General features: G+C 44.9%; 1 protein-coding gene across 1 annotated transcript; it reads left to right on the forward strand.

Moving 5' to 3' along the window:
* The first annotated feature begins 33812 nt into the window (after window positions 1-33812).
* Window positions 33813-54150, forward strand: SH2B1 (SH2B adaptor protein 1). The gene is given in 10 exon segments (XM_056533605.1): window positions 33813-34424; window positions 41928-42766; window positions 44359-44460; window positions 45575-45666; window positions 46314-46420; window positions 49948-50136; window positions 50226-50437; window positions 50716-50887; window positions 53275-53366; window positions 53368-54150. Coding segments are annotated over 10 exon segments (2043 nt in total). The 5' UTR covers window positions 33813-34411; the 3' UTR covers window positions 53593-54150.
* The last annotated feature ends 7775 nt before the right edge of the window (window positions 54151-61925 follow it).

Genomic DNA, 61925 nt, shown 5'->3' on the forward strand with positions numbered 1-61925 from the left:
GTTAACCTAACTGTTAACCTATACGTTTTTATCCATTTCTTCAAATCTTGGCATTTCTCTCCCATAGGCCATGATCACACGGCATAAAAATGTGCGACATTCTGCACGTTTGAATAATTCTGCGAGCGCTAGGACCGCTCGGAAATGCACCTTCTCATAGACGGCAATGCGTTTTCCAGCGAAATCCGCAAAAATGAATAGACATGTCTATTTTTCCAGGCATCGGAATGGGGATTTCTGTGGCTGAAACATCTGCCGCGGAAACTTCACTGAGTGAAATCAATGAGGACTGTGCTGCTGCGGAATATCTGTACGGAATATAATGGCAGAATTCTGCACGGACATCCCGCCGTGTAAACATGCCCATAGAGGTCTAAAAAAAAAAAACCTCATGTGGGTTTAGCATTGGCATTTTTGCTTTTTCCCCCTATTTATTCCATAGTAATTCTTGTTGTTGATAGAATCACATAACTTGTTACGATAAAAATTCAGGGGGGAAAAACACAACTAAAACCCACTATATTTATAAATAAAAAAACACACAAGACTAAAACCCACTATATAAAAAAACACACAAGACTAAAACCCACTATATAAAAAAAAACACAAGACTAAAACCCACTATATTTATTTAAAAAACGACTAAAACTCACTATATTTATTTAAAAAAAAACACAACTAAAACACACTATATTTATAAAAAAAAAACACGAATAAAACCCACTATATTTAATTTAAAAAAACACAAATAAAACCCACTATATTTATATTTAAAAAAAAACACACACACAAGACTAAAACCCACTATATTTATAAAGAAAAAACACACAAGACTAAAACTAGGGATCGACCGATATCGATTTTTTTAGGGCCGATACCGATAATCTGTGGCCTTTTAGGCAGATAGTCGATAACAGCCGCCCGCTTCTCTCCCCCTGCCTGTCCTGGGGTCCTCCTGAGTCCCCCCCCCCCATCCTCTGGCCAGAGACCGCCGCCGCCCGCTTCTCTCCCCCCTGCCGGTCCTTAGTCCAATCGCCGCCGCTGCCCCATTGCCTCCCCCATCCCCAGTTTTATAATTACCTGTTCCCAGGGTCCGCGCTACTTCTGGCGGCGTCCTGAGCTGTCACTGTGCGCACTGACGGTGACATCGTGTTGAGGACGTCACTCGTCATTGCACAGCGTAACGCAGGACGCCGCAGGAGCCAGAAGTAGTGCGGGCGCCGGGAACAGGTAATTATAAAACCGGGGATGGGGGAGGCAATGGGGCAGCAGCAGTCTCTGGGGGGGGGTCGGCGGGGCATTATCGGATTATCGGCAAGGTAATTGACGATGCCGATAACGTCCAAAATCGTGAATATCGGCCGATAATATCGGCCAAACTGATAATCCGTCGATCCCTATCTAAAACTCGCTATATTTAAAAAAAACACAAGACTAAAACCCACTAAGGTATATTTATAAAAAAAATTAAAAAGAACACAAGACTGAAACCCACTATATTTATAAAATAAAAACACAAAACGAAAACCCACTATATTTATAAAAAAAAAACACAAGACTAAAACCCACTATATTTATAAAAAAAAAAACACAAGACTAAAACCCACTATATTTATAAAAAAAAAAACACAAGACTGAAACCCACTATATTTATAAAAAAAAAACACAAGACTAAAACCCACTATACCGTATTTATAAAAAATAAAACACAAGACGAAAACTCACTATATTTATTTAAAAAAAAAGCACAAGACTAAAACCCACTATATTTATAATAAAAAAAAAAACAACTCAAGAATATATCCAAGTGGAAACCTAGTCTTTATAAAGATTTGTCAATTACTACTATATAAAAATCTTAATCCTTCCAGTACCTATCAGCTGCTGTATGCTCCACAGGAAGTTGTGTCGTTCTTTCTAGTCTGACCACAGTGCTCTCTGCTGACACCTCTGTCCATGTCAGGAACTGTCCAGAATAGGAGCAAATCCCTGTAGAAAATGTCTCCTGCTCTGGACAGTTCCTGACATTGATAGAGGTGTCAGCAGAGAGCACTGTGGTCAGACTAGAAAGAATTACACAACTTCCTCTGGAGCAGCTGATAAGTACTGGAAGGATTAAGATTTTTAAATAGAAGTCATTTACAAATCTGTTTAACTTTCTGGCACCAGTTGATTTGATTGGGGGGGGGGGGATGTTCTCCAGAGTACACCTTTAAGTTAATCACTGTTTACACAGGGAGATGTGTGGCTAACAGCAATCATTTTAATGGTAAAGAACAATTGTTTCCCAACCGGGGTGCCTCCAGCTGTTGCAAAACTACAACTTCGGCTGTCCGGGCATGCTGGGAGTTGTAGTTTTGCAACAGCTGGAGGCACACTGGTTGGGAAACACCGTTAAAGGGGTATTCCAGGCAAAACCTTTTTTATATATATATATATCAACTGGCTCAAGAGAAAGTTAAACAGATTTGTAAATTACTTCTATTAAAAAATCTTAATCCTTCCAGTAGTTATTAGCGTCTGAAGTTTTCTGTGTAACTGCTCAATCATGATGTCACGTCCTGGGAGCTGTGCATGATGGGAAAATGTATCCCCATAGGAACTGCACAGCTCCCGGGACGTGAGTCATCAGAGAGCAGTTAGACAGAAAACAACCACTCAACTTCAGAAGCTAATAACTATTGGAAGGATTACATTTTTTTTATAGAATAATTTACAAATCTGTTTAACTTTCCGGAGCCAGTTGATATATAAGAAAAAAGTTTTGGCCTGGAATACCCCTTTAACCTATACGTTTTTATCCATTTCTTCAAATCTTGGCATTTCTCTCCCATAGGCCATGTTCACCAGGCGTAAAATGTGCGGAACGTCTTCCCCGGAAAACACGTGCGGACATTCCGCACTTTTGAATAATAATGGATTCATACAATGGATTAGATCAGTGGACCTCCAGCTGTTGCAAAACTACAATTCCCAGCATGCCCGGACAGCCATCGGCTGTCCGGGCATGCTGGGAGTTGTAGTTTTGCAACAGCTGGAGGCACCCTGATTGGGAAGCACTGGTTTGCTGGTGTGAATTATGGGGAATGAGCGTTCCTAGAAAAGGGTCTTTACTCCCCAATCTGCCTCTCGTCACTAGAGATGAGCGAACTTACAGTAAATTCGATTCGTCACGGACTTCTCGGCTCGGCAGTTGATGTCTTATCATGCGTAAATTAGTTTAGCTTTCAGGGGCTCCGGTGGGCTGGAAAAGGTGGATACAGTTCTAGGAAAGAGTCACCTAGGACTGTATCCACCTTTTCCAGCCCACGGGAGCACCGGAAAGCTGAACTAATTTATACAGGAAAAGTCATCAACTGCCGAGCCGAGAAGTTCGTGATGAATCGAATTTACTGTAAGTTCGCTCATCTCTACTCGTCACCTATCAGACTCCCCTCCTGTGCAGGAAATAAAGCTCTCTACACATAATGGACTCCTAAAATATAACAATGGGTCTCACCTCTGAGGGTCTCTGGGTATCACAGGTATTTCTTACACATGGTAAATAGCAGCGGGAACAATACGTCTCTACCCCTCGGTTATAAAGGAAATGAAGGACGACAGCAGGGAGCCATACTGCGCCCAACCAGTCTGATAAGTCATTGGCCCCATCATTGTTTCTTAGCGGGGGATGGAGCCCTGTGTGAGGAGCTAAAGGATTTTAAAGGGGTACTCCGGTGAAAAACTTTTTTTTTTTTTAAATCAACTGGTACCAGAAAGTTAAACAGATTTGTAAATTACTTCTATTAAAAAAAATCTTAATCCTTCCAGTACTTATTAGCTGCTGAATACTACAGAGGAAATGATTTTCGTTTTGGAACACAGTGCTCTCTGCTGACACCTGTCCATTTTAAGAACTGTCCAGAGTAGGAGAAAATCCCCATAGAAAACATATGCTGCTCCGGACAGTTCCTAAAATGGACAGAGATGTCAGCAGAGAGCACTGTGTTCCATAAAGAAAAGCATTTCCTCTGTAGTTTACAGCCGCTAATAAATACTGGAAGGATTAAGATTTTTTAATAGAAGTAATTTACAAATCTGTTTAACTTTCTGCCACCAGTGGATTTACAAAAAAAAAAGAAAAAAAGTTTTCCAATGGAGTACCCCTTTAATTCCAGATAGAACCGGGTGTCACCAAGCAAGGCCATAGACCGGTGTTTCCCAACCAGGGTGTCTCCAGTTGTTGCAAAACTACTACTGGGAGTTGTAGTGTTGAAACAGCTGGAGCCACCCTGGTTGGGATACCCTAACATAGGGAAAGAAAAAACCCTATTCTTGTGCATGCTGGTTAGATATGTCCCGATACCATTTTTTTTTTTTCATTTCATTTTAAAGGGGTACTCCGGTGAAAAACTTTTTTTTTTTTTTTTTTTTTTAAATCTACTGGTGCCAGAAAGTTAAACAGATTTGTAAATTACTTCTATTAAAAAATCTTAATCCTTCCTGTACTTATTAGCTGCTGGATACTACAGTGGAAATTCTTTTCCGTTTGAAACCCAGTGCTCTCTGCTGACATCTCTGTCCATTTTAGAAACTGTCCAGTGTAAAAGGAAATCCCCATAGCAAACATTAGCTGTTCTGGACAGTTCCTAAAATGGACAGAGATGTCAGCAGAGAGCACTGTGGTCATAATGTCAGCAGAGAGCTCTGTGTTTCAAACGGAAAATAATTTCCACTGTAGTATTCAGCAGCTAATAAGTACAGGAAGGATTAAAGGACAACTGCAGCGGAATTACACTTATCCCCTTTCCACAGGATAGGGGATAAGTGTTTGATCGCGGGGGGTCCGACCGCTGGGACCCCCCTCGATCTCCCTAACGGGGTGCCGGCATTAGCGCCCATGGTGACATAGCATAGACCTAGAGGTTGATGGTGACGCCCCGTCTCCTCCCCGTCCCCATACAGTTCTATGGGGGATGCGGGGAGGCACGAATGCTGCCTCCCCGCCTCTCCCATAGAGATGTATGGAGTAGGCGTGCCGTCCGCAACGTCATGCTGCGGCTGGCACGCCCCCTGCACGGGAGAGCCGCGGCCCCGTACAGGAGATCGCCGGGGGCCCCAGCGTTCGGACCCCCCAGCGATCAAACACTTATCCCCTATCTTGAGAATAGGGGATAAGTGTTTGTACTGCTGCAGATGTCCTTTAAGATTTTTTAATAGAAGTCATTTACAAATCTTTTTAACTTTCTGCCACCAGATGATTTAAAAAAAAAAATGTTTTTCATCGGAGTACCCCTTTGAGACAGAGTACAAGCACCAATACTTGTACTTGCTGATACCAATTACCGATACTATTTTTCAATGTCAGGTTTTTTTTTTGTTTTTTTTTTAATGGGGAAAAAGGGAATAGTTTTTATTAGAAAAAGGGAAATATATAGATATACATTTTATTTTATTTATACTTTTTGAAAAGGGGGTGATTGAAATTTTATTGAAACATTTTTTTAAAACTATTTTTGAGACTATTACATTCAATTTGTAGATTGCATACACTGATCAATGATATGCCATAGCATAGCATGGATCAGTGTTATCGGCGCTCCTTTACTACTGCCTGTCATACCTGGCTGCACTATAGGAGTGATGATCAGACGGCACTGTAAGGGACCTCCGGCCGTCCTCTCAGCTGGTCTGGACATTGCGATTTCACCGCGGTGATCCCGATCTGCATCCCTGACCTAACCAGCAGTTAACTTCAGAACTTGATCGCCACATCGATCGGTGATCTCCGGTATTAGCCACAGCTCCCGGGCCTGACCCGCTATGATGCGGTGTCACCACGTGACTCCGCGTTATAGTATGGGAGCGGGCGCAGAGAGTACAGGTACGCCCTGCGCACTTAAGAGGTTGAAGGAGAATTGTGGCACTACACTTAACTCACCTTCCTACGTTCCCCCGTTGTGCGGATATTGGCATCCCGTTCCTCCAGTGCTGTTCTGCTTCCTGTTTCTTGGGCTCGAAACGTCACACTGCAGTCAGTATATCGCCAGCTGCAGTGCTGTCCCGCCTCGGCCGGTGATAGGTTGAGCGCACTGTCATGTAAGGGGCCCGGGCAGCAGGGAGAAGACGGGGCCCAGGCTCCTTATATGACAGTGCACTCAACCTATCACAGGCCGAGGCGGGACAACACTGCGGCCGGCATTACGCTGACTGCAGTATGACTACCCAAGCCGATATCAGCGCAACAGTGGAATGTAAGAAGGTGAGTTCAAGTTTTTTTTTCCAGCCCGGGAAGGGAAAAGTGTTCTCCTTTAATTTGCTGACAATGCAGTTCCCTGGACAGAACTGCATGCTGGAAGTTGTAGTTTTGCAGCAACAACAGTTGGAGGCACATTGGTTGGGAAATACTGAATTATACAAACAATAAGGACTTACCCCACCACCACCACTATTTTTTGGAAAAACACAAAAAAAATGCATTTTTGGAAGTGCATTGTTTTTAATGAGATTCTGCTGCACCGTGCAAAAATGCGGAATTTCACAGAAAACATCTGTTGCAGGAATTCAAATTCCGGCCTCCACAGAAAGGGCTGACTTGTTTGTTTTTATTTGGCTGCTGGGGGTGTGCGGGGAGAGGAACGAAGCTTCTGGGGGTGTGCAGGGAGAGGACCGAGGCTGCTGGGGGTGTGCGGGGAGAGGAACGAGGCTGCTGGGGGTGTTCGGGGAGAGGACCGAGGCTGCTGGGGGGTGTACAGGGAGAGGACCGAGGCTGCTGGGGGTGTGCGGGGAGAGGAACGAGGCTGCTGGGGGTGTGCGGGGAGAGGAACGAGGCTGCTGGGGGTGTGCGGGGAGAGGAACGAGGCTGCTGGGGGTGTGCGGGGAGAGGAACGAGGCTGCTGGGGGTGTGCGGGGAGAGGACCGAGGCTGCTGGGGGTGTTCGGGGAGAGGACCGAGGCTGCTGGGGGGTGTGCGGGGAGAGGACTTGGCCTGACATATTCATTATTTCCATGCGGTCCGAACGCCGGCATGTTCTGCTGGTGCCTGCCTGAAATTTTCCAGACTGACATTCCACAAAACATTCTCCATGTACACATGGCCTAAGTCTACGAACAGACAAAGCTTATGTTTGGTGTTTTTTTTGTTGGGGTGGGGGTGAAAATAAAGTTTATTAAAAAAAAAATATTATTAAAAGAAAAAAAAAACTGCAGTGTGTGTTTCCAGCCTTGGTCTTGAAAAATGTATTCTGCTTTCCAAGTGTTCTGATTCCCTGGAGAACTATGGTGTGGGACAATGAGGTCTCTTAAGACAGTGTCATTCCAGACGTTGGGGAATCGGAACATCTGGAATACCTCCCTACAGTGAAGTATGGTGGGGGCATCATCATGTCTGGGGGAAACCAGGCACTGCCCATCACCTGCCCAATACCATCCCTACAGTGATCATGGTGAGTGCAGCATCATGTCTGGAGGAAACCAGGCACTGCCCATCACCTTCCCAATACCATCCCTACAGTGATCATGGTGGGGGCAGCATCATGTCTGGAGGAGACCAGGTACTGCACATCACCTGCCCAATACCATCCCTACAGTGATCATGGCGGGGGCAGCATCATGTCTGGAGGAAACCAGGCACTGCCCATCACCTGCCCAATACCATCCCTACAGTGATCATGGTGGGGGCAGCATCATGTCTGGGGGAAACCAGGTACTGTCCATCACCTGCCCAATACCATCCCTACAGTGATCATGGTGGGGGCAGCATCATGTCTGGGGGAAACCAGGTACTGCCCATCACCTGCCCAATACCATCCCTACAGTGATCATGGTGGGGGCAGCATCATGTCTGGAGGAAACCAGGCACTGCCCATCACCTGCCCAATACCAACCCTACAGTGATCATGGTGGGGGCAGCACCATGTCTGGGGGAAACCAGGCACTGCCCATCACCTGCCCAATACCATCCCTACAGTGATCATGGTGGGGCAGCATCATATCTGGAGGAAACCGGGCACTGCCCATCACCTGCCCAATACCATCCCTACAGTGATCATGGTGGGGGCAGCATCATGTCTGGTGGAAACCAGGCACTGCCCATCACCTGCCCAATACCATCCCTACAGTGATCATGGTGGGGGCAGCATCATGTCTGGTGGAAACCAGGCACTGCCCATCACCTGCCCAATACCATCCCTACAGTGATCATAGTGGGGGCAGCATCATGTCTGGAGGAAACCAGGTACTGCCCATCACCTATGCAATACCATCCCAGTGAAGTATGGTGGGGGCAGCATCATGCTATGGGGATAGGACGACTGGTCAGAGTTGGGGGAAAGTTGAATAGAGCAAAGGACAGAGACATTCTTAATGTAAATCTGATCCAGAGCGCTTTCGACCTTAGATTGGGAGAATGACTATAAGCATATAGCCAAGATAACACAGGAGCTTCTTAAGAACAAGCCCAATGGAACATCTCTGAGGAGACCTGAAAATCACTTCCACTGACGGTTCCCATCAAACCTGACAGAGCCTAAGAGGATCTGCAAAGAAGAATGGAAGAAAATCCCCAAATCCAGGTGTGTAAACCTTGTGGCCTCATCCCCAAGAAGACTGGACGCCAGAATAACTGCCAAAGGGGCTTCAATTAAGTACTGAGTAAAGGGTTTGAATGCTTATGTCACATGTGATCGTAAAGGGTATGAATATTTATGTTACATGTTATTGTAGTGGCCCAGTATTGGAGATGTTACTCCGTGCTCCTGCTGTCCTGTCAGGCAGCCTCCTTCAGTGTCCCCATGGCCCTCTGCACTTGTTTCCCTATTGTAAATATGTTTTACCATGTAAAGCGTTCTAAAATGTAATGTTGCTTTAAAAATTATACCATGTGATATGTCATGTGATTGTTACCCAGGAGGTACCAGTGACCAAGTGATCCCAAGAGTGACCTATGGGCTCCCTGCTTGTCTCCCCCATATAAGCCCTGGGTGGAGCTTCTCTCTCTTAGCTCTTTGAGCTCTGCTCTTCTGCTAAGCTGAGGTCCAGTCCAGTGGTGCCCTGCCCCTAGGGTAACAACATCTGCCCTGCACCACACACCCCACCACCACAACTTTTGGCATCACGGACAGGATACGGGTGTGCGCCTTATGCCACAAGTCCTCCCCCTAGTCTGAACTGTGTCCAAGATTGTCTGCAAAAACTGCATAGCGCTGCGATTTAAGTCTGAGCCAAAAAGTGTATGGAACTTTGCAAGTGAAAAGTGTTTTACTTGTGGCACTTGTGAAACAGAGAGGGAGGTGAAGAAAAATCTGTTATTTGTCATTGTGGATTATAGAAAGTCCGTACCTGAAAGGGTTAATTGGGTCCGGTGTTTCCCACGCGCGCGAGCAGTCACAGCTCTGCCCTGTCAGTCCCCAGCGGTGAGGCCTCCCCAGCACAGTGAGAAGGAACCAAAGAGCCGCCCTGTGTTGCACAGGGGAAGACTTTGCAGACCGGACCAAAACATGAAGTTCTCTGGGCGCAGCCATATTGGAGGTTCCGGCGGCTGTGTCCGGCTCCGTTGTCTTCTATCAAGCACCTGCTGCGGCGCAGACTCTGCAAACACCAACGATCACCAGTATAAAGTTTCCAATGCCGGTAACTATTAGCATTAACCCACTAGTGTCTGCAGGTCTGGTCACAAGATAAATTACTATGGGTACCTGCAAAATAGATTCATTATAGTACTCCCACTAGCCGAGTATAAGCCACTGCAGCACTTCAGCAATTATCTTAAAGGGGAAAGCACCTTATTCTTCTTAAAGCGACAGCGCACTCAAAATTCAACAAGATATCAGAACCCAGCTCTCCAGATCAACCAGGCGACAGTGCCCCATCATCTCCAGCAGCGGGCTCATCACCTGCCCCAGCGACCGGAATGTTACCAGTCCTGCCTGCAGTCCACATCAACAACCCTGGTGTTCCAGTGTCTGCATCGGTATTCATGGGGAACCATGTCCTCCCTATCTACAATGGAGACCCCTTCACCCTGAGGGATTTCAAAGAAAGGATCCAGAGTCTGTTTGTCTTTTACTCTTTCCTTCCTAATCAACAGGTGCAATTGCTCCCAGGACAACTACAGGGACCAGTGATAGACGAAGTCTACACCTGGCCAGCCTCCGAGAAGGCGACTGTAGAGCAGGTCTTTGAAGGACTATATCAGGTATTTGAGTCACATTCTCCAACAGAGGTATGTCTCTGGCTGTATGAAAGGCGACAGAAGGCAGGTGAGGCCTTGAGAGCGTATGCTGTAGCCCTACAGAATGCCCCAGAGACTGTTCAAAAATTAAATGGTATAACTCCCAAGCAGGGCAACAAGGTGTTAATGGACAGATTTATTGATGGGGCTCATAATAAGTGGGACAAAGCCCAGCAGTGAATATTAGCGGTCCAAAACCCCAACATTGTCATTCCCCGCTTTCAAGAGACTGGCTATACAAGTCATTGAGTCCGGGACTGAGTTAGAGGAAGCTTGTCCACCTGTCCAAGAGCCATTAGGGGCAGTAGCCAGATCTATACCATCACCATCCCCCACCACAGTGTCACCTGCTTTGCCAGTCACCGCAGCCTCAGATTTACAGACTGTTAGGCAGGACATTGAACAACTGACTAAGGCTGTGAAGGAGCTTTCCACCCGGTCCGCCCCACCTGACCGTGAACCGCCCCTACCGATAAAATCTGCCCCTGCTCCTGCTCCCCGCAATTTCAACCCCCGAACGACAGTCAGGACTCTCACTTTATGTCGCCTCCTGCCCCTATGTAAAAGTTATTGTAGAAGGTGTACCGTTGGAGGCATAGATAGATACAGGGTCGTAAGTTTCTACTATAACTAAAAATGTTTTCTATCAGCATTGGGATGCTAGTTTATTGTGTAAACCGGAGGATGTTAACTTCAGAGTAGTTGCAGGTAATAAGCAACCTGTCCCCAGACACGGATACTGGGAGCCAACCATTCTGTTTGGAGAGCATGTACTTAGTGAGCAGGGAGTGATTGTAACTAATGTGACAGATAAGGGGTCTACTGAATTTATACTGGGGATGAACATTATGAAAAACTGTTTTGTTGAAATAGTAGATGCCTTGCATGCCTCTCTTCCCCATATGTCCTCTTTAGGCCAGCAGGCTGTGCAGCACCACTTGAAAATACTACAAGCGCAGCGGAAGTTTGACAATAAGCAAGGTGAAATCTTCAGAGTTCAAGTACAAGACATCTGGTCGGTGACCTTACAACCCAACACAGAGACTATCATCTGGTGTCGTGCACGTTCCAGAGTCAACAATAGGGACTATCAAGCCCTGCTAGAAGATCACCCTCTTGTCCGAGCTGCAAGAAGCCTTGTCACTGTTACCAACAGGAGAGTTCCAGTCCGGTTAATCAACCTGTCAGATGCTGTTGCTGTGTTACTCAAATACACCCCAGTAGCCCAGTTGTATCTCATAGAGTCAAAGGACATCTTAACAGAATGTATGGTAACCCGACAGCGTGCAGCCCAAGTGGCTGAAGGATCCAGTACGAGTCCTCCCGAGCCCTGGTGGGCACAACTTCAAGTTGGAGATCACAGTACTCCAAGGGACCAAGTCAAGGGAGTCATCAATCATCAGGTACCGAGAAGCTATTCGCAAACACCCCACAGATTTCGGGCATAAATTCATGATCCAACACCGAATCCTTACAGGCGACAGACCGCCTATCAAGGAAAGATACCGCCCGATCGCACCAGGCATGTATCAGACTGTCAAGAAGATGATGGCCGACATGAGAGAGGCAGACGTCATCCAAGAAAGTCAGAGTCCTTGGGCGGCACCACTTGTCCTGGTCAAGAAAAAAGACAGAACCATCCGCTTCTGTGTCGACTACAGGAAACTGAACAATGTCACACATAAGGATGCTTATCCTCTGCTAAGGATCGAGGAGTCACTTACAGCCCTCAGGTCTGCTGCTTACTTCTCTGCCCTGGACTTAACCAGTGGATATTGGCAAGTGCCCATGGCTGTGGAAGACCGCCTTCGTGACACCCATGTGACTGTTTGAGTTTAAAAGTATGCCATTTGAACTGTGCAATGCCCCTGCTACATTTCAGCGTTTGATGGAAAGGTGCCTGGGCCATCTACATTTTCAAAGTGTTCTATTGTACCTGGACCATGTAAATGTGTATTCCAAGTCCTACCAAGAACACCTCAGTCATCTGTCAGACGTCTTCCAAGTCCTTATCAAGCATGGGCTGAAGATCAAGCCGTCAAAGTGTCCTTTGCTCAAACCTCAGGTACAGTACCTGGTTCATGTTGTCAGCGCCAAGGAAGTCCAGCCCAATCCTGAAAAGGTGGAAGTTGTCAAGTACTGGCCTACCCCGCGCATGGTGAAAGATGTCAGGAGCTTCCTGGGATTTGCCGGCTACTACCATCGCTTCATTCCCCACTTTGCCCAGATTGCAGAACCCCTCACAGCTCTCTTACAGGGTACGGCAAAGGAGAACTAGAATGGGAAACTACCTGTTGAATTGGCCGAAGAGCAAGAGACAGCGTTCCGAGCTCTTAAACATCTGCTGAAAGAACCACCCATCCTTGCTTACCCAGACTACAGTCAGCCGTTCCAGTGAATATACCGATGCCAGTTTCGAAGCTCTGGGAGCTGTCCTGTCCAAAGTCCAGGAAGGGAAAGAGTGAGTAGTTGCCTATGCCAGTTATAACCTGCGAGGAGCAGAGAAGAACGATGCAAACTACAGCTCATTCAAGTTAGAACTTCTTGCCCTGGTATGGGCCATGACCAAAAAGTTCATAGACTATTTGGCTGCCACGCCATTTACTGTCTACACGGATAATAACCCATTGGCCCACCTGAACACTGCCAAGTTGGATGCCATCGAACAACGTTGGGCTTCAAGATTAGCCAATTACAGTTTCACCATCAAGTACAGAAGCGACAAGTCGAATGTCAATGCTGATGTACTGTCTCGGATGACCCCCCGCGAAGAAATATCTGTCGAAAACGTGTGGGAGGATGTGGAGATGCCCCCATTTTATCAACGGTTCGTGAACCAGAATGTTGTGACTGCCCTGATGGATGCTGAACCCAGGTGCAAAAAGGTTAAAGAAGACCTGAACACCTGGAAGACTCTTCAAGATGAAAGTCGAGCCATGGGGGATCTGTTGGACTATCTTCTGACAAAAAGGTAACAACCCGTCTACGCCGGGCCCAGTGTGATTATGAGCTGAAACGTCTGTGGCGACAGAGGAAGCGACTGTTTGTGCACAAAGGGCTGTTGTGCCGAAATTCTTTGGATCCGGTTTCTGGTGATCGACTTCATCAGATTCTGGTTCCCCGAAGAGAAGCGGCGATGGTTCTCAACCCATACCATGATCAGTCGGGACCCTTTGGAGTCCACAAAACCGAAGCTACTGTCAGGCGTAGATTCTATTGGATAAGAATGCGGAGCGTCATTGAGAAATGGTGCAGTGAATGTGCTGTCTGTAATGTCACCAAGAACGTGCGCAAAGACGCAAGAGCACCCCTCCATTCCTCCCTGAGTAAAAGGCCTAACCAGTTGGGAAAATGACCTCCAGCAGGCCACAAATGTGTCCACTCAAACGGTCAGAAACAGACTCGACTCCATGAGGGTGGTATAAGGGCCCGACGTCCACAGATGGGGGTTGTGCTTACAGCCCAACACCATGCAGGACGTGTGGCATTTGCCAGAGAACACCAAGATTGGCAAATTCGCCACTGGCACCCTGTGCTCTTCACAGATGAAAGCAGGTTCACACTGAACACGTGTGACAGAGTCTGGAGACGCCAAGGAGAATGTTTTGCTGCCTGCAACATCCTCCAGCATGACCGGTTTGGCGGTGGGTCAGTTTTGGTGTGGGGTGGCATTTCTTTGGGGGCCACACAGCCCTCCATGTGCTTGTCAGAGGTAGCCTGACTGCCATTAGGTACCGAGATGAGATCCTCAGACCCCTTGTGAGACCATATGCTGGTGTGGTTGGCCCTGGGTTCCTCCTAATGCAAGACAATGCTAGACCTCATGTGGCTGGAGTGTGTCAGCAGTTCCTGTAAGAGGAAGGCATTGATGCTATGGACTGGCCGCCCATTCCCCTGAATCCGATTGAGCACATCTGGGACGTCTCGCTCCATCCACCACAGATTGTCCAGGAGTTGGCGGATGCTTTAGTCCAGGTCTGGGAGGACATCCTCCACCTCATCAGGATCATGCCCAGGCATTGTAGGGAGGTCATACGGGCACGTGGAGGCCACACACACTACTGAGCCTCATTGGGACTTGTATTAAGGACATTACATAAAGTTGGATCAGCCTGTAGTGGGGTTTTCCACTGTGATTTTGAGTGTGACTCCATATCCAGACCTCCAGGGGTTGATAAATTTGATTTCCATTGATCATTTTTGTGTGATTTTGTTGTCAGCGCATTCAACTATGTAAAGACGAAAAGTATTTCATACGATTAGTTCATTCATTCAGATCTAGGATGTGTTATCTTAGTGTTCCCTTTATTTTTTTGAGCAGTGTAATTGAGCTGCAATACCGCACACAACAAGAGGACAGGGGTAGTGCTGTTTTTCTAATCCTGGGTCACCCTTTAACCCTTAGACAACACAGGGCATATATACGCATGCCCAAGGTTCATTCAGGGTCTATAAAGCTTATAATGCTTTATACCCGGTAAGTCCCAGCTGCCGGGACATACCACTAATGTGGGTATCATTCAACTCACCAATGCTGGGCATTCAGATGCCACAATCAAAGTTGAAAGTAGTTACAAATGTGTCACCGATTCTTTGGGGAAGCTGATCAGGACCTTCGCAGCTCGTTGACAGGGTCCCTATCAGCCTACATGACAGCCAGAGTGTCTCCATCTGCCTCCATGCCATCTCAATGGTGCTCTGCTTTGGCAGGCTAGAGAAGCAGAGCGCTGATAACACTGATAAATGCTTTTTATGGCACAGTATTGTTCAGTGTATACAATGTAAAGGTTCATGTAATAGTCTTCTATGGGAACTAAAAAATAAAAAAAAGTGAATTAACCCCTTCCCTAATAAAAGTCTGAATCACTCCCCTTTTCCAATTTTTTTTAAAATGTTAACAAAAATACACATAAATCACAGTGTGCAAAAATGTTCGAACCATTGAAATATAATGTTATTTAACCCCTTAACCCCTTAAGGACTCAGGGTTTTTCCGTTTTCGCACTTTTGTTTTTTCCTCCTTACCTTTTAAAAATCATAACCCTTTCAATTTTCCACCTAAAAATCCATATTATGGCTTATTTTTTGCGTCGCCAATTCTACTTTGCAGTGACATTAGTCATTGTACCCAAAAATTCACGGCGAAACGGAAAAAAAAATTATTGTGTGACAAAATCGACGAAAAAATTCTATTTTGTAACTTTTGGGGGCTTCCGTTTCTACGCAGTGCATATTTCGGTAAAAATTACACCTTATCATTATTCTGTAGGTTCATACGGTTAAAATGATCCCCTACTTATATAGGTTTGATTTTGTCGCACTTCTGGAAAAAATCATAACTACATGCAGGAAAATTTATACGTTTAAAAATGTCATCTTCTGACCCCTATAACTTTTTTATTTTTCTACATACAGGGCGGTATGAGGACTCATTTTTTGCGCCATGATCTGAAGTTTTTATCGGTATGATTTTTGTTTTGATCGGACCTTTTGATCACTTTTTATTCATTTTTTTAATGGTATAAAAAGTGACCAAAATACGCTTTTTTGGACTTTGGAATTTTTTTGCGCGTACGCCATTGACCGTGCGGTTTAATTAATGATATATTTTTATAGTTTGGACATTTACGCACGCGGCGATACCACATATGTTTATTTTTATTTTTTTTTACACTGTTTTATTTTTTTTATGGGAAAAGGGGTGATTCAAACTTTTATTAGGGAAGGGGTTAAATGACCTTTATTAACACTTTTTTTTACATTTTTTTGCAGTGTTATAGTTCCCATAGGGACCTATAATACTGCACACACAGATCTTTTATACTGATCATTGTTATCCCATAGGGACCTATAACACTGCACACACTGATTTATTATACTGATCATTGTTATCCCATAGGGACCTATAACACTGCACACACTGATCTCTTATACTGATCATTGTTACCCCATAGGGACCTATAACACTGCACACACTGATCTCTTATACTGATCATTATTATCCCATAGGGACCTATAACACTGCACACACTGATCTCTTATACTGATCATTGTTATCCCATAGGGACCTATAACACTGCACACACTGATCATTGTTATCCCATAGGGACCTATAACACTGCACACACTGATCTCCTATGCTGATCACTGGCGTGTATTAACACGCCTGTGATCAGCATTATCGGCGCTTGACTGCTCCTACCTGGATCTCAGGCACGGAGCAGTCATTCGTCGATCGGACACCGAGGAGGCAGGTAAGAGCCCTCCCGGTGTCCGATCAGCTGTTCGGGACGCCGCGATTTCACCGCGGCGGTCCCGAACAGCCCGACTGAGCAGCCGGGATACTTTCAGTTTCACTTTAGAAGCGGCGGTCAGCTTTGACCGCCGCTTCTAAAGGGTTAATACCGCACATCGCCGCGATCGGCGATGTGTGGTATTAGCCGCGGGTCCCGGGCGTTGATGAGCGCCGGGACCGACGCGATATGATGCAGGATCGCGGCGCGATCCCGCTTCATATCGCGGGAGCCGGCGCAGGACGTAAATATACGTCCTGCGTCGTTAAGGGGTTAAGGACCGGGCGTTTTTCGGTTTTTGCTCTTTCGTTTTTTCCTCCTTACTTTTAAAAAATCATAACTCTTTAAATTTTGCACCTAAAAATCCATATTATGGCTTATTTTTTGTGCCACCAATTCTACTTTGTAATGATATCAGTCATTTTGTTACGCCGAGCGCTCCGGGTCCCCGTTCCTCCCCGGAGCGCTCGCCTCATCTTCGTTGTTGCAGCGCCCCGGTCAGATCCACTGACCGGGTGCGCTGCGGTCCCGCCTTCAGCCGGGGTGCGATTCGCGATGCGGGTAGCGCCCGCTCGCGATGCGCACCCCGGTCCCCGTACCTGACCCGCTCTCCCTCGGTCCTGTCCCGGCGCGCGCGGCCCCGCTCCCTAGGGCGCGCGCGCGCCGGGTCTCTGCGATTTAAAGGGCCAGTGCACCAATGATGGTGCCTGGCCCAATCTTCCCAATTAGCTTAATTGGCTCCCTCCTGTGCACTTCCCTATATCTAGTCACTTCCCCTGCACTCCCTTGCCGGATCTTGTTGCCTTAGTGCCTAGTGAAAGCGTTCCCTTGTCTGTTCCTAGTCCGTGTTCCTGACCTCCTGCCGTTGCCCCTGACTACGATCCTTGCCGCCTGCCCCCGACCTTCTGCTACGTCCGACCTTGCTTCTGCCTACTCCATTGTACCGCGCCTATCTTCAGCATCTTCAGCAGCCAGAGAGGTAAGCCGTTGCTAGTGGATACGACCTGGTCACTACCGCCGCAGCAAGACCATCCCGCTTTGCGGCGGGCTCTGGTGAAAACCTGTAGTGGCTTAGAACCGGTCCACTAGCGCGGTCCTCGCCATCCCTCTCTGGCACAGGGGATCCACTACCTGCCAGCCGGCATCGTGACAGTAGATCCGGCCATGGATCCCGCTGAAGTTCCTCTGTCAGTTGTCGCTGACCTCACCACGGTGGCCGCCCAGCAAGCCCGACTGATCGCCCTTCTAACCCGTCAGCTGTCGGAAATGTCCACCATTTCGCACCAACTTCAGTCGCAACTTCTCCAGCAATCTTCTCCTCCGCCAGCTCCTGCACCTCCTCCGCAGCGAGTGGCCACTCCTAGCCTCTGCCTGTCCTTGCCGGACAAATTTAATGGGGACTCTAAGTATTGCCGTGGCTTTCTTTCGCAATGTTCCCAGCACTTGGAGATGATGTCGGACCAGTTTCCTACTGAAAGGTCTAAGGTGGCTTTCGTAGTCAGCCTTCTGTCTGGAAAAGCCCTGTCATGGGCCGCACCGCTCTGGGACCGCAATGACCCCGTCACTGCCTCTGTACACTCCTTCTTCTCGGAAATTCGAAGTGTCTTTGAGGAACCTGCCCGAGCTTCTTCAGCCGAGATTGCCCTGCTGAACCTGGCCCAGGGTGTTTCTTCCGTTGGCGAGTACGCCATTCAGTTCCGTACTCTTGCTTACGAGTTGTCTTGGAATAGTGAGGTTCTCTGCGCGACCTTTAAAAAAGGCCTATCCAGCAACATTAAAGATGTTCTGGCCGCACGAGAGACTCCTGCTGACCTACATGAACTCATTCACCTTGCCACTCGCATTGACATGCGTTCTTCCGGATGGCGTCTGGAGCTCCGCCTGGATATGGACTTTGTTCGCACGAAGCGTTTTTTCTCTCCGGCTCCTCTCCCCTCTGGTCCTCTGCAATCTGTTCCTGTGCTTCCCGCCGCGGAGGCTATGCAAGTTGACCGGTCTTGCTTGACACCTCAAGAGAGGACACTACGCCGCATGGAGAATCTTTGCCTGTACTATGCCGGTACCGAACTCTTCCTGAAGGATTGTCCTATCCGTCCTCCCCGCCTGGAAAGACGTACGCTGACTCCGCACAAAGGTGACACAGTTCTCGATGTCAACTCTGCTTCTCCACGCCTTACTGTGCCTGTGCGGATATCTGCCTCTACCTTCTCCTTCTCTACTATGCTCTTCTTGGATTCCGGATCTGCAGGAAAATTTTTTTTGGCCTCTCTCATCAACAGGTTCTACGTTCCTGTGACCAGTCTCGCCAGACCCCTCTACATCTATTGTTTTTACAATAAAAGATTGGACTGTCTCGTACGTTTCCACACAGAACCCCTCCTAATTTGCATCGGACCTCATCACGAAAAAATTGAGTTTTTCTTTCTCAGGTTCTTTGGCCCCAAGAAGAGGGGGAGACCCAAGGGGGGGGGTACTGTTACGCCGAGCGCTCCGGGTCCCCGTTCCTCCCCGGAGCGCTCGCCTCATCTTCGTTGTTGCAGCGCCCCGGTCAGATCCACTGACCGGGTGCGCTGCGGTCCCGCCTTCAGCCGGGGTGCGATTCGCGATGCGGGTAGCGCCCGCTCGCGATGCGCACCCCGGTCCCCGTACCTGACCCGCTCTCCCTCGGTCCTGTCCCGGCGCGCGCGGCCCCGCTCCCTAGGGCGCGCGCGCGCCGGGTCTCTGCGATTTAAAGGGCCAGTGCACCAATGATGGTGCCTGGCCCAATCTTCCCAATTAGCTTAATTGGCTCCCTCCTGTGCACTTCCCTATATCTAGTCACTTCCCCTGCACTCCCTTGCCGGATCTTGTTGCCTTAGTGCCTAGTGAAAGCGTTCCCTTGTCTGTTCCTAGTCCGTGTTCCTGACCTCCTGCCGTTGCCCCTGACTACGATCCTTGCCGCCTGCCCCCGACCTTCTGCTACGTCCGACCTTGCTTCTGCCTACTCCATTGTACCGCGCCTATCTTCAGCATCTTCAGCAGCCAGAGAGGTAAGCCGTTGCTAGTGGATACGACCTGGTCACTACCGCCGCAGCAAGACCATCCCGCTTTGCGGCGGGCTCTGGTGAAAACCTGTAGTGGCTTAGAACCGGTCCACTAGCGCGGTCCTCGCCATCCCTCTCTGGCACAGGGGATCCACTACCTGCCAGCCGGCATCGTGACACATTTTACCCAAAAATCTACGGCGAAACGGAAAAAAAAATCATTGTGCGACAAAATTGAAAAAATAAACGCCATTTTGTAAATTTTGGGGGCTTACGTTTCTACGTAGTACATTTTTCAGTAAAAATGACACCTTATCTTTATTCTCTAGGTCCATACGGTTAAAATGATACCCTACTTGTATAGGTTTGATTTTGTCGTACTTCAGAAAAAAATCATAACTACATGACCCCTATAACTTTTTTATTTTTCCGTGTTCAGGGCGCTATGAGGGTTCATTTTTTGTGACGTGATCTGAAGTTTTTGTCGGTACCATTTTTGCATTGATCTGACTTTTTGATCGCTCTATATTCATCTTTTCATGATATAAAAAGTGACCAAAAATACGCTATTTTGGACTTTGGAATTTTATTGCGCATACGCCATTGACCGTGTGGTTTAATTAGCGGTAATTTTTTTTAATTTGGACATTTCCGCACGCGGCGATACCATATATGTTTATTTTTGTTTTTATTTACACTGTTTTTTTTTATTATTGGAAATGCGGGGCGATTCAAACTTTTAATAGGGGAAGAGATAATTCAAAGGGTTAAAGGAGAACTCCGGTATGGGTGGGAAAAAACAACTTATCCCCTATCCTAAGCATAGGTGGATAAGTGTTAGATCGTGGGGGGTCCGACAACTGGGGCCCCCCCCCCGCGATCTCCAGCACAGGGATCCGGCTCGCTCCTGCTCAATGCAGGAGCCGAACGTTTTCGACCACCGCCGAAGCTGCGGCTGACACGCCCCCTCCATTCATTTCTATGGCAGGGCTGGAGATTGCCGAAGGCAGCACTCTGGCCCTGCCATAGAAGTGTATGGAGGGGGCGTGTCAGCCGCAGCTTCGGCGGTGGTCGAAAACGCTCGGCTCCTGCATTGAGCAGGAACGAGCCGGGTCCCCATACAGGAGATCGCGGGGGGCCCCAGCTGTCGGACCCCCCGTGATCTAACACTTATCCCCTATGCTTAGGATAGGGAATAGGTTGTTTTTTCCCACCCATACCGGAGTTCTCCTTTAATGATTTTTTTTACACTTTTCTTTTGCAATATTGCATTTACTGATCTTTAACAGTGTTCAATGCATCTCCATAGGGATGGATCAATCAGTGTTTTCGGCGATTGATTGCTCAAGCCTGGATCTCAGCGCGCGGCACCGCGATCAGTGTCGCACGCTATTAGCAGCGGGTCCCGGCTTCACTATGACGCCGGGCCCGCCGTGATATGATGCGGGGTCACCGTGGGAACCCGCGTTATATCACGGGAGCGGGACCAAGGACGTACTCATACGTCCTTGGTCCTTAAGGGGATAAACTACGCAGTCAATTGCGTATACATAAATAAAATCCAAAGTCCAGAATTGCTAAATCTTGGTCACTTCATATCCTAGAAAAAATTTACAAAAGGCGATCACAAAGTCCCATCAAAACAACAATGGTCCCGATAAAAACCACAGATCACTGCACAAAAAATGGGGGGGGGGGGGGGGGGGGATTTATCAAAACATGTGCAGAGAAAAGTCGCCCAGTGTCCCATAGCAACCAATCAGCTTTCTTCTTTAATTTTTAACTCAGGACCCATGACATATCGGTACGTCATGAGTCTGCTCCTGTTCTATAACGCGGGGCCGCGGCCATAGCGGGTCGGGTCCGACCCCTAACAGCGTCCGGGACCCGTGGCTAATAGCGCGCGGCACTGATCGCGGTGCCACGCGTTATTAACCCTTTAGACGCGGTGTTCAAAGTTGAAAGCCGCGTCTAAAGGGAAAGTAAATCATTGCCGGTTAGCTCAGGGGGCTGTTCAGGATGTCCGCAGCAAAATCGCGGCATCCCAAACAGCTGTGAGACAGCAGGAGGGGCCCCTACCTGCCTCCTGGTGTCCAATCGACGAATGACTGCTCAGTGCCTGAGATCCAGGCATGAGCAGTCAAGCGGCAGAATCATTGATCACTGGTTTCTTATGAGAAACCATTGATCAATGTAAAATATCAGTGTGTGCAGTGTTATAGCCCCCTATGGGATAACAATGATCAGTGTGTGCAGTGTTATAGGTCCCTATGGGAGCTATAACAGTGAAAAAAAAGTGAATAAAGATCATTTAACCCCTTCCCTAATAAAAGTTTGAAAAAAAAACCAGTGTAAATAAAAATAAACATATGTGGTATCGCCACGTGCAGGAATGTACGAATTATAAAAAAAATATATCATTAATTAAACCGCACGGTCAATGGCGTACGCGCAAAAAAATTCCAAAGTCCTATGAATACAAAAATGGTACCGATAAAAGCTTCAGATCACGGCGCAAAAAATGAGCCCTCATACCGCCCCATACGCGGAAAAATAAAAAAGTTATAGGGGTCAGAAGATGACATTTTTAAACGTATAAATTTTCCTGCATGTAGTTATGATTTTTTCCAGAAGTGCGACAAAATCAAACCTACATAAGTAGGGGATCATTTTAATTGTATGAACCTACAGAATAAAGATAAGGTGTCATTTTTACCAAAAAATGTTCTGCGTAGAAACGGAAGCCCCCAAAAGTTACAAAACTTTTTTTTTTTCAATTTTGTCTCACAATGATTTTTTTTCCTCCGTTTCGCTGTAGATTCTTTACAAATTAGAATTGGTGGTGCAAAAAATAAGCCATCAGAGGAAAAAACGAAAATGCAAAAACGGAAGAACCCCAGGTCCTTAAGGGGTTAAGAGACCTCTGAAAAATGAAAGAAGCGAACCGATTGGTTGCTATGGGCACCTGGGCAATTGTTCCTCTTGCACAGGTTTTGATAAATCTCCCCCAAGGTGTCACTTTGAGTAAAAAGTGCACTGCGCAGAAACCGAAGGCACCAAAATTTGCTAAATTGCAGGGTGTTTTTTTATTTTGCGCCAAAACATTTTTTTTTTTTGTTTTGCCGTAGATTTGGTGGTGAAATGATTGATGTCATTACAAGGTACTATTAGTAGCGCATAAAACAAGCCTCATATGGGCGTGTAGAGAAATTGACAAAAGTTATGGATTTTAAAAGTCAAGGAGGAAAAAAATTAACCCTTTCCCGACCCATGACATACATGTACGTCATGGGTCAGCTCCCATTCTATAACGTGGGGGCAAATGGTGGGGCACCGCGTCATAGCGGGTTGGGTCCGGCACCTAGCAATGGCCGGGACCCGTGGCTAATAGCGTGCGGCACTGATCGCGGTGCCGCGCGCTATTAACCCTTTTGACGCAGCGTTCAAAGTTGAACCCGCGTCTAAAGTGAAAGTATATTGTTGCTGATTAGCTCAGGGAGCTGTTCGGGATCGCCACGATGAACAGCTTACAGGACAGCCGGAGGGCCCCTACCTGCCTCCATGCTGTCCGATCGCCAAATGACTGCTCAGTGCCTGAGATCCAGGCATGAGCAGTCAAGCAGCAGAATCATTGATCAATGGTTTCCTATGAGAAACCATTGAACAATGTAAAAGATCAGTGTGTGCAGTGTTATAGGTCCCTATGGGAATTATAACATTGCATAAAAAAGGGGAAAAAGATCATTTAAAGGGGTACTCCGGCGCTATCCTTTGGATAGGGGATAAGATGCCTGACCGCGGGGGTCCCGCCTCTGGGGACCCCCGTGATGTTCCACGCCGCACCCCGTTATAATCAGTCCCCAGAACGTGCTCGCTCCGGGTCTGATTACTAGCGATCACAGGGACAGAGCATAGTGACGTCACGGCTCCGCCCCCTCAATGCAAGCCAATGAGGGGGCAGAGCCGTGATGTCACACGGCGGCCGAGCCGTGACATCACTATGCTCCGTCCATGTGATCGCTAGTAATCATACCTGGAGCGAGCACGCTCCGGGGACTGATTATAACGGGGGGCGGCGTGGAACATCACGGGGGTCCCCAGAGGCGGGACCCCCGCGGTCAGGCATCTTATCCCCTATCCTTTGGATAGGGGATAAGATGTCTTAGCGCCGGAGTACCCCTTAAACCCCTTCCCTAATAAAAGTTTGAATCACCCCCCTTTTCTCATTAAAAAAAAAAAAACGTGTAAATGAAAATAAAAATAAACATATGTGGTATCGCCGCGTGCGTAAATGTCTGAATTATAAAAATACATAGTTAATTAAACCGCACGGTCAATGGCGTACGCGCAAATAAATAGCAAATTCCAAAATATCGTATTTTTGGTCACTTTTTATATAATGAAAAAATGAATAAAAAGCTATCAAAAAGTCCGATCATTACAATAATTGTACCGATAAAAACTTCAAATCACAACGCAAAAAATGAGCCCTCATACCGCCCCATATGTGGAAAAATAAAAAAGTTATAGGGGTCAGAAGATGACAATTTTAAACGTATAAATTTTCCTGCATGTAGTTATGATTTTTTCCAGAAGTGCGACAAAATCAAACCTATATAAGTAGGGGATCATTTTAATCGTATGGACCTACAGAATAAAGATAAGGTGTCATTTTTACCGAAAAATGTACTACGTAGAAACGGAACCTCCCAAAATTTACAAAAGTGTGTTTTTTCTTTAATTTTATTGCACAATGATTTTTTCTTCTGTTTCGCCGTAGATTTTTGGGTAAAATGACTGATGTCATTACAAAGTAGAATTGGTGGTGCAAAAAATAAGCCATCATATGGATTTTTAGGTGCAAAATTGAAAGAGTTATGATTTTTTAAAGGCAAGGAGCAAAAAACGAAAGTGCAAAAACAGAAAACCCCCGGGTCATGAAGGGGTTAAAACATAAAAATCGATGCATTATTAAGGTATGTTCACACTACAGAATTTCCCCAGAATTGCTCTGTATGAACCTTAACCCCTTAAGGACCGGAGGTTTTTCCGTTTTTGCATTTTCGTTTTTTGCTCCTTGCCTTTAAAAAATCATAACTCTTTCAAATTTACACCTAAAAATCCATATGATGGCTTATTTTTTGCGCCACCAATTCTACTTTGTAATGACGTCAGTCATTTTGCCCAAAAATCTATGGTGAAGCGGGAAAAAAAATCATTGTGCGACAAAATTTAAAAAAAAACGCTGTTTTGTAACTTTTGGGGGCTTCCGTTTCTACGTAGTACATTTTTCGGTAAAAATGACACCTGATATGTATTCTGTAGGTCCATACGATTAAAATGATCCCCTACTTATATAGGTTTGATTTTGTCGGACTTCTGGAAAAAATCATAACTACATGCAGGAAAATTAATACGTTTAAAATTGTCATCTTCTGACCCCTATAACTTTTTTATTTTTCCGTGTATGGGGCGGTGTGAGGGCTCATTTTTTGCGCCGTGATCTGAAGTTTTTAACGGTACCATTTTTGCATTGATAGGACTTATTGATCGCTTTTTATTCATTTTTTCATGATATAAAAAGTGACCAAAAAAGCACTATTTTGGACTTTGGAATTTTTTTGCGCGCACGCCATTGACCGTGCGGTTTAATTAACGATATATTTTTATAATTCGGACATTTCCGCACGCGGCGATACCATTTATGTTTATTTTTATTTTTATTTACACTGTGTTTTTTCTTTTATGGGAAAAGGGGGGTGATTCAAACTTTTAATAGGGAAGGGGTTAAATGATGTTTATTCACTTTTTTTTTGCACTTTTTTTTTGCAGTGTTATAGCTCCCATAGGGACCTATAACACTGCACACACTGATCTTTTACATTGATCACTGGTTTCTCATAAGAAACCAGTGATCGATGATTCTGCCGCATGACTGCTCATGCCTGGATCTCAGGCACTGAGCAGTCATTCGGCGATCGGACAGCGAGGAGGCAGGTAGGGGCCCTCCCGCTGTCCTGTCAGCTGTTCGGGATGCCGCGATTTCACCGCGGCTATCCCGAACAGCCCACTGAGCTAGCCGGCATGGTTTCGGTTTCACTTTAGACGCGGCGTTCAACTTTGAACGCCGCGTCTAAAGGGTTAATAGCGCGCGGCACAGCGATCAATGCCGCGCGCTATTAGCCACGGGTCCCGGCCGTTGTTAGAGGCCGGGCCCGACCCGCTATGACGCGGGGCCACGCCGTGGCCCCGCGTTATAGATCGGGAGTGGACACATGACGTTCCAGTACGTCATGTGTCCTTAAGGGGTTAAAGGGGTACTCCGGTGGAAAACTTTAATTTTTTAAATCAACTGGTGCCAGAAAGTTAAACAGATTTGTAAATTACTTCTATTAAAAAATCTTAATCTTTCCAGTACTTATTAGCTGCAGTTTACTACAGAGAAAGTTATTTTCTTTTTTTAAATTATTTTCTGTCTGTCCACAGTGCTCTCTGCTGACACCTCTGTCCGTGTCAGGAACTATCCAGAACAGCAGAGAGCACTGTGGACAGACAGTAAAAAAAATTCAAAAAGAAAAGAACTTTCTCTTCAGTATACAGCAGCTGATAGGTAGTGGAAGGATTAAGATTTTTAAATAGAAGTAATTTACAAATCTATTTAACTTTCTGGCACCAGATGATTTAAAATAAATTGTTTTCCACCGGAGTACCCCTTTAACATTGGTATAAATGGGTCTTCCGCTGATCCATTCACGCTGCGGATTTTCAGAAGGTAGAAAATTCTGCTGCGAAAATTGATCTGCCAAAAAGAATGTAAAATGTTCATTCTTTTGGCGGAATTACGCTACGACTGCATTGCCATCAATGGTGACGGTGCAGGGCCGCGCAATCCTGGCGCTGAAGGATTTTTTACGGCAGCCGCTCGGACGGAATCTCCGAGAATTCCTGATGGGGATTCTGCATGGAGATTCTGTAGCGTGAACATACCCTTTAGGGGTTAAATAGGATTACCCAGGAAATGAAAAACAGAGCTAATCTCTTTCAAAAACCGCGCTACACTTGTTCTCAGGTTGTCATTCATTTCATTGTAACTAAGCTGCAATACCACACAGAACCTGAGGACAGACGTGGTGTTGTTTTTGTAATCCCGAATTTCTTGTATATGGCTGGAACCCAGCCATATACAAGAAATTTGGGATTACGTTTTTTTCTTAAAAACGGATGCAACCGGACATCATTTTTCAAACCGTATACGGATAAAAACTTGTTACACACGTTTTGATACAGTTTAGTCAGGTTTTTTAATCAAAAACCTGATACAGGAACTGTATTGCAAAAATGATGTCCGGTTGTATCCGTTTTTTAAGAAAAAAAACGTCTACGCTTTTAACTTTTCATTCCATTATGAATAAAGTTTCACTTCCAAGAAAAAAACTGTGCAAAGTAAAAAAAACTATTGGGGAGATTTATCAAAACTTGTGCAGAGGAAAAATTACCCAGTTGCCCATAGCAACCAATCAGATCACTTCTTTCATTTTTAACAAGGCCTCTGCAAAATGAAAGAAGCGAGCTGATTGGTTGCTATGGGCAACTGGGCAACTTTTCCTTTGCATGGGTTTTGATAAATCTTCACCAATATGGTGAAAACCGGAGGGAACCGTACGCACATACGGTTCTGTACGTAAAAAAAAAACAACAACTTTTCAATATGGTTTTTCACCTGGTCCAAAAACCGCGGTAGGCTACGGTTTTGGGTACGGGGGGAAAAAAAATGTAAAAAAAAAAAACAACAAACGTACAGGATGCAAAACGGACACAACCTGATGCATCTTTTGGCGTACGGTTTCCAATGGAGAGTCAATGCGTACGGTTTTCGATACGGTTCGGTACGGTTTTCAAATTGAAGACTTTTACAGGAACTGTATTGCAAAAACACGGTGCGAAACCAGCCGTATAGTGCATTTAATCACTGCCGTGGCCATCAACATCACCCCACACGTCTCACGAGGACAACCCTGTCTATGCGGCTTATTAGGGCAGTGGTCTTCAAACTGTGGACACCCAGCTGTTGCAAAACTACAACTCCCAGCATGCCTGGACAGCCGTTGGCTGTCCGGGCATGCTGGGAGTTGTAGTTTTGCAACAGCTGGATATCCACAGTTTGGAGACCACCGAATTATAGCAGGACACGTGCAGCTCTGCTACATCCACATCACCTTAGGATCAGTTCACACTGTGTTTGCTGGCAGGATCGCCTAACAAATATTTCTGACATGTTCCACTATATGTCACATGATAAAAAAGAATGCTGGGTAAGACTGAGTTTGCACCACGTTTTTGCAATACATTTCCCGTATCAGGTTTTTGATTTAAAAAAAAAAAAAAACGGATTCCTCAAAACCGGACTAAACCGTATCAAAACGTGTACAAATTTTTATCCGTATACGGTTTGAAAAATGATGTCCGGTTGCATCCGATTTTAAGAAAAAACTATATACGTTTTTAACTTTTCACTCCATTTTAAATAAAGTTTCACTTGTTTGATTGAAATTCCAAGTAAAAAAAACTGCAAAGTCAAAAACTGTATGGGGAAGACCGGATGGAACCGTACGCACATGCGGTTCTGTACGGTTCCCTTTGACTCCCATGTTAAAAAAAAAAAAACGTATACAGTTTAAGGGTGGGTTCACACCATGATTTTTCTATACAGTTTTTGGATACGTTAAAAAATAAATAAATAAATAAAAACGTATGCAACTGTCCAGCAAACCGTGGCCATAGACTTTCCATTCAAAAGCGTATGCTCAGTTGTCTCCGTTTTTCAAACCACACATTTTTTTTACTTTTTTTTTTTTTCTGGACAGAAAACCGTGGCCTACCACAGTTTTTGGTCCGGGTGAAAAACCGTATTAAACCGTATACGTTTTTTTTTTTTTTTTTTTAAACATGGGAGTCAATGGGAACCGTACAGAACTGCATGTGCAATACGGTTCCATCCAGTTTTCACCATACGGTTTTTGACTTTGCACAGTTTTTTTTCTTGTAATTTCAATCAAACAAGTGAAACTTTATTCATAATGGAGTGAAAAGTTCAAAACGGATACGTTTTTTTTCTTATAAAACGGATGCAACCGGACATCATTTTTCAAACCATATACGGATAAAACTTTGCACACACGTTTTGATACGGTTTTTCAGGAATCCGTTTTTTTTTTTATCAAAAACCTGATAAAAAAAACTGTATTGCAAAAACGTGGTGTGAATCCACCCTAAGGCTGGGTTCACGCTACGTTTTTTCCATACTGTTTTCAATCCGTTTTTCTAAAGAAAACCGTATGGCAAAAAAACGGATGGAACAGTATGGGAAAAAGTAAGCCGTATGCGTTTTTAAACAGTATACTGTTTTTAAAAGTGCATACAGTTCCGTCCGTTTTTATAGAAAAAAAACCCATACGTTTTTGAAAATTTTGTCCATTTTTAATGGGAGGGGTCTTGGGTGGGGACTTTAGCATTCAAATGCGCATGTGCAAAGTAAAAACGTATACGTTTTTCCCGTATGGAACCGTATACATGTGCGTTTGCCATTGACGTCCATATTAAAAAAAACGTATGCGGTTGAAGTGCGGTTTTTAAACCGGAGACAAAATTGTGGTCAACCACGGTTTTGACTCCGGTTTAAAAACAGTACTGCAACCGCATACGTTTTTTTTTTAAAATGGACGTCAATGGGAAACGCACATGTATACAGTTCCATACGGGAAAAACGTATACGTTTTTACTTTGCACATGCGCATTTGAATGCTAAAGTCCCCACCCAAGACCCCTCCCATTAAAAATGGACAAAATTTTCAAAAACGTATGGTTTTTTTTTTCTATAAAAACGGACGGAACTGTATGCACTTTTAAAAACAGTATACTGTTTAACCTCTTCAGGACATAGGGCGTATGGATACGCCCTGAATCCCGAGTCCTTAAGGACCGAGGGCGTATCCATACGCCCGTGGGAATTCCGGCCCCCACCGCTAGCCGGTTGGGGACCGGAGCCGGATGCCTGCTGAAATCGTTCAGCAGGCATCCCGGCATATCGCCCAGGGGGGTCATTATGCCCCCCCATGTCGGCGATCGCCGCAGATCGCTGGACAATTCAGTCCAGCGATCTGCGGCGATTCCGGGTCAATCGGGTCTCCAGTGACCCGGTGACCCGGAATTACTGGCTGTTCGGGGCCGTCTCTGACGGCCCCGAACAGCCAGAGCCTGCAGGGGTGAGGTGGCACTGGTGCCACCTCACGATCGCCCTGATTCGTCGGCCGGATTACCGGCCGACCAATCAGGGCGCCTGCTGCGGGTGTCACTCCCGCACCCGCTCCGCCCCTCTTCTGGAGGATGTGAGCGGGAGCTGGACGTGCACCCCGGGTGCTGGGGACCCCGATCCCCGGCGCCCCTGTTGGGATCGGGGCCCCAGGAGCAGCTGCGGCGGCGGGACTGACCTGCAGCGTCTGGATCGTTGGAGGTGAGTGACAGCCTCCTGCTGTTGCCTAGCAACAGCTCCCAGCATGCAAAAAGGGCATGCTGGGAGCTGTAGTTATGCAACAGCAGGAGGCAGACCACCACAACTCCCAGCATTCCCTTATGGGCATGCTGGGACTTATGGTTTTGCAACAGCTGGAGGCACATTCTTTCTATGGAAAAGTGTACCTTCAGCTGTTGTCTAACTACAACTCCCAGCTTGCTCAAACAGCTAAAGTGCATGCTGGGAGTTGTAGTGGTGCATCTGCTGGTTGCATAACTACAACTCCCAGCATGCCCGTTGGCTGTCGGTGACTGCTGAGAGTTGTAGTTTTGCAACAGCTGAAGGCACACTGGTTGTGAAACTCAGTTTTTTTTTACCTAACTCAGTGTTTCACGACCGGTGTGCCTCCAGCTGTTGCAAACTACAACTCTCAGCAGTCACCGTACACCATGCACCGTACATGCTGGGAGTTGTAGTTTTGCAACAGCTGGAGGCACACTGGTTGTGAAACACTGAGTAAGGTCACAAACTCCGTGATACATAACCAGTGTGCCTACAGCTGTTGCAAAACTGCAACTCTCAGCAGTCACCGACAGCCAACGGGCATGCTGGGAGTTGTAGTTATGCAACAGCTGGATGTCTTCCCCCCCCCCCAATGTGAACGTACAGGGTACACTCACATGGGCGGAGGATTACAGTAAGTATCTGGCTGCAAATTTGAGCTGCCGCAAACTTTCTGCTGCAGCTCAAATTGCCAGCGAGAAACTACTGTGAACCCCCGCCCGTGTGACTGTACCCTAAAAACACTACACTACACTAACACAAAAAATAAAATAAAAAGTAAAAAACACTACATATACACATACCCCTACACAGCCCCCCTCCCCTCCCCAATAAAAATGAAAAACGTCTGGTACGCCACTGTTTCCAGAACGGAGCCTCCAGCTGTTGCAAAACAACTCCCAGTATTGTCGGACAGCCGTTGACTGTCCAGGCATGCTGGGAGTTTTGCAACAGCTGGAGGCACCCTGTTTGGGAATCACTGGCGTAGAATACCCCTATGTCCACCCCTATGCAATCCCTAATTTAGGCCTCAAATGCGCATGGCGCTCTCACTTTGGAGCCCTGTCGTATTTCAAGGCAACAGTTTAGGGTCACATATGGGGTATCGCCGTACTCGGGAGAAATTGGGCTTCAAATTTTGGGGGGTATTTTCTGCTTTTACCCTTTTTAAAAATGTAAAATTTTTGGGAAAACAAGCATTTTAGGTAAAAAAAATTTTTTTTTTTACATATGCAAAAGTCGTGAAACACCTGTGGGGTATAAAGGTTCACTTAACCCCTTGTTACGTTCCCCGAGGGGTCTAGTTTCCAAAATGGTATGCCATGTGGGTTTTTTTTTGCTATCCTGGCACCATAGGGGCTTCCTAAATGCGGCATGCCCCCAGAGAAAAATTTGCGTTCAAAAAGCCAAATGTGACTCCTTCTCTTCTGAGACCTGTAGTGCGCCAGCAGAGCACTTTTCACCCCCATATGGGGTGTTTTCTGAATCGGGAGAAATTGGGCTTCAAATTGTTAGGGGTATTTTCTGCTATTACCCTTTTTAAAAATAAAATTTTTTGGGGAAAACAAGCATTTTAGGTAAAATTTTTTTTATTTTTTTTACATTTGCAAAAGTCGTGAAACACCTGTGGGGTATTAAGGTTCACTTTATCCCATGTTACATTCCCCGAGGGGTCTAGTTTCCAAAATGGTATGCCATGTGTTTTTTTTTTGCTGTTCTGGCACCATAAGGGCTTCCTAAAGGTAACATGCCCCCCAAAAACCATTTCAGAAAAACGTACTCTCCAAAATCCCCTTGTCGCTCCTTCCCTTCTGAGCCCTCTACTGCGCCCGCCAAACACTTTACATAGACATATGAGGTATGTGCTTACTCGAGTGAAATTGGGCTACAAATACAAGTAAAAATTTTGTCCTTTTACCCCTTGTAAAAATTCAAAAATTGGGTCTACAAGAACATGTGAGTGTAAAAAATTAAGATTGTGAATTTTCTCCTTCACTTTGCTGCTATTCGTGTGAAACACCTAAAGGGTTAAAACGCTGACTGAATGTCATTTTGAATACTTTGGGGGGTGTAGTTTTTATAATGGGGTCATTTATGGGGTATTTCTAATATGAAGACCCTTCAAATCCACTTCAAACCTGAACTGGTCCCTGAAAAATAGTGAGTTTGAAAATTTTGTGAAAAATCGGAAAATTGCTGCTGACCGTTGAAGCCCTCTGGTGTCTTCCAAAAGTAAAAACACGTCAATTGTATGATGCAAACATAAAGTAGACATATTGTATATGTGAACCAAAAAAAAATGTATTCGTAATATCCATTTTCCTTACAAGCAGAGAGCTTCAAAGTTAGAAAAATGCTAAATTTTCAAATTTTTCATCAAATTTACGGATTTTTCACCAAGAAAGGATGCAAGTATCGACAAAAATTTACCACTATGTTAAAGTAGAATATGTCACGAAAAAACAATCTCGGAATCAGAATGATAACTAAAAGCATCCCAGAGTTATTAATGTTTAAAGTGACAGTGGTCAGATGTGCAAAAAACGCTCCGGTCCTTAAGGCCAAAATGGGCTTCGTCCTGAAGGGGTTAAAAACGCATACGGCTTACTTTTTCCCCATACTGTTCCATCCATTTTTTTCCCATACGGTTTTTGAAAGAAAACGTATGCGGGAACCGTAGTTGAAAAACGTAGTGTGAACCCAGCCTTAGGCTGGGTTCACACTACGTTTTCCCCCATACGGGAGCGCATACGGCAGGGGGAGCTAAAACCTCGCGCTCCCGTATGTCACCGTATGCGCTCCCATATGTCATTCATTTCAATGAGCCGGCCGGAGTGAAATGTTCGGTCCGGTCGGCTCATTTTTGCGCCGTATGCGCTTTTACAACCGGACCTAAAACTGTGGTCAACCACGGTTTTAGGTCCGGTTGTAAAAGCGCATACGGCGCAAAAATGAGCCGACCGGACCGAACGTTTCACTCCGGCCGGCTCATTGAAATGAATGACATACGGGAGCGCATACGGTGACATACGGGAGCGCGAGGTTTTAGCTCCCCCTGCCGTATGCGCTCCCGTATGGGGGAAAACGTAGTGTGGACCCAGCCTTATACGGTTTTTCACCCGGACCAAAAACTGTGGTAGACTACTGTTTTCTGTCCGAAAAAAAAAAAGTTAAAAAACTGCATGGTTTAAAAAATGGAGACAACCATATACATTATGGTGCATACAGTTATGAATGGGAAGTCTATGGGTACGGTTTTCTATACGGTTGCATATGGTTTCTTTTATGAAACCGTATGCCGAAAACCGTATAGCAAAATCGTGGTGTGAACCCACCCTTATCAGTGTTTTCCAAACCGGGTACCTCCAGCTGTTGCAAAACTACAACTCCCAGTATGCCCGGACAGCCTTTGGCTGTCCGGGCATGCTGGGAGTTGTAGTTTTTCAACAGCTGGAGGCCCCCTGGTTGGGAAAACACTGCTGTATATATAAATGATGGCTCCTCTGAGTAGTGTTGAGTCTAGACGCCTGTTCACAAAGGCCAAATGACACTGGATGCGCCACACACGTGTAGTACACACCGCCCGGCTCTAGGGGTCGCTGGCGCCACTAGTATTCAGCCCCGGGAGGCGCTCCCTTTGAACGCACCGAGTTCTCTGTGGTACGAGAGAGACGCTCTGGCTTTGTTTACATCTCTCCTCGTTGGTCCTTGTGGTGACGTCACGCTCAGTGCGCAGGCGTCGTAGTGCCGAGGCCGCAGCCCCTGGGACGGGACTGGACCGAGTCAGTCAACAAGAGGGACCGGGGATCCACGCAGGGAGGGGCCGCACATACCGGGAGGAGGCCGAGGGGGATGAGGCTGTGAGAGACCGGGGAAAAGGGGGCTTAGACCTGCGGGAGGAGGAGGGCAGTGGGGCCCGCTCTCAGCGAGTGACAGGAGGCCAGCACTGACAGGAGCCCACCCACCCTGCACCGACACTGGGGCCCCTCAATGCCCGCACATTACTAGTGTAGGGGCCACACGTCACAGGGCAGGGGGCTTCCCACCCACCACCTCAGGGCTGTCCCCTCTGGGGCCCCCCAGTGAATACATAACATCCCTCCTTCCTGGGGCCCCACATAGTCCACCCATGACCTGAGGCCCCTGATCTGTCCCCCATAACTGGAGATCAGCGGAGCCTCCAGCCTCACCTAGGGAGCCAGGCGGCAGAAAGGCTGGGGCCACAACCCAGGAGGATCACACAGAGCCAGGGGCCACATCCCGGGGGCCCTGTGCAAAGAGGATCCGGGACAGGATGGGGAGAGGCCAAGGGGATGATGCCGAGAGGTAAGTATCACACCTGTGGTCTGCGGAGGACCACCCTAATGTCCGCCATTATTATTATTATTCATTGTCTGATCCAGTGTTTCCCAACCAGTGTGCCTCCAGCTGTTGCAAAACTACAACTCCCAGCATGCCCAGACAGCCGTTGGCTGTCCGGGCATGCTGGGAGTTGTAGTTTTGCAGCAGCTGGAGGCACTCTGCTTTGGCAACACTGTTCTGATCTCTTATTCGTGTTGAGCGGCAGAGGCCATATTCGAGTTCGCAATATTTCGCAAATATATTCGCAATATTCGTGGCCTTTTCTTATTTTTATTTTTTTCACTATGCGCCATCAAATTTGCATGCGCATTATCGCGTGATAAGAGCTTAAAGAAAGGAGGGATCAATGTGCGCGAAAATTCACATATGCAAATTTTCGGGCACCCGCCAGTCTGACGCAGTAACTAGTATTGGAGCCTTGTTTACACCACAAGCTGGAAGCAGGGAGGGATGAGCACTGTGTAAAAAAAAAAATGCGACTATTCGTAATTGCGAATATTTTGCGCTATATTCACGATAAAAATTCGCATTGCGAATATTCGCGCCCGACACTAATCTCTATACGGCACCGTTTTCCAATTCTGCTAGTGCAGCCTGCACTGTAAAGCATGGAGGTCTTCACTTGCTTTGTGATAAGAACCTGATTTCTATAGCGCCATTTTTTTAATTGTGCGAGTGCCGCCTGCAGTGTAAAGCATAGGGGGGTTTCACTCACTTTGTAATGTAAGGGTGCGTTCACACGCCCCCGTTTTTTTTTTTAACCCTGTTTCGGTTCCGTTCCTGCAGGCTTGTAAATGGATTAAATACGTTTTTTTTTAAATCCCATTCATGTCAATGGGATTTTTTTTTTTACAAACCGTTTACATCCGTTTGCACCCGTCTGCACTCGTTTCCGTTTGTTTGACGGCAGAGAAAACGGCACATGCAGTATATTTTTTTTTTCCGTCAAAAAATACGGAAGAAAAAAAAACGGATAAAGTAAATTTAACATTGAAGTCTATGGAAAACGGATGAGCCTTTAATGTCTTCCGTTTGCATCAGTTTTTTGATCAGTTTTTACTTATGAGCGTGCTCAGAACAAAAAAAAATAAAAAAATTCTGGTTTATTAACTGAACAATAACGGATCCAAACGGATAACATCCATTTGCATCCGTTATTGTCTGTTTTTATTTTTAATGTTCGTTTTTATTTTTGACGGGAGAAGAACGGGACGGGTCTAGACTGATTTCTGGTTTTCCAGTTCCGCAAGTGCAGTCTGCAGTGTAAAGCATGGTTTGTTTTTTGTTTGTTGTTTGTTTGTTTGTTTGTTTTTATTTTAAACTCTGAGGCCCCTTTCACACTACAGGAATAATCCTGTAAAAACCTCGGTTATTAGGCGGCATTCACACCACATTTTTGCAATACAGCTCCCGTATACGTCTTCAATGTGAGAACCGTATTGAAAACCTTATGCATTGACTCTCCATTGAAAACTGTGCGCCAAAAGATGTATCCAGTTGTGTCCGTTTTGCATCCTGTACGGTTTTGTCCGTTTTTTTTTTTCCCGTACCCAAAACCGTAGCCTACAACAGTTTTTGGTTCGGGTGAAAAACCGTATTGAAACGTATACTTTTTTTTTTTTTTTACATGAGAGTCAATGGCAACCCTACAGAACTGTATGTGCGTACGGTTCCATCTGGTTTGCACCATACGTTTTTTTTTACTTTGCACAGTTTTTTTTCTTGGAATTTCAATCAAACAAGTGAAACTTAATTCATAATGGAGTGAAAAGTTAAAAACGTATAAGTTTTTTTCTTAAAAAAACGGATGCAACCGGGCATCATTTTTCAAACCGTATATGGGATAACATTTGTACGCACGTTTTGATACAGTCTTGTCCGGTTTTGAGGAATCAGTTTTTCATCAAAAACCTGATACGGGAACTGTATTGCAAAAACGTGGTGTGAATGCAGTCTAACTCCCGGCAAAAAGGCCTGAAAACTGGCGTCAAAAAATCTCATTCGTGTCAATGGGCTTTTTTGACCATCCTTTTGCATCAGGTATGTCCATTTTTACTAATGTCCGTTATTGACAAAAGACGGTGCGTGCACAAATTTTTGATCCAGCAAAAATAATGGTGAAAAAAAACGGCCGTTAAAATTTAACATTAAAGTCTATGGGAAACGGATGTAAAAAATAAATAAATAAATAAATCCGTTATCATCTGTTATTGTCCGTTTTTTGTACTGGGCATGCTCAGTACAGGTTTACAAAAAAGGGTTAATAACCTGATTTAAAAAAATCGGATGTAACTGGGAATAACGTATGATAACGGATGAACAACATCAGGTTTTTTAAGAAAAAAAAAACATTAAAAATAACGGATGATGGTCATCAGTTATCATCCTTTATTACCAGTTATTGCATCTGTTTTTTTCCTCCGTTATTGTAAAATAACAGCAGTAAAAAAGCAGGATGATACCTGTAGTGTGAAAGGGGCCTCAGCATTTCCCAACCAGTTAAAGGGGTACGCAGGTGAAAAACTTTATTTTTAAATCAACTGGTGCCAGAAAGTTAAACAGATTTGTAAATTACTTTTATTAAAAAAATCTTAATCCTTCCAGTAGAAGGATACTACAGAAGAAATTATTTTCTTTTTGGAACACAGAGCTCTCTGCTGACATCACGAACACAGTGCTCTCTGCTGACACCTCTGTCCATTTTAAGAACTGTACAGAGTAGGAGAAAATCCCCATAGAAGACTGTTCCTAAAATGGACAGAGATGTCAGCAGAGAGCACTGTGCTCGTGATGTCAGCAGAGAGCTCTGTGTTCCAAAAATAAAATAATTTCCTTTGTAGTATTCAGCAGCTAATAAGTACTGGAAGGATTAAGATTTTGTAATAGAATTTATTTACAAATCTGTTTAACTTTCCGGCACCAGTTGATAAAAAAAAAAAAAAGTTTTCACTGGAGTACCCCTTTAAACTTCAACTTCCAGCATGCACAGGTGGCCTTTTCCCAACCAGTGTACCTCCAGCTGTTGCAAAACTACAACTCCCAGCATGTCCGGACAGCCAAAGGCTGTCACCGCCGCTCCGGATTGTCTCTGCTGGCCGGGATCGTCGCTCTTCATCGCTGTCATCACGTTGCTTCGCACACCACTCCTATTGGATGACGGGACGGCGTGTGCGGCGACTTGATGACGATGGAGTGCGACGGCGATCCAGCGGAGCCCGAAGAGGACGGTCCGTAACGTCGGGTACAGGTCAGTGACCATCACCGGACCACACGGGACACCTTAAACGGCTATCTGGTGGCAGCTGAAGCAGTCTGCGCTGCCGGATAGCCGTTTATGCGATGGCCCCGACATACAAAAGCATCGTATGTTGAAATTATCGTATGTCGGGGCCATCACAGATCGGGGATCACTGTACTGCTGTTATAGTGGGGACTTGCTTTAGCTTTGTATAGAGTCATGTGACCTGCTGACTTGTCACCTTCATGGCTCGCTGGGCCTCTTGTGTGGCTCTTGTTTCTGGTGAAATCGGTCACATATGATGTAATATATAGAGGTTATATCAGTACTGGAGCAATATAAGAGGATGATATCATCACATATGATGTAATATATAGAGATTATATCAGTACTGGAGCGTTATAAGAGGATGATATCAGTCACATATGATGTAATATATAGAGGTTATATCAGTACTGGAGCGTTATAAGAGGATGATATCATCACATATGATGTAATATATAGAGGATATATCAGTACTGGAGCATTATAAGAGGATGATATCAGTCACATATGATGTAATATATAGAGATTATATCAGTACTGGAGCGTTATAAGAGGATGATATCAGTCACATATGATGTAATATATAGAGATTATATCAGTACTGGAGCGTTATAAGAGGATGATATCAGTCACATATGTAATATATAGAGGTTATATCAGTACTGGAGCGTTATAAGAGGATGATATCAGTCACATATGATGTAATATATAGAGATTATATCAGTACTGGAGCGTTATAAGAGGATGATATCAGTCACATATGATGTAATATATAGAGATTATCAGTACTGGAGCGTTATAAGAGGATGATATCAGTCACATATGCTGTAATATATAGAGATTATATCAGTACTGGAGCGTTATAAGAGGATGATATCATCACATATGATGTATTATATAGAGATTATATCAGTACTGGAGCGTTATAAGAGGATGATATCATCACATATGATGTATTATATAGAGATTATATCAGTACTGGAGCGTTATAAGAGGATGATATCATCACATATGATGTAATATATATAGAGGTTATATCAGTACTGGAGTGTTATAAGAGGATGATATCAGTCACATATGATGTAATATATAGAGGTTATATCAGTACTGGAGCGTTATAAGAGGATGATATCAGTCACATATGATGTAATATATAGAGATTATATCAGTACTGGAGCGTTATAAGAGGATGATATCAGTCACATATGATGTAATATATAGAGGTTATAAGAGGATGATATCAGTCACATATGATGTAATATATAGAGATTATATCAGTACTGGAGCGTTATAAGAGGATGATATCAGTCACATATGATGTAATATATAGAGATTATATCAGTACTGGAGCAATATAAGAGGATGATATTAGTCACATATGATGTAATATATAGAGATTATATCAGTACTGGAGCGTTATAAGAGGATGATATCAGTCACATATGATGTAATATATAGAGGTTATAAGAGGATGATATCAGTCACATATGATGTAATATATAGAGGTTATAAGAGGATGATATCAGTCACATATGATGTAATATATAGAGGTTATAAGAGGATGATATCAGTCACATATGATGTAATATATAGAGATTATATCAGTACTGGAGCGTTATAAGAGGATGATATCAGTCACATATGATGTAATATATAGAGGTTATATCAGTACTGGAGCGTTATAAGAGGATGATATAATCACATATGATGTAATATATAGAGGTTATATCAGTACTGGAGCGTTATAAGAGGATGATATCAGTCACATATGATGTAATATATAGAGATTATATCAGTACTGGAGCGTGATAAGAGGATGATATCAGTCACATATGATGTAATATATAGAGGTTATATCAGTACTGGAGCGTTATAAGAGGATGATATCAGTCACATATGATGTAATATATAGAGGTTATATCAGTACTGGAGCGTTATAAGAGGATGATATCAGTCACACATGATGTAATATATAGAGGTTATATCAGTACTGGAGCGTTATAAGAGGATGATATCAGTCACATATGATGTAATATATAGAGGTTATATCAGTACTGGAGCGTTATAAGAGGATGATATCAGTCACATATGATGTAATATATAGAGGTTATATCAGTACTGGAGCATTATAAGAGGATGATATCAGTCACATATGATGTAATATATAGAGATTATATCAGTACTGGAGCGTGATAAGAGGATGATATCAGTCACATATGGTGTAATATATAGAGGTTATATCAGTCACATATAATGTAATATATAGAGATTATATCAGTCACATATAATGTAATATAGAGGTTATATCAGTCACATATAATGTAATATAGAGATTATATCAGTCACATGTGATGTAATATATAGAGGTTATATCAGTCACATATAATGTAATATATAGAGATTATATCAGTCACATGTGATGTAATATATAGAGATTATATCAGTCACATATAATGTAATATATAGAGATTATATCAGTCACATGTGATGTAATATATAGAGGTTATATCAGTCACATATAATGTAATATATAGAGATTATATCAGTCACATATAATGTAATATATAGAGATTATATCAGTCACATATAATGTAATATAGAGGTTATATCAGTCACATATAATGTAATATAGAGATTATATCAGTCACATGTGATGTAATATATAGAGGTTATATCAGTCACATGTGATGTAATATATAGAGGTTATATCAGTCACATATAATGTAATATAGAGGTTATATCAGTCACATATAATGTAATATAGAGGTTATATCAGTCACATATAATGTAATATATAGAGGTTATATCAGTCACATGTGATGTAATATATAGAGGTTATATCAGTCACATATAATGTAATATAGAGGTTATATCAGTCACATATAATGTAATATATAGAGATTATATCAGTCACATGTGATGTAATATATAGAGGTTATATCAGTCACATATAATGTAATATATAGAGGTTATATCAGTCACATATAATGTAATATATAGAGGTTATATCAGTCACATGTGATGTAATATATAGAGGTTATATCAGTCACATGTGATGTAATATATAGAGGTTATATCAGTCACATGTGATGTAATATATAGAGGTTATATCAGTCACATGATGTAATATATAGAGGTTATATCAGTCACATGATGTAATATATAGAGGTTATATCAGTCACATATAATGTAATATAGAAATTATATCAGTCACATGTGATGTAATATATAGAGGTTATATCAGTCACATGTGATGTAATATATAGAGGTTATATCAGTCACATGATGTAATATATAGAGGTTATATCAGTCACATATGATGTAATATATAGAGGTTATATCAGTACTGGAGCGTTATAAGAGGATGATATCAGTCACATATAATGTAATATAGAGGTTATATCAGTCACATATGATGTAATATATAGAGGTTATATCAGTCACATATAATGTAATATATAGAGGTTATATCAGTCACATATAATGTAATATAGAGGTTATATCAGTCACATATAATGTAATATATAGAGGTTATATCAGTCACATATAATGTAATATATAGAGGTTATATCAGTCACATGTGATGTAATATATAGAGATTATATCAGTCACATGTGATGTAATATATAGAGGTTATATCAGTCACATGATGTAATATATAGAGGTTATATCAGTCACATGATGTAATATATAGAGGTTATATCAGTCACATATGATGTAATATATAGAGGTTATATCAGTCACATATGATGTAATATATAGAGGTTATATCCGTCACATGTGATGTAATATATAGAGGTTATATCAGTCACATATAATGTAATATATAGAGATTATATCAGTCACATGTGATGTAATATATAGAGATTATATCAGTCACATGTGATGTAATATATAGAGGTTATATCAGTCACATATAATGTAATATATAGAGATTATATCAGTCACATATAATGTAATATATAGAGGTTATATCAGTCACATGTGATGTAATATATAGAGATTATATCAGTCACATGTGATGTAATATATAGAGGTTATATCAGTCACATATAATGTAATATATAGAGATTATATCAGTCACATATGATGTAATATATAGAGATTATATCAGTCACATGTGATGTACATACCTGTATCCCTGCGATGCTGTAGATCTTACCTCTCCTCTCTTCTCCTTTCAGCAGCTGATACTGCCGGAGCCCCCGCCATGAATGGTAGTGTCCCCCTGGAGGGTTCCTCCTCCTCTCCGTCGCCCAACTGGAAGGAGTTCTGTGAGATCCACGCTCACGCTGCTGCTCTCGACTTCGCCCGTCGCCTCCGAGCTTTCCTGAGCGAGAACCCGCAGTACGCCACGCCGGGGGCCGAGAGCAGCTTCTCCAGACGGTTCGCCGAGCACTTTGTGGAACACTTCGAGAGCGAGGTGAACAAGACCCACGGTACGGATGGTCCCTCCCCCACCCGCTGCAGCATCGCCCCCTTCACCGGAGCGCAAACCTCCACCAGGGACCTGTCGGAGACATGCAGCGACTCTTCTCTGGCCTCCCCGGTAGAGACTCAGCCCCGGCAGGACTCTTCTGGCATCACGTCGGGCCTCTCCAGCAGTCAGTCCCACAGCTCGGAGGAGTTCTCAACATCTTCTGCCACCGCCAAGCCGCGCCTTAAAAAGCGCTTCTCGCTCCGTAACGTGAGCCGCAGCGTGCGGGGCAGTGTCAGGGGGATCCTGCAGTGGAAAAGCTCGGCGGAATCTCCCACCGACGAGACGGGGGCCAACAGCAACTGCAATTCCTCAGCGGGCAGGGCCGCAGGGGATAGATGGACGCATAGATTCGAGAAGCTGAGGCTTAGCCGGCCTCCTGCCCCCAGGGCCGACCTGCGGGGTGTCAAGAGGGAAGGGGTCCTCAACTATGTGGTGGCCGAGGAGGTCAACAGCAGCAGCAAACCCCGGTGGCAGAAGTGCCGGCTTCTCCTGCGGAAGGCTGAGACCGAGGGCTACCTGCTGGAGTTCTACATTCCTCCCAAGGTAACGGCCGATAGGACCACCCCGATTTCCTAGACTTCTGAATGGTGAACTTGCTTAGTTCCTATCTAGGGATACTATGTGGTGGCTTTCAGTAGTCTCAGGAAAGCTGGGTGAATACCCATGTAATGACGGCCATATTGGTATAATAGGACACATGGCGATGACTCAAGGACTTAGGGACTTTTTGTTTTATTTTTGGAGATGATCATGTGACACTGAATCCTCGTCCTGAGCTTTTAAAGGGGTACTCCACTGGAAAACATTTTTTTTTTTTAATCAACTGATGCCAGAAAGTTAAACAGATTTGTAAATTACTTCTATAAAAAAAAACTTTAATCCTTCCAGTACTTATGAGCTGCTGTTATGATCCACAGGAAGTTATTTTCTTTTTGAATTTCCTTTCTGTCTGACCACAGTGCTCTCTGCTGACACCTCTGTCCAGAGCAGGATAGGATTTGTTCCTAGTCTGGACAGTTCCTAAAATGGACAGAGGTGTCAGCAGAGAGCACTGTGGTCATGCAGAAAGGAAATTCAAAAAGAAAAGAACTTCCTGTGGATCACACAGCAGCTCATAAGTACTGGAAGGATTAAGATTTTGTAGTAGAAGTAATTTACAAATCTGTTAAACTTTCTGGCTCCAGTTGATGTAAAAAAAAAAATGTTTTTCCAGTGAAGTACCCCTTTAAAGGAGTACTCCAGCGAAAAATAACTTATGCCCTATCCAAAGGATAGGGGATAAGTTAAGGGTCGCGGGGGGGTCCGAGCGCTGGGGCCCCCGGGATCTCCTGGACGGGGCCGCGGCAGTCTGCCAGAAGTGAAGTTTCGTCCCCAGCAGAAAGCCGCGGCAGACACTCCGCCTCCATGTATCTCTATGGGATTCATGAAGGGGGCGTGTCAGCCGCCGCGTCATGCGGGGACGTAACACCCCCTTTCCTGTAAATTGTTCTGGCCCCATACCGAAGATCACGGGGCGCCCCAGCGCTCGGACCCCCCCGCGATCTATAACTTATACCCTATCCTTCGGATAGGGGATAAGTTATTTTGCACTATAGATGTCCTTTAAGTCTAAGCCATGGTTTCCCAACAAGCGTGCCGTTGGCTGTCCGGGCATGCTGGGAGTTGTAGTTTTGCAACAGCTGGATGCGCCCTGGTTGGGAAATGCTGATCTAAGATGTGTAGCAGGAAAAGGACCCTCAAGAACCCGAAATTCAAGGGTTTAGTCTATTTAAAGGGCAACTCCAGCTATAGCTCGGGCAGCAGGATATATGTAAAATTTTGACCCGCTTTCGGAAGACTTAAGCGCTCAATCTATGAATTTGGCAGAAGTCCTATAGACTGCATTGGGAATTATGCTAAAATTTGCTTGTTACAACGTGGTATTGTGCATGCATAACTGGAAAACCTGGGACCCTCAGTTCTCGCAGTTGATGGGGGGGGGGCCCCGACCTTTGGGACACCCCCCAGCAGTCATAAACCTTTTTGTTTTGCTTTATTTGATGGGGACAATTGGTGAGAGTAGTAGGAGGTGACATTGTAGCCCTGAATGTGTCATCAGATCCGCACTGGTTACATTTATATGTATCTTCTCTCAGGCCGCCAAGCCACGGGTCAGCATCCTCTGCTCATCTATAGCTGATGTACGGACCACAACCCCTCTGGAGATGCCAGATAAGGAGAACACTTTTGTGCTAAAGGTAACAACCCGGTGGATGTCTGGATTCTGTGGCAGTCATTATATATCTATCTATCTCGTATCTCTCTCTCTCTCTTTTACCTGTCTCTCTCTCTCTTACCTGTCTGTCTCTGTCTCTCTCTCTCTCTCTCTCTCTTACCTGTCTGTGTGTGTGTCTCTCTCTCTCTCTCTCTAAGGCTGGGTCCACACTACGTTTTGTCCCATACGGGAGCGCATACAGCAGGGGGGAGCTAAAAGCTCGCGCTCCCGTATGTGACCGTATGCGCTCCCGTATGTAATTCATTTCAATGAGCCGACCGGAGTGAAACGTTCGGTCCGGTCGGCTCATTTTTAGTTTTAGGTCCGGTTGTAAAAGCGCATACGGCGCAAAAATGAGCCGACCGGACCGAACGTTTCACTCCGGTCGGCTCATTGAAATGAATGACATACGGGAGCGCATACGGTCACATACGGGAGCGCGAGCTTTTAGCTCCCCCCTGCCGTATGCGCTCCCGTATGGGACAAAACGTAGTGTGAACCCAGCCTTACCTGTCTGTGTGTGTGTCTCTCTCTCTCTCTTACCTGTCTGTGTGTGTCTCTCTCTTCTCTCTCTTCCCCTCTCTCTCTTACCTGTCTGTGTCTCTTTCTCTCTCTCTTACCTGTCTGCCTCTCTCTCTCTCTCTCTCTTACTTGTCTGTGTGTCTCTCTCTTACCTGTCTGTGTGTGTGTCTCTCTATCTTCCCCTCTCTCTCTCTCTTACCTGTCTGTCTCACCTGTCTATTCTGGTGTGTTGCCCAGTCTTTCTACCTAATCCTTTAGGGAGAAAAAAAAACAATAATGATGCTCTCGTCCTCATGTCCCATCCCCCGCACTTACTATTCTCTGCACCTACCTGCCTTCCAGTCTGCACTAAATCCTGGGCAATCTCTGCAGCCAGAGAGTAACCTGATCAGGAGATGTACCGGAAGTCCTATAGATGTCCTATGGACTGAAGACAATAAACCCCCGACCCTCATGTTAGGGTTGACTTGACTTTGGTTATATTTTTAGTTGACATATAAGTAACATGTGACCAAGGACCATGTGACCACACACACTAACTTTTCTTTTTATTTATTTATTTTTTTTGCTTCCAGATAGAGAATTCCTCAGAATATATCCTGGAGTCCGTGGACCCTCTGCAGATGAGGTCTTGGCTCTCTGACATATATGACTGCATGTTGTCCAGGTAAACCTCAAATAGGAAAGATCTGCTACATGTTACTGTGTATAACAGGTCAGGCGCCCCCTTTAGCCTATGTGTGCAGCCAGAATACAGGGGAATTAGTCCTTCCTGCACCAAATGGACTATGCACATCCTGGTGTAAAGAGATGACACGTAACAGAATGTAAATCACCAGATCTGTACAGATTCTAAACCAGTGGAGGATTCTAAAAGATTCCAGCTCTGAAGTCTGCAGAATGAGTAGCTACAACAGTGTTTCCCAACCAGGGTGCCTCCAGATGTTGCAAAGCTACAACTCCCAGCATGCCTGGACAGCCAACGGCTGTCCAGGCATGCTGGGAGTTGTAGTCTTGCAACACCAGGAGGCACCCTGGTTGGGAAACACTGAGCTGTGAACTCTGGATCAGCAATTTCCAGTGTAATTTACACATTATTATTGTAGATTAAGTCTTTGTTAAACTATAACAATTGATGTACATTTTATGTCATTATATATTTATTATAAGTATAATTATTATAAATTTTACTCATTTATTTTTTTTTATTTTTTTTTTATTTTCTTTTAAAGATTGATTATTCATTAATTTTTGGTATTATTTCCCATTACACCATTTTCCAAGCTTCTTTTTGTTCTGTCTTTTTTCCAGCAGGGACGGAGCTGATACCTCAGACCTTCCACACATAAACCATTCAGAAAGCATGCCCAGCCGGGACCTACCTCTGAGACCCACAGAGAGCAGCGAACAGCTCTGCCAAGGTACGTGACCCAGACGTGTTTCCCACCCTGTGTGCCTTCATCTGTTGCAAACTCCCAGAATGCCGTACTTCTAACGGGAGTTGTTGTTTTGCAACAGCTGGAGGCACATGAGGTATTTTCTATGATACTTCTCAGTATTGGGCACCTCGAGTGTATTAGGATGAACCATGACATCCTAGGAAATTGTAACCAAACACAAATGCTCTGTATCTGCAGTCTTAAGCTGCTTTCACACTATATCATTTCTCAGTTGTAAAGACCCGTTATAATGTTCCGTCAAGGAAACCCTTAAAACCGGCCATTACAAAATCCCAGTCAAGTCTACAGGATTTTGTGATTAGCAGTTATGACCCATTAATGCCCGTTAAAGGGGTACTCTGGCCCTAGACATCTTATCCCCTACCCAAAGGATAGGGGATAATATGTCAGATCGCCGCGGTCCCGCTGCTGAGGACCCCCGGGATCCCCGCTGCAGCACCCCGCTATCATTACTGCGCAGAGCGAGATCGCTCTGCACGTAATGACGGGCGATACAGGGGCCGGAGCATTGTTACGTCACGGCTCCGCCCCTCGTAACGTCACGGCCCGCCCCAGTCAATACAAGTCTATGGGAGGGGGCGTGGCAGTCATCACGCCCCCTGCCATAGACTTGCATTAAGGGGCCGGGCCGTGATGTCATGAGGGGCGGAGCCATGACGTCACGCTGCTCCGGCCCCTGTATCGCCCGTCATTACGCACAGAGCGAACTCACTCTGTGCAGTAATGATAGCGGGGTGCTGCAGCGGGGATCCCAGGGGTCCTCAGCAGCGGGACCGCGGCGATCTGACATCTTATCCCCTATCCTTCTGGATAAGGGGATAAGATCCCAGGGGCGGAGTACCCCTTTAAGAATAACGGACGTTATTTTGTGACGGGAGAAAAATTAACGGTACATGCACTCATTTTCTCCTGTCACAAAGTAACGTCCGTTATTCATAATGGGCATTAACAGGTCATAACTGCTAATCACAAAATCCCATAGACTTGACTGGGATTTTGTAACGGTTGTTTAACGGCCGGTTTAAAATGGGCGCTGTCATGAACTTTTTATATGTTGTCGTACTTATGTACTACAACATATCTCTAATATACATCAAGAATTTTTTTTTGTGTTTAAAATATTGTATTTTCTATTTGAAATCTGCCCACTATCCCTCCTAGTGGCCGGCTGCAGTCGGCTGTGACGTCACAGTTGAATTCGGACCAATCCCGTCCGGAATAGGGGATAAGTTAGGAGATACATTTTTCAGCCCTGGACTACCCCTTTAAGACAAAACTAAAGAAAAATAAAACGTGATGCCTTCTGAAGCGTGATCTACTGCCCTATTGAATATTGTGCTGTTGTGGCTTGTCCTATACAGTGTATATAAGGCAGTGTTTACCAACCAGGTTGCCTCCAGCTGTTGCAGAACTAAAACTCCCAGCATGCCTGGACAGCCTTCGGCTGTCTGAGCATGCTGGAAGTTGTATTTTTGCAACAGCTGGAGGCAGCCTGTTTGGTAAGAGAGAGAGAGACAGACAGGTAAGAGAGAGAGAGAGAGAGACAGACAGGTGAGAGAGAGAGAGAGAGACAAAGACAGGTGAGAGAGAGAGACAAAGACAGGTGAGAGAGAGAGACAGACAGATAAGAGAGAGAGAGACAGACAGATAAGAGAGAGAGAGACAGACAGATAAGAGAGAGAGAGACAGACAGGTAGAGAGAGAGACAGGTAAGAGAGAGAGAGACACAGACAGGTAAGAGAAAGAGAGAGACACACACAAACAGGTAAGAGAGAGAGAGAGACACACACAAACAGGTAAGAGAGAGAGAGAGACAGGTGAGAGAGAGAGACAGGTGAGAGAGAGAGACAGGTGAGAGAGAGAGACAGGTGAGAGAGAGAGACAGGTGAGAGAGAGACAGGTGAGAGAGAGAGAGAGACAGGTGAGAGAGAGAGAGAGACAGGTGTGAGAGAGAGAGAGACAGGTGTGAGAGAGAGAGAGACAGGTGTGAGAGAGAGAGAGACAGGTGTGAGAGAGAGAGAGACAGGTGTGAGAGAGAGAGAGACAGGTGTGAGAGAGAGAGAGAGACAGGTGTGAGAGAGAGAGAGAGACAGGTGTGAGAGAGAGAGAGAGACAGGTGTGAGAGAGAGAGAGACAGGTGTGAGAGAGAGAGAGACAGGTGTGAGAGAGAGAGAGACAGGTGTGAGAGAGAGAGAGAGACAGGTGTGAGAGAGAGAGAGAGACAGGTGTGAGAGAGAGAGAGAGACAGGTGTGAGAGAGAGAGAGAGAGACAGGTGTGAGAGAGAGAGAGAGACAGGTGTGAGAGAGAGAGAGAGACAGGTGTGAGAGAGAGAGAGAGACAGGTGTGAGAGAGAGAGAGAGACAGGTGTGAGAGACGCGAGAGACAGGTGTGAGAGACGCGAGAGACAGGTGTGAGAGACGCGAGAGACAGGTGTGAGAGACGCGAGAGACAGGTGTGAGAGACGCGAGAGACAGGTGTGAGAGACGCGAGAGACAGGTGTGAGAGACGCGAGAGACAGGTGTGAGAGACGCGAGAGACAGGTGTGAGAGACGCGAGAGACAGGTGTGAGAGACGCGAGAGACAGGTGTGAGAGACGCGAGAGGCGAGAGACAGGTGTGAGAGACAGGCGAGAGACAGGTGAGAGAGAGAGAGAGACACACACAGGTAAGAGAGAGAGAGAGACACACACAGGTAAGAGAGAGACAGGTAAGAGAGAGAGAGAGACACAGACAGGTGAGAGAAACAGGTTGAATATCTGTGCTAATCAGTCAAAGTGTTGTGACTTGTCCTATACAGTGTATATAAGTCAGTGTTTCCCAACCAGGTTGCCTCCAGCTGTTGCAAAACTACAACTCCCTTTGGCTGTCCGGGCATGCTGGGAGTTATAGTTTTGCAACAGCTGGAGGCACCCTGGTTGGGAAACACTGATGTAAGGGATCCTAGTAAATTTATCAGCATTGCAGAGTTAAAGGGGTACTCCGGTGGGAATTCTTTAATTTTTTAAATCAACTGTTGCATAAAAGTTAAACAGATTTGTAAATTACTTCTATTAAAAAATCTTAATCCTTCCAGTACTTACCAGCTGCTGTACACTAGAGAGGAAATTCTTTTCTTTTTGGATTTCTTTTCTGGCACGACCACAGTGCTCTTTGCTGACACCTCTGTCCATGTCAGGAACTGTCCAGAGCAGCATATGTATGCTATGTGGATTTTCTCCTGCTCTGGACAGTTCCTGACCTGGACAGAGGTGTCAGCAGAGAGCACTGTGGTCGTGCCAGAAAAGAAAGAAGAATTTCCTCTGTAGTATACAGCCGCTAATAAGTACTGGAATGATGATTTTTTAATAGAAGTAATTTACTAATCTGTTTAACTTTCTGGCACCAGTTGATAAAAAAAAAATAATTATAAAAAGAAAAGTTTTCCACCATAGTACCTCTTTAATGATTTACAGCCTAAATATATTGTGAAATTGTTTCCATTTGCACAGGAGCCTATGGCGGTCTGTCCGATCGCCCCACTGCCTCCATCTCTCCCAGCTCCGTTTCCATAACGCCTTCACACTTCGACTCCATGGAGCTCCTTCCCCCGGAGCTGCCTCCTAGAGCGCCCATCGATGAGGGGGAGCGGATACAGAACCCTATAAGTGCCCCCTTCCCTGATACAGCTGACGGTGCAGGTACACGCTTAGGCCCGCTGCTGTATACATTTTGGCAGCCATGTTTTCTATAATTTTATTACAATCTTTCCTTTTTTGTATTCATCCAGCTTCATTCCTGTTTCAAGGAGAACCGGACCCTGGTGACGGGGAGCACCCATTGTCGGAGTACCAGTGGTTCCACGGCACCCTGTCACGTCTTAAAGCTGCGCAGCTCGTGTTGGCTGGGGGCACCAATAGTCACGGGGTCTTCTTGGTGCGGCAGAGCGAGACGCGGAGAGGGGAGTACGTGCTGACTTTCAACTTCCAGGGCAAGGCCAAGGTGAGCTGTGAACTCTGAACCCGTCCAGTACAATGTGGGAGTTATGTTTTACATGCTGAACCAGCGGTCTTCAAACTGGGGACCCCCAGCTGTTGCAAAACGATAGCTCCCTACATGCCTGGACAGCCGTTGGCAAACAGACGCTTAACATAGCAAAGTGTGCATGTAAATGGGGAGGGGGGGGGGTTGTCAGAAAGAAAACATTTCCACCATACACCTTTTACTCTTTATCCATGCTATCTTACTTCAAGTGCTGTAACCCTTTCTCTTCCCTGCAGCACCTCCGCCTGTCCCTGAACGAAGACGGCCAGTGTCGAGTCCAGCACCTGTGGTTCCAGACCATCTTTGACATGCTAGAACACTTCCGCGTTCACCCCATCCCCTTAGAGTCGGGAGGCTCCAGCGACGTCACCCTCATCAGTTACGTGGTGTCCTCGCAAAGGCTACACGGTGAGCATGCCGCGTCTCCTATCAGGGGGAAATATACTGTGACAGTGCAGGGAATATTCATTCATTGAGTTGAGCGAACTTACAGTAAATTGGCTCGTAGCGAACCCCGCAGCTCTGCCGTTGATTACTTTAGTCTGTGTAAATTAGTTCAGCTTTCCAAGTCTTCTGGTTGCCTGGAAAAATCTGGGATGACAGTCTTAGTTCTCCTAGGTCTGTATCCACCTTTTCCAGGCAACTGTAGCCCTTTGAAACTAATGTATGCAGACTAAAGTAATCAACAGCCGAGCTGCGAGGTTCGCTACGAGCCAATTTACTGTAAATTCGGTCAACTCTATATTCATTCATCCTCTCGGCTTCTGTTTGCTTTTTTTTTATTTTTATTTTTTTTATATATCGTTATTATTATTATATGGAAATAAATAAAATTTTATATATATATATATATATATATATATATATATATATATATATATATATTGCATACATTTTTTTTTATATATAGAAACATTCTGTTTCTATCTTTTTGTATTCTTTATTTGTTATATAGAAACATGTTCTATGTTTAAACTATTTCTATCTTTATTTTTTATTTTTTTATTTATTTGTATTTTATTTATGTTACTTATTTATTTTATGGTATTTGTTTTGTATTTTATATTATATTGTATATCTCAAAGCTTCCGCATGTAATATCAGGTGGATAAGACCACGAACCAGAGACCAGTTGGATGCCTCTTCTTGGTGTTTTCTTATTCTCTTCCCCCCCCTTCCCTTCACCTCCATTGCTCCCTCATCCCTTCACCGCATCTTCTTCTCTGACTGGGCCCCGTCTGTTCTTTGCAGGCCGAGACAGGGCTGACAGTAGAACAACCGTGTGTGAGGTTCCCCACCGCATCCCAGACTCACCATCAAACCCCATCTCCATTGGAGCGAATGACTGTATGTAAGTGCCGATTACAACCATTCATGCCCCTTATGTATCCCCCCCCCTACCACCCACCACCATGCCTCCGGCTGGGAACGCCTTCCCCGGAAGGTGAGACCTTGGATGTGCACAATAGCGAACATACATCACTGAGTATATTGTGTATTTATATGATGGAGGTGGCTTAGTTATGGCTATACAGTGCAGACTGAAATTTAAGTGGCCCCATAGGACCTATGGGGGTAATAGAAAATTATCCCTTAATAGTAGTACGGCTGGGTTCACACTATGTTTTCCCCCATACAGGAGCGCATACAGCGGGGGAGAGCTAAAACCTTGCGCTCCCGTATACCTTTCTATGCGCTCCCGTATGTAATTCATTTCAATGAGCCGGCCGCAGTGAAACATTCGGTCCGGTTGGCTCATTTTTTGCCCGTATGCTCTTTTCCCCGCACCTAAAACCGTTGTCGACCACGGTTTTAGGTCCGGTTGTAAAGCGCATACGGGGCAAAAAATGAGCCGACCGAACGTTTCACTGCGGTTGAAATTAATTGCATACGGGAACGCATAGAAAGGCATACGGGAGCGCGAGGTTTTAGCTCTCCCCCGCTGTATGCGCTCCCGTATGGGGGAAAACGTAATGGGAACCCAGCCTGACTCTGGCAGGTAACATTTAATTAACCCCTTACAATATCCTAACAAAAAAAAAGCATTATTATCTATACATAGCATAGCCGATTGGTTTGGCTCCGTCTGCTGGGACCACCACAATGATGAGAATGGGGATCTGATGTCCCTAAGTGAATGGATCTGTAGTGCACCTGCTTGGCCACTACTGCATTTACATAGACGAGCACTATTCTCTGTTATTTTCAGCATTTGTGCTGCCACTCCATTCACTTAGGGAACAAGGACCCCTGTTACCGTGATCGGTGGGGGACCCAGTAGTCGGACACCCACAGATAAGCTATGCTGTGTCTCCAAATTGTCTACCTCCAGATGTTGCAAAACTACAACTCCCAGCATGTCCGGACAGCCAACGGCTGTCCGGGCATGCTGGGAGTTGTAGTTTTGCAACATCTGGAGGTGCACACTTTAGAGACCTCCTGTATAGCTAATGTATTTTTGGATCTCATAAGCCAAGGTAACATTGTGCTATTGTACATTCTAGATCCAAAAGCTGCACGCCATCCCCTCCCAGATTGAATACTTGTCACAGCTCAGGGTTTGTTACAATTGCATCCAGCCTAGACAATTCTTACCGAGCTCAGTGCATCATCCTGCTGCAGTCTGCATGTCCAATAAAACTAATACACTGTAACAAATTGGAATGAAAAGGGGTCACAATTGGCTGGAGTGGGAGGGGGGGGGGGTTAATTTTCCCCTCCAATTTCAATGTTGCCTCCATTTTGTAGGCGGAGTCAGAGCCTGATTGGCCGTTATGTTGTTGTTTCTCTTGCAGAGGCGGCCAGCAGCCGTAATCCTCCCCCACTGCCTCCTCATCCTTTATCCCGCCACCACAGCGCAGAGGGGACCCTGCAGCCTCCTTGGTACCCCGCTCGGCACCTCTCCCCCCGAGGAACCCTCGGCCGGCAGCAGACCCCCTCCGGAGCCCCCCGTCACTCAACACGAGGAGGGGCTGTCACCTGCGGAAGATCAGGAAGACGCTGCCATCCTCCTGCAGCAGCTCCAGCCTGGCAGCGCCCCCTTGGAGGACCCGAGTGATCCCAATGCAGCTTCCCGGGCCCGGGCTGTAAACAACCAGTATTCCTTTGTATGAGTGGAGGTTGGAGTGACTAACACACACAGATTGGGAGTTTAACTTTGTTTTCCTCGTATTCTCGCTCCAATGTCGCCTGTTGTGTTTTGTTTTTTTGTTTTTAGGTTTTTTTTTGTAGCTCGTCTCTGATAGATAGATATTTCTGCTGTCAGACGCACTAAAACGGAAAACTCGAGCACGAGCCTCGTGTTACACTACAAGGCAGGATTAGTAATGACACTGCCTATAACCGTACACTACAGACCTTTGTCGTTACTCAAGGGGCAAGACAATAGGTCCTCCCGAAAAAAAAAAAGAGCTGAATGTGGAGATCCCCTGTAATCGGCTGCTATCGGGTCGGTCCTCATCAAGCATTCCACCGCACCTGTCCAAATGAACGGGTCGTCTGTGTAAAGCATGGGGGTGAGGGGTGACCTCCTTCCTTGTCTTAAAGGGGTGGAAACATTTTTTTTTTCTTTAAATCAACTGGTGCCAGAAAGTTAAACTGATTTGTAAATGACTTCTATTTAAAAATCTTAATCCTTTCAGTACTTATCAGCTGCTGTATACTACAGAGGAAGTTGTTTTCTTTTTGCATTTCCTTTCTGTCTGACCGCAGTGCTCTCTGCTGACACCTCTGTCCATGTCAGGAACTGCCCAGAGCAGGATAGGTTTGCTATGTGGATTTTCTCCTGCTCCGGACAGTTCCTGACATGGACAGAGGTGTCAGCAGAGAGCACTGTGGTCCGACAGAAATGAAATGCAAAAAGAAAAGAACTTCCTGTGGAGCATAAAGCAGCTGCAAATTACAGGAAGGATTATGATTTTTAAATATAAGTAATTTACAAATCTGTTAAATTTTCTGGTACCAGTTCAATAAAAAAATAAAAAATGTCCACCCGAGTTAAGGTTAGGAGTTTTCTCTACACCTCCTTTCACGCTAAAAATCCCAAATATGGTCTGTGGTAAGACCTTTCCGTTATCCTCTTCTAAGTCAGCGTGTTGTTGCCTCCCTTGTGACTATAAGCGGACAAATTTAGGATGAGGATGGGGGGGGGGGTTTCCATTGTAGGCCCGTTGACCTTTATAGAGAGTAGACAGCTGGATGTCCACAGTCAGTGAGGTAATGGTACAACAGGGGAGAGGGGGTTGTTTACTAAGAGCATAGACCCCTCCTCACACACTGATCACTGATCTTCACGATGCCTTATATATATATCTCCCCCCCCTCCCCCCCCCCCCCCCCCCCCCCTCCCAAATGCAGGTACGTCTTAGAAGCATTGGTACTTACTGCGGAAAATAACGGTACGCTCACACTTGATAGGTTACTAGAAGAGTCTCTGGCAATGTGCAGGACGCCTCAATGGTGTCACTTGCTGATGACAGGACAGATATCGGAGATGCCCAAGGTACAAAGTCTGTATAATGTGAATCCCGGGCAGGTGTTATGGCAAGGGGACCAGCTCTATCCATCTCTTTAGTTCAGTGTTTTTTTTTCCAAACAATGTGCCTCCAGCTGTTGCAAAACTTCAACTCCCAGCATGCCCGGACAGCCTTTGTCACATCCAGAGCTGCATTTAGAATTCTGCTGAAGTGCAGTTTGGCAGATGTAGCCGTCAAAGTCAATGGGGGGGGGGGGGGAGAATAACCTCTCACAGGATGCAATACAAACGTGCAGTGCATTGTGGGATGATGTGAGTGCAGGTTTGGACATAACTGGAGCACATAATGTACAATTGGTACAAGATAAAAGCATCTGCAAAGTTACTAGGTAATACATATGTATATGTGTATAATTATATATATATATATATATATATACTCACACACGCACAGCCCAAAAAAACTAAAGGGAACACTAAGATAACACATCCTAGATCTGAATGAATGAACTAATGGTATGAAATACTTTCCTCTTTACATAGTTGAATGCGCTGACAACAAAATCACACGAAAATTATCAATGGAAATCATTAACCCCTGGAGTTCTGGATATGGAGTCACACTCAAAATCACAGTGGAAAACCCCACTACAGGCTGATCCAACTTTATGTAATGTCCTTAATACAAGTCCCAATGAGGCTCAGTAGTGTGTGTGGCCTCCACGTGCCCGTATGACCTCCCTACAACGCCTGGGCATGCTCCTGATGAGGTGGAGGATGGTCTCCTAAGGGATGTCCTCCCAGACCTGGACTAAAGCATCCGCCAACTCCTGGACAATCTGTGGTGGATGGAGCGAGACGTCCCAGATGTGCTCAATCGGATTCAGGGGAACGGGCGGCCAGTCCATAGCATCAATGCCTTCCTCTTGTAGGAACTGCTGACACACTCCAGCCACATGAGGTCTAACATTGTCTTGCATTAGGAGGAACCCAGGGCCAACCGCACCAGCATATGGTCTCACAAGGGGTCTGAGGAGCTCATCTCAGTACCTAATGGCAGTCAGGCTACCTCTGGCAAGAACATGGAGGGTTGTGCGGCCACCCAAAGAAATGCCACCCCACACCATTACTGATCCACCGCCAAACCGCTTAGGCTGGAGGATGTTGCAGGCAGCAGATCATTCACCACGGCGTCTCCAGACTCTGTCACGTGCTCAGTGTGAACCTGCTTTCATCTGTGAAGAGCAGAGGGCGTCAGTGGCGAATTTGCCAATCTTGATGTTCTCTGGCAAATGCCAAACGTCCTGCACAGTGTTGGGCTGTAAGCACAACCCCCACCTGTGGATGTCGGGCCCTCATACCACCCTCGTGGAGTCTGTTTCTGACCGTTTTAGTGGACACATGCACATTTGTGGCCTGCTGGGGGTCATTTTGCAGGGCTCTGGCAGTGCTCCTCCGTGTACAAAGGTGGAGGTAGCGGTCCTGCTGCCGGGTTGTTCCCCTCCTACATCCTCCTCCACGTCTCCTGATGTACTGGCCTGTCTCCTGGTAGCGCCTCCATGCTCAGGACACTTCGCTGACAGACGCAGCAAACTTTCTTGCCACAGATCGCATTGATGTGCCATCCTGGATGAGCTGCACTACCTGAGCCACTTGTGTGGGTTGTAGACTCCGTCTCATGCTACCACTAGAGTGAAAGCACCGCCAGCATTCATAAGTGACCAAAACAGCCAGGAAGCATTGGAACTGAGAAGTGGTCTGTGGTCACCACCTTCAGAACCACTCCTTTATTGGGGGTGTCTTGCTAATTTGTATAATTTCCACCTGTTGTCTGTTCCAACAGGTGGAATTGATTGTCAATCAGTGTTCTTCCTGAGTGGACAGTGGGATTTCACACAAGTGTCAGTGACTTGGAGTTACATTGTGGTGTTTAAGTGTTCCCTTTATTTTTTTTCAGCAGTGTGTGTATGTGTGTGTATATATATATATATGTGTGTGTGTGCATACACAAATGCATAACCTAAGATCCTCAGGGGAGGAGCTTGTGTTCTCTACAATGAGCTGTGACCTCATTTCCTCTCGTTTCTTGTGAATTAATTGAACGGTACATGATCTTGTCCCTCCTCACTACGGTACACAGTGACTCAAGTATTTATACCCACAAATATATTGCAACCTTGTGCCCCCACCCCTGTGGCCCTCTCACCCCTCCTAAGGGCCACATACAATTTTCAAATTTTTTTTTTTTAAATGGCTTCATTCAAATATTCATGCATCACTGACTGTTCATTTTTTTTTTTTTACTGTAGGGAGACTATATAGTTGGGGGGGGGGGGGGGTCAGCATTATTTGCTGTAGTTTTCATTTAGGGGCCACAGTCTTTTGTAGGCCAGTGTTAAAGGGGAAGTAACTCTTTATAGAAGCAATCTATGGGTTTGAGTGGGGGGGCTTTGCCATTGATGGGGTACTTTTCACAGAGGGGTCCCCCTATTCGTAGACAATGCCAGCTCGCTATGTAAGAGTTGCTGCACTTACGCCAAAAAGAAAAAGGACATTGACCATCACTGCCACATGGGGGAGGCGGGAAGCGGTTAGTGACGCCAGGTTGAGGTGGGAATGCTTTCCGACATGTTGCAAAATGCTATTCAGTCTGGTGGCACTAGCGTCATGTAGCCATTAATACATTGATTCGCCACGCGTAACCCATATTGGCTTCCTCTCCCCCACCCCCTTACCGCCACTTGCTGTGATGGGTCTATACGACTGCGTCAGTCCATCATTTCAATCGGATGTCAGTGTCCATGTAAGACAAGGGTGTGGTCTGCTTTTATTTCTGCTCTATGTACACACACACATTGTGTATATGTGTGTATATATATATATATATATATATATATATATATATATATATATATATATATACTTTAATTTATATATATATATATATATATATATATATATATAAAAATGTGTATATACACAACAAGTGTATATATAACTCCTGGTAAAACACTATATATATGTGTGTGTGTATATATATATATATATATGTATGTGTGTGTATATATATATATATATTCCTCCCTATTATTAATCCCTTTTTTTTTATTTATTTTTCTACTGTGTAATAGTGAGAATAAGAATTTTTTTTCTCTCGAGCTGTTTTTTATTTTATCTGAGGTTTTTCTGTTAATGTTTTTTTTTTCTTTTTTTTGCATTTGTAAAACCGTATTTACCTTTAAGATCTATTTGCCTAAAGTATATCTTTAAATTATTTATTATACGAAGAAAAAAAAAAGAAACAAAAAAAAATAAATAAATTGTTGGATCGGTTTTAGATACATAAATAATAATAAAAAAAAGAAACGAAAAAAAAAAGCGGGAAAGAGAAGTTTTCTTTCTTCGTAAATACAAAAAATGTATTGTTTAACAAGATTAAAAAAAAACAAACACTTAACTAAAAGAAGCTGCGTCCTGTGGTTATTAAAGGGGAACTCTGCTTGTAGTTTGTACTTGAGGGGTCACTGACGTGTGGCTCTCTGGCAATTGCAAAATGACAACTCCCAGGTTGTGTTGGGGGTAAAGCTGGCACCATGGGTTGGGGGCAACTGGTCAAGATGGCAGACGAAGGTTCTTGGGGCATGATGAGAGTAGTAGTTGTGCTACAGCTGGCGAGCCACAGGTCAGGCAACACTGATGTAAAAATTCTGGGGTGACCTTACAGTGTACCTGTCACTTAAAACTTTTAAAAGGTTTTTTAAAGTGACAGGCACACTTCCTGCCATGTTACACACAGCAGTGAACAGGAGTTGCAGTAACACAGCATGGCCACTATGCAATGTTTGGTGTCGTCTAATTTTCGCTCCTTGTACTGTATATGTGGGCGACATGGCTCTGGCAACAGCTGATTGGCAGGGGTGCTGGGTGTCGCAGCCACATACAAGACATATGGATGGTCTACCCTAGTGTTTCTCAACCAGAGTGCCTCCAGCTGTTGCAAAACTACAACTCCCAGGCATGCTGGGAGTTGTAGTTTTGCAACAGCTGGAGGCACCCTGGTTGAAAATTAGCTGAGTATTGTACTTTGCACCTCCATGGCATTGTACATGGTCATCTGCTAGTCCATCCCAACATGGGGCTCTTCAGCCCCCCTGAGATCACTTATCACCTGTACTGTGGAGGGGTAAGAGATTGTTATCATTGGATTAGGCTGGAATTACACTGTATGGTGTTTTGTTTAGGCCATAAATTAGTTTTCTTTAATATATTACCGTATTTTTCGCCGTATAAGACGCACTTTTTCTTCCCCAAAACTGGGGGGGAAAAGTCGGTGCGTCTTATAAGGCGAATACACCCCTATCGCGGCGGTCCCTGCGGCCATCAACGGCCGGGACCCGCGGCTAATACAGGACATCACCGATCGCATTGATGCCCTGTATTAACCCTTCAGACGCGGCGATCAAAGCTGACCGCCGCGTCTGAAGGGAAAGTGACACTAACCCGGCTGTTCAGTCGGGCTGTTCGAGACCGCCGCGATTTTACCCCGGCGGTCCCGAACAGCCCGACTGAATAGCCGGGTTAGTGCTTACAGGACACCGGGAGGGACCTTACCTGCCTCCTCAGTGTCTTCTCCGTTCAGGGATCCCCTGTATGGCCGGCGCTCTCCTTCCTCGTCATTGCGTACGTGCGTCGGCGTGCGAGGATACCCGGCCGAGAGCGTCGGAGAGCGAGGATACCCGGCCGGCAGCAGAGATGTTCCGGAGCGACGAGGACACGGCGACAGCGATGGAGCGACATCCAGGGCAGCGGTGACGGGTCCGGAGCGGCAGGGACACGTGAGTATTACCTCCTATGCAGTGGTCTTCAATCTGCGGACCTCCAGATGTTGCAAAACTACAACTCCCAGCATGCCCGGACAGCCAACGGCTGTCCAGGCATGCTGGGATTTGTAGTTTTGCAACATCTGGAGGTCTGCAGGTTGAAGACCACTATTGGGTTCAAAATCTTAAATTTTTTAGATTTTGCACCTAAAAATAGGGTGCGTCTTATACGCCGGTGCGTCCTATAGGGGGCGAAAAATACGGTAATTCATTTTTTTTTTATTCCATTTTCAATACAAGCAAATAATAAAATCTCCCTATGCAAAGAGATGCAAATAAAGATTCAGAAAGCCCGGGCAAGTTTTTCATTTCATTTTAATTGAGTCATGTAATTCTTTCGTGTAACTTAAGGATTTCTATTAAATAATTGAGTTTGGGGAATAAACACCAGAAAACCACCATTTTTTTTTGTTTTTTTTGTTTTTTGTGGGTGTTTCCAGCCCCCCCAGCCCCAGGTTGAGTAAAAACTAGATTTCCTTAAAAAAAATACAAATAATAAAGTAATTTACATACATATAAATGGGCACTGTCAGGTATAAAAACTTTAGTTTTTTTTTGTAAAGCATGCAAAACAAATAGGTTTTGCAATTGCTTTCATGAAAAAAAAAATTAAGTTTTTCATACTGAAAAAGCCAGTCAAAAAACGGCCTCCTGGGATACATACCAGCCTGGCTGTGTCCACTCGTCATCAGCTACGGCATGGACACACTTCATGATTGACAGGTCTGTAGATCTAAAGCTGCAGTGATCGGCTCCCTCACTGTTTGTGTTTTACTTTATTCTCTTCGTGTGGGGAGGGGCGGGAGTACACTGCTGCCTGTGAGCAGATGATGATAGAAAATGGGGGAATGAAGATGAGGACTGAATGGAGGATTTTTTGTTTAACCCTTTGCCGCATATGGACGTTTGTAAACGTCCATATGCGGCTCCCGAGGTATGAAGTGCGCTCAGCAGGTGAGCGCGCATCATACCCGGTGGGTCCTGGTTGCTGTAAGCAACCAGGACCCATGGCTAATGCCGGATATTGCCGATTGGGCTGATGTCCGGCATTAACTCTTTAGACGCAGCGATTCGAAGTTGATCGCCACGTCTAAAGTGAAAGTAAAAGCTTCCCAGCAGCCCAGTCGGGCTGATCGGGACCATCGCGGTAAAATCGCGATGTCCCAATCAGCTAGAACACAACCGGAGGGTGCCTTGCCTTGCTCCTGTGTGTCCAATCGGCGATTGATTGCTCAAGCCTGGATTTCAGGCATTAAGCAATCTATCGCAATGCAGTGGCAGTGATCATGGGAGCTATAACACTGCAAAAAAAAAAAAAAAAAGTGAAAAAAGTTAATAAAGATCATTTAACCCCTTCCCTAATAAAAGTTTGAATCACCCCCCTTTTCCCAAAAAAAACAACAAAAAAAAAGGGTGATTAAAAATAAACATATGTGGTATTGCCATATGCATAAATGTCCAAACTATAAAAATATATTGTTAATTAAACTGCACGGTCAATGGCGTACGCGCAAAAAAAATTCCAAAGTCCAAAATAGCGTATTTTTGGTAACTTTTTATACCATAAAAAAAATTATAAAAAGCGATCAAAACAAAAATGGTATCGATAAAAACTTCAGATCACTGCGCAAAAAATGAGTCCTCATACCGCCCTGTACATGGAAAAATAAAAAAGTTATAGGGTTCAGAAGATGACATTTTTAAACGTATAAATTTTCCTGCATGTAGTTATGATTTTTTTACAGAAGTGCGACAAAATCAAACCTATATAAGTAGGGGATCATTTTAATCGTATGGACCTACAGAATAAAGAGAAGGTGTCATTTTTACCGAATAATGTACTGCGTAGAAACGGAAGCCCACAAATGTTACAAAACTGTTTTTATTCCATTTTTGTCGCATAATGATTTTTTTTCCCGTTTCCCTGTAGATTTTGGGGTAAAATGACGAATGTCACTGCAAAGTAGAATTGGTGGCGCAAAAAATAAGCCATCCTATGGATTTTTAGCTGCAAAATTGAAAGGGTTATGATTTTTAGGTGATAAGGAAAAAACAAAAATGCAAAAACTGAAAAACCCTGCGTCCTTAAAGG

This window comes from Hyla sarda, chromosome 8, assembly GCF_029499605.1.
Source record: "Hyla sarda isolate aHylSar1 chromosome 8, aHylSar1.hap1, whole genome shotgun sequence".
Classification (NCBI taxonomy): Eukaryota; Metazoa; Chordata; class Amphibia; order Anura; family Hylidae; genus Hyla; species Hyla sarda.